At 40.2% G+C, this 68524-nt stretch overlaps 7 protein-coding genes across 12 annotated transcripts in view; 4 read left to right on the top strand and 3 right to left on the bottom strand.

The window, feature by feature from the left end:
• Nucleotides 1-1280: 1280 nt before the first annotated feature.
• Nucleotides 1281-10207, bottom strand: tmco3 (transmembrane and coiled-coil domains 3). 4 transcript variants are annotated; one of them, XM_061035869.1, is made up of 14 exons: nt 9661-10207; nt 7584-7898; nt 6814-6981; nt 6333-6512; nt 6047-6244; nt 5824-5952; nt 5626-5718; nt 4983-5166; nt 4338-4455; nt 4043-4223; nt 3803-3953; nt 3598-3677; nt 3349-3498; nt 1281-3092 (listed from the first exon to the last, which is right to left on the bottom strand). In XM_061035869.1, exons 2-14 carry the CDS (start codon nt 7839-7841, stop codon nt 2979-2981), a joined length of 2004 nt encoding a protein of 667 aa, XP_060891852.1. In that variant the 5' UTR covers nt 7842-7898; nt 9661-10207; the 3' UTR covers nt 1281-2978. The 4 variants fall into 4 exon arrangements, with proteins under 4 accessions (XP_060891852.1, XP_060891843.1, XP_060891834.1 ...); XM_061035860.1 differs by having other exon boundaries at nt 4043-4238; nt 9714-10204; XM_061035851.1 differs by having other exon boundaries at nt 4043-4238; nt 9679-10204.
• A 1426-nt stretch (nt 10208-11633) lies between these two features.
• Nucleotides 11634-17515, top strand: dcun1d2b (DCN1, defective in cullin neddylation 1, domain containing 2b). 3 transcript variants are annotated; one of them, XM_061035902.1, is made up of 7 exons: nt 11634-11713; nt 12823-13039; nt 13140-13308; nt 13552-13682; nt 13815-13897; nt 14124-14220; nt 14813-17515. In XM_061035902.1, the coding sequence occupies exons 1-7, from the start codon at nt 11711-11713 to the stop codon at nt 14890-14892; spliced, it is 780 nt and encodes a 259-aa protein (XP_060891885.1). In that variant the 5' UTR covers nt 11634-11710; the 3' UTR covers nt 14893-17515. The 3 variants fall into 3 exon arrangements, with proteins under 3 accessions (XP_060891885.1, XP_060891878.1, XP_060891893.1); XM_061035895.1 differs by lacking the exon at nt 11634-11713 and adding an exon at nt 12175-12239; XM_061035910.1 differs by lacking the exon at nt 11634-11713 and adding an exon at nt 12181-12197.
• A 1321-nt stretch (nt 17516-18836) lies between these two features.
• Nucleotides 18837-22537, top strand: adprhl1 (ADP-ribosylhydrolase like 1). The gene is made up of 7 exons (XM_061035881.1): nt 18837-19218; nt 20344-20508; nt 20593-20718; nt 20893-21033; nt 21175-21302; nt 21422-21554; nt 21645-22537. Exons 1-7 carry the CDS (start codon nt 19005-19007, stop codon nt 21812-21814), a joined length of 1077 nt encoding a protein of 358 aa, XP_060891864.1. The 5' UTR covers nt 18837-19004; the 3' UTR covers nt 21815-22537.
• Nucleotides 22538-27657: 5120 nt separating this feature from the next.
• On the top strand, nt 27658-38335 carry grtp1a (growth hormone regulated TBC protein 1a). The gene is made up of 8 exons (XM_061035933.1): nt 27658-28346; nt 29990-30141; nt 30509-30667; nt 31916-32040; nt 33063-33159; nt 33739-33911; nt 35107-35292; nt 37440-38335. Exons 1-8 carry the CDS (start codon nt 28267-28269, stop codon nt 37530-37532), a joined length of 1065 nt encoding a protein of 354 aa, XP_060891916.1. The 5' UTR covers nt 27658-28266; the 3' UTR covers nt 37533-38335.
• Nucleotides 38336-38755: 420 nt separating this feature from the next.
• On the bottom strand, nt 38756-44843 carry lamp1a (lysosomal associated membrane protein 1a). The gene is made up of 9 exons (XM_061035921.1): nt 44540-44843; nt 41776-41882; nt 41434-41653; nt 41039-41200; nt 40730-40935; nt 40506-40631; nt 40347-40413; nt 40090-40257; nt 38756-39329 (listed from the first exon to the last, which is right to left on the bottom strand). The coding sequence occupies exons 1-9, from the start codon at nt 44592-44594 to the stop codon at nt 39190-39192; spliced, it is 1251 nt and encodes a 416-aa protein (XP_060891904.1). The 5' UTR covers nt 44595-44843; the 3' UTR covers nt 38756-39189.
• A 1698-nt stretch (nt 44844-46541) lies between these two features.
• cul4a (cullin 4A) lies at nt 46542-56334 on the bottom strand. Its single transcript, XM_061035946.1, has 20 exons — nt 55636-56334; nt 54521-54636; nt 54106-54210; nt 53325-53393; nt 53149-53222; nt 52910-53072; nt 52729-52818; nt 52556-52638; nt 52009-52076; nt 51775-51893; nt 51458-51650; nt 50338-50442; nt 50115-50225; nt 49395-49480; nt 49169-49276; nt 48517-48630; nt 48328-48433; nt 48072-48244; nt 47573-47725; nt 46542-47477 (listed from the first exon to the last, which is right to left on the bottom strand). The coding sequence occupies exons 1-20, from the start codon at nt 55775-55777 to the stop codon at nt 47382-47384; spliced, it is 2274 nt and encodes a 757-aa protein (XP_060891929.1). The 5' UTR covers nt 55778-56334; the 3' UTR covers nt 46542-47381.
• A 3808-nt stretch (nt 56335-60142) lies between these two features.
• The window catches only part of tgfbrap1 (transforming growth factor, beta receptor associated protein 1), a 10055-nt gene continuing 1673 nt past the window's right edge, over nt 60143-68524 (top strand). Inside the window, exons 1-11 of the mRNA XM_061035957.1 lie at nt 60143-60858; nt 61415-61609; nt 63157-63311; nt 63406-63488; nt 64329-64509; nt 64634-64794; nt 65690-65747; nt 65851-65994; nt 66420-66563; nt 67159-67318; nt 67582-68033. Of these exons, the coding sequence (XP_060891940.1) occupies nt 60162-60858; nt 61415-61609; nt 63157-63311; nt 63406-63488; nt 64329-64509; nt 64634-64794; nt 65690-65747; nt 65851-65994; nt 66420-66563; nt 67159-67318; nt 67582-68033 (2430 nt within the window). The 5' untranslated portion in view covers nt 60143-60161. The remainder of the gene's footprint in view (nt 60859-61414; nt 61610-63156; nt 63312-63405; nt 63489-64328; nt 64510-64633; nt 64795-65689; nt 65748-65850; nt 65995-66419; nt 66564-67158; nt 67319-67581; nt 68034-68524) is intronic.

Consider the following 68524-nt stretch of genomic DNA (forward strand, 5'->3'; position numbering starts at 1 on the left):
GACCATACTTTAAACCACCATATTTATATCAACCTAACAGAAGAGTTTATCTTCTAAATAAACATCATTTGTAAAAGTTTGCTGATGTGATTATGTCATTAGATTTATAGGCTTAATTATTACTTTAATTAATATCTAGAAAATGTATTTAAGACATATACATCATTTGAAGAAAAAACGAATTCTTATTTATCTTTGGTCTCAACTCTTTTGGATGTTTTCATCTTAAGGTTGTGCTATACTCTATTTATAATAACAGCCACAAAATCAACTGTAAAGCATCTTTAAAAGCAGTAAACTGCTAACGTATATATGAAGGTACAGTCTATAGGATGCATACCTGCCTGGTTATTGTCTACCAACACTAATAGGATGAAGTCTCTGACAAATGTGCTGACAGCGGAGGTTGTGTGTTATCAGCTTACACGGTACAGGTGAACTCAGAAGCATACTCACACACAGACATGTGTCCGCCTCACCTAAAGTCTGTATAAAAAAAAAAGAAGATGATTGTGCTGAAAATAAAAGCTTTTACGTATGTTTATCACTTGGATTCCCTTCAACAGACCTGTCCATTCATCAGCCTGTCTTTGTTTCAAGATGAATATGAATCCTGACAAACCTTCACGATACCATTGATCAAAAGTCAGATGTCTTTAGTGGCAGTGTCAAGAAATGGTCACTATATGATTTTATTCTAATTTAAATAATTTTGACAACTTTTTTGGTTAGTTAAATCCTGAATACCTCACCCACTTGGAGCTTTTAAACCCTTAGGGAAACTTTGTTTGAAAGTCCTTCTTTAGTTGTCCATGATTTAAGTGGAGTTAAGAGGGAGGGCCGGGCACATGTGAAGGAAACGCTGGAGAAAACTGATAAAAAGTTTGACAGAGGGAAGTAACTGTCAGTGATATTCATGATACACGGACGGGACAGAAGCCTAGCTCAATGAAAAGTATAAATTGGGTTTCTTGAGGCTATGAGAGGTATTAGCTTCATGTTGCATACTGTATTATCAGTATGTGCCACTTTGTTTACATGTTGTTTCTTTTGTTAATTGATTTTGTTGTTAATTAAATCTACTTTGAAAACAGCCAAACTTGAATGTGTGCAGCGTTCAAGTAAAGGGAACAATTGTCCATATGTAAGAGGAAATAAGGTTTTCATTAGTAGTATCAGATTGTTACTACGATTTTACCGTTTAGTTTACTTCAATTAATCCATTTTAATGAGCAAACAAATGGTCTTTTAAGAACTGAGGAAAACCAGGAAGACTTGAATGTGTCAGTGTATTTTTAATAAGTACATTTAAAAAAAAAAAAAAATGAACATTGTGATGGAAACAGTGTTTCTTTGTGCATGGAGGCCTCAGTCATGGCCACCAACAGGAAGTATGTAAACTCATCCATTACAGAAAGTAAATAAAAAATATCCCTCAGTGTTGACAAACTGCAGGAAAAATATTAAGTGTGAAAAAATTAAACATATGTAGCTACATACATACATACATTGCACATTATGAAAGAAAAGACAAAGACATGAGAAGCTCTCTCACACTCCTCAGAGTCTTGCTTTAGTGCAGAGCAGGCACTTCAGTTTAACATTCAATGGTAGGTAGTGCATGAATTTCAGTAAAAGTGTGATTTGGGGCGCATTGTTACTGCAGGGGGCTTTGGAAGCCCATCGATGGCGGTCACCATGCTGGAAATCCTGCCTCACCCTAACTTTCAGTCAGCCTGACAGCAGGCTAAGAGCTGGAGCGGAGGCGGGTCTTAAGCTTCCTGACCAACACCTACACCACGCCTGCCCGTCAATCATGTCAGCTACACGCCTCATTGTGAATAACGCTTATCCTTCATAAAATCCAAACAGAAGATTTATCAAAAATGTTCCCCCTGTACAGTGTGTGACGATCGTGACTAATCAGACCAATTTGGTTTTATGAACCACGCTGTAAACATGTTCATTTCTGCTGTAAAAAAACGGCTTTTTTTGTAGCCAGTGAACTGCAGAATTTTACACTTCTGCATTGACTTCATTTTTCAACACCCGACATTGCCGCTCGAACACGCCCTAATGTACGAAGGCTATAGTCTTTCAAGCGGGAGGCCCGGGTTCAAGTCCGACCTTTGGCTCCTTTCCCCTGTGTCATTCCCCGCTCTCTCCCGATGTCCCACTCTATCCTTTCTCCTATCAAATAAAGACTAAAAGCCCCCCCCCCTCCCAAAAAAATATGAAATATTTCAGTTTCTTCATTTTCTACATTATACTAATGTGTGCAACACTAGAGATTATCTAAAACTCTTACAAGAATGGAGAGCACTTAAAGACATCTCATTCAAGTCTCTATACAAGGAACTATTGTAGTATTTAGTGTAAGTGTAATCACAGCTAAATTCATAGTAGACTACTATTACAATAAGCTTCAAGTAGCCGCTTCCAGATACAGCACAAAATCTGTAGTCAGAAAAATGTGACATAATGTGATGAAATATTTGAGAAATGAAGACAATTTAAATCAAACAGAGATGTTCCTCGTTAACAAAATCCACACATGATCCTCAAAAATGAGAAAGAAAGTAACAAGTTGACTCACTTTTGGTCTCTGTGATTCTTAACAGAAAGAAAAACCTGATGTTCAAAGTGCAGGCACACTTAATGGAAAACAAAACATTCAGAGAGACTGTTTTTTCATGGTGCATGAAATAGTGCATTCAAAGCATAAACAAATGGAATGATTTTGAGTCCTTGTGCTTTAATATGTAGCTGTCAAACCGTGGTGTTTCTATCCAGGACTCGATCTGGCCTTTAAGACGGTTTGAGTTTTGCCAACAGAGAGAAGGGTTTCAGTTTCCTTTAACATATAATACCTCATACAGTATTGTGTACTGGTACAAGCAAATACATACTACAAAAGAGTCTTTTTTTTTACAAGAGTTCAAATGGGAACTGTTTACCCAAAGCCGGTCACGCTCTTGTCATGTGACCATTTTGCGTTCAGCCCGGGGAACGAACCTCTGCGTGGTGACTCTCCACAGCACTGGTGCCAGCAGCAAACTGAGTGTGGTGACACTGAGAACCAGCAGGTACACCTGAGGTCAGAGAGAGTGACTGATAAAAAAAACAAGTCTGACAAAAAGTAATTTCTAGATGTAATTATTTTATCAATTTCAATTTGGGTTATGTTAGCATGTCTTTGACAAAAGCCCACGTCAAATGTGTATAATTATAATCAACTGACTGAAGAATAACTGACAGATTCATAAAAAAAAAAACAGTGCACAAAGTGACTCAGAATAGGCAGTAAGTTAAAAAAATACAACACTTCTACATCACTACATCACTGACCTCTCTAGATATGATGCCAGCCCGACGCGCTCGGCTACCCAGGACGAAGGAGAACTCGCTGACCTGAGCCAGACCAGCTGAGACCACCCAGCGGATGTGTTGAGAGCCTGGAGGCAGGATCACTGACAGCACCAGTACTGCCATCACGAACTAGGAGGAACAGAGGGAGACAGAAGGAGAGACTGAGAAAGTGGTAATTACAGGAGAGCTGGAGGAGGAAAATGATCACTGAGAGTTGAGTGCTGTAACCTTCATAATGACAAGTGTGAGTGTCAGAACCAGCAGGATGGTGAGCTCGTACAGCACAAATGTTGGGAAAACGTGAAGACCTGCAGCATCAGAGAAACAAACACAAGATCAGTAAAGTTTGACTGCTGATTGTAAAAAAAAATGAAAAGTACAACATGATTATAATAAGCTAAAATCTGTTTGGAATTGTTACATTGGGACTGACCAATAGAGGCAAAGAAGATGATAGCGAGGAAATCTCTGATTGGCTCAATGCATCCCATGACCTCAGTAGTGACCATGTGACCCTGTGTGGACAGCAAAGCTCCCGCCAGGAAACAGCCCAGCTCCATCGACACATCGAGAAAATCTGTCACCTGTAGAATCAGTCAGAATAAGAAAATATGAACACGAACAGCCTCCTCAAAAACTCATTTATAAAAGCCCAAACGGTTAACTTGCGTACCGTCAGCATGAAAAAGACAAACGCTGCCATTCCCAGCACCAGGATCTCCTTGTTGCCTTTGCTCTCAGCATGCAGCTTCTTGTAGTACGGGCCAATCAGGACGGACTTGAATAAAAGACAGAGGAGCAGCACAACAGCCAGAGAGCCCAGTACCTGAGCCAGCAGGTACAACACACGGAGACTGCCAAAAAGGAAGCTGTTTTTCATAAAGAGGAACAGAAGATTTAAACAAGCTCTGTGTGTGTGTTTCAGTGTTTGAGTGGATATAAGAAAAAAAAAAAAGGAGATAATTCACCTGTCCAAGTCGCCACTCTGAGCCTGGATCAAAGTTGGCATGACGGCGATGAAGAGACCGAGCTGAACATCTTGCATCACTAACATGCCGAGGAGTACGCTGCTGTAGTCCAGATCACCTGTTTCAAACACACGTACACAAAAGACACACAATCGCAAAAGACACACAATCGCACATATTATTATTCACCCTTGAGTATTAACAGATTAACCTGAGGAAATAACTGAAAAAGACAGTGTGGAAATGACAAAACACACGCAAAAGGTTCAATGCGAGGTCTACTTTGTGGTGTAGACCTTGAAGATAAAAAGCCTTGAAAAACTAGATTTCATTAGTTTTTGGGGAGTGTATGGGTAAAGTAGAACATCTGGGACAAACTTCAGTATCAACAAAATCACTAAAGTACTAAAATACCACACATCATCTTTTTAGAATCCATGTTTTTCCACATCATAACCTAACACTCATGAACATGTTGAATTGAAAAAACCCTGCCAACCTGATGTCGGTGCAACAATGCAAATAAAACAGAATAAGTCTTGACCTGAAGTTAAACTTGTTATATTTAAAAACTATAATGCAAAAATATATTTAAACACTGTAAATGTGTTCATTCATGTAAACAGACATCCCCCCCCCCCATACCTTCTTTGTCCCCTCGGCTCCCCGCAAGGAAGCGGGACACTAGTGGAGTGCTTGACAGGGAGAGACAAGTGGAAATGAAGACAGTCTGGGTGGGTCTAATACGCAGGACTTGTCCCCACACCAAACCGGCCCCGACCATCAGTAAACTCAGGTAACACGAGCCCTGAACGGACGTCTTCCATACCTACACACAGACACATTCACACACTGCATAAATTAACTATCTTTACAACTTTATACTCACTTAAAATGGCTTCATCACCTTAAGGACCATAAATCTTCAGGGGCATTGATTTACATTTTTAAACCGTATTTAAGTCATTATTATTCCCTAATGAACTGATTGAGTGTCAGTCAGGTCAGGTCATTAATCAGGTCATCTACAGGCTTGTTCCAACAGTATTTCGTTGTACTTGTATAGTGACAATAAAAGATATCTTATCTCGTCTAATAAAAACCATGACAATAGTGCAAGTCGCCTTTTTGTTGTGTAAAAAATGTCTTACTGAATTTTTAAAACATTTTTTTTTATTGTATTTGGAATCACACATATTCACAGACATTTGTACATATTGTTCATTTGTGGTTAGACAACAGAGTGACTCCTCTTTTGTCTTACTGAATTGAAGCCCCTCTTGCTTACCTTTCGAACGCGCTCAGGTGAGAACTCCAATCCTACGACAAAGAGTGTGAAGAACACACCCAGCTCCCCCAGAGTCTCCACCTGGACCATCGACTGTAGGACACAGAGACAAACTCTGACCATAAACACACTATCACATACACAGTAAGACCAGTTAATGTCCTTTAAATCTACAGAAACACACAGACACACACACACCTTGATGCTGTTCAGGCAAGAGGGACCGAGGAGCACCCCACAGACGATGTATCCAAACATGGGAGGAAGACCGACTAGTGAACAAATCCAGCCACAGGGCAGCGACAACATCACCACCGACACCAAGTCCTGCAGCAGACGGTGTGAAGAACTAAATTATTGTTTCAAATATTTCAAACGTGGAAGCCTTAGCGTGGGTCCTGAGTGTGAGGAATACACTGACCTTGATGAAGTGGTGGTCTGCTCTAGGCATGGTGGAGTCCCGGGGTTTGGTCAGCACGTACTGGTTGTTCTGCGAGTCAATGAGCATGCTTAGTCCAAGGTCATCCTCCACTTCCTTCTGCTGGGACTTGTTCTTCCTCTTCCCGCTCTTCTCCTCATCCTCCACTCTCAACACCGCCTCTACATTTACACCTCTCATCTACACAACAGAGGGAACTGAAATGAGGCGCAGGTGTAACCTCGAAGGCATAATGTTTTTAGCCTAACACATCGCCCTGTCGGCTGACCTGTTTGTTGTTGTCAAAGGCGTGCTCCTCGATCTCCTCTTCGAGCCGGTCTGCGGCCTTCCTGACGTCCTCTAGGATCTCATCCAGCATGGACAAAGTCTTATTCTGGGCTAAAGCGCTCTTCACAGCTTCCTGCTGATGCTTCTCTGCAGCCACCAGCTCCACATACTCCTGCTCCTCCTGACCGGGTGAGAGTCAAAGTCAAACGACAGAAGTACACTTACAGGGGTCAGTGACTTATTGCACTTTGTTTTAGTATAGTACAGTGCTGATTTCACTCTGTCAAAATGATAACATGTGATGAAGTAATCATTCCAACCATTGATCTATAAATTATAAACAAACATTTTTGACTATGAGTGGCATGGCAGAATCACAAATATATTCTGTTTCCACACTGACAGAATAAATCGTGAATTCACCTCTCTCTCTCTCTCTCCTGACTCTCTGAAGTAGGCATCCTCTACTTTATGCCCCTCACCTTTATGGCCGCCTCCCTGAGGGCCTCCAGCCGCTGTCTGCTACTCTCCTTCATGTTGACTACATCCTTGTAGTCTCCCTGCAGCGCCCTCTGCAGGCTCTGCACCGCCTGAAACACCAGGTTCCCAGTCTCATTCAGCTCCTTCTGGAAGACCTCCAGAGTGTGAACCTGAATGCAGACAGGGAGACACCACTCAGTCATAAACGCATTATCTATCTGGCGTCCTGTTTTTAATGGAAGCCTGGTTATTTGTTTTGAAGAGAGCAGCTGCTGTGTTTTCAATCGGAGAAAATATCCTAAATAGAATTGGTTCTGATAACGCTGATTAATTACTTTAAAGAAAATAATCCAATCATGTGTTTGGCCATTTCCTATCTGGAGTTCAAACAATGAGTCAATTAATGAGTTATTAATTTAGTTATATAAATGAGCTAAACTTTGATAAGCTACATTGGTCATTGAAAGTCTTAAATCTCTTTTGACATTTTTTAAAACATCATCATGAACTGAAATACATGATGAAAATAACTGTTGGTTACAGCAATAATTAAACCAGGGCATCTTCTCTCTATAAGTGAAACCTGAGTATGACATATGAACACGTGTCACTGTGGAACCATTGTGCCTAGAGACAAAGACTTAAAGAAACACCCCTGAAAAGCTGCAGGTGTTACGTCTCACACACCTTGTGCTGCCATCAGAGTCTAAACTAGGCTTCCAAATCTTTCAATAATAAGACAGCTCAATCTTTTTTTTTCTCAGTTTGGTACCTGGAAGTGCCTCTCGGGTTCTGAAAGGGACTGGTCTTTTCCAACAGCAGCAGCCGCGGCTGCCAGCTTCTTGACCACCACATTTTTCTGGCGCAGGAGGCCCGCCAGCTGTTTACAGTTGCCTGCCACCCAGCTGTAGCCTTGTGGGGCCCCATTGCCTCGATAAAGCTTGATGGCTTGCTGGGCCACCTGTTTTTTTGGTAGCACAACCAGTGCCCCGGCTGTGCTGAGGCACAGCAGCCAACACACGACCTGCATCCAAACCTCGACGGTCTGTCTTCACCCAAGGGTGGAGAATGATGAAGAGAAATGGGCCTAGTAACAGAGAGAGAAAGAGAGAGAGAGAGAGAGAGAGAGAGAGAGAGAAAGAGCCAGAGGGTGAGGCAGAAAAATCAAGGAGATGAATACTCTAATAGGTATGAGTTTGAAGTTGTAAATGTCAAGATAATTAAATGAATGTAAGATAATATGCTGTGTTTTTTTCTTACTGTCAACAAAACCCATAACAAAAGAACTCAAATTGATTGACACTAATTTGTTTCTTTATTAGTGGTGCATGTGCATGGACTTAACATATGTTGCCTTTCTAGCCGTAAAAGCCTTCAAATTGTACCCCAGGTTTGGACTGATACAAACTGTATTTTCCTGCTATGCACCCTAGATAGACATTTTGCTGTGAGAGCAACACAACAAATATTGAGTTCAACAGATGAACCCAGGAGCTTCATAAAGAAATAATGCCACGCTGTAGATTTGACACCTGTGCTTGAACAGCTGACTTTGTGATTTTATTCAGATTTTCGCATATCATGTATGTATTTAGCATTTTTAGACATTCTAAATTGGTATGTTTGCAACATCGCCAGATTACTCACTGCAAAAAAAACCCATTTTGATCGTAATGGGACTTCCTGGAGAAGTCAAATTAAAATATAATAAATAAAACCTCACTAGCTCTTTGGATTCAGAGAAGGAAATACAATTCTACAATTCACTTAGCAGACACTTTTATCCAAAGCGACGTACATCAGAGAGTAAGTACAACACAAGCAAGGATCTAGAAAAAAGGGGAACAATGTCAGTAAGAGCAAACGATCAGCTTTGAGTCCGATTGGACACACACGTGCTGACAGGCATTGCACAGAGGCAAAGCACAACATCGACGGCAGTTCTTGAGAGCTCTGATCAGTATAGAAACCATCTTATAAGTCATCGTTATCAAACAAAAACCAACGTCACAACCATCATCATCATCATCAATAATATCGAGACCATCATCATTAAGTTAGTAGGTGTTCATGAAAGAGCTGGGTCTTTAGCTTTTTCTTAAAGGTACAGAGGGACTCTGCAGATCGAAATAGTCGCTAACAAGTTCACTGTTATTTTCTTTTGGAGAACATTTTTTTACTATTTTACTAAATACAACAGTTTCCATGTGTTTCAGGAACGATTATAACATTTTTGCCTGATGTAAGTATTAGTTGTGACCAATTTCAAAGTTCTACTTCTTCGGTATGCTGGGGAATTGGTAAAGCACTGAAAGATAAACCAACATGCTTATTTTGGTCTTTTAATGGATTTTATTGATTATACCACAATTATAGAACACAACAACCCTCATTCATGCCTTTGACAGCACAGACAGCAGCATGTGTCCTTAAATTTGATATACAGTAGATTATCCCCTGTTATGTGCAAACTCTGCTTTTGTGCTTCTTAGTGTGATCTCAAGAGATGGTTTCATCTCTAGGTCACAGATAAAAGCTGAAGCAACAGCTGTGTGTACACACCTGTGGCCTCTCTCACTGGTTGCTTTGGGCTGTTAACAACACATTGCTGTGCAGGGTTCAGTGCAGATGACTTGTATGAGCACGTCACATAAATGCATACCAGCAGCACTTGCTATTCTGCCTAAACCTGATGTCACGCTTTGTGTCTATCGAAGATTGAAATACAAAAGAGCTGTGATCATTTAAGAAACTGACATATTTACTCTCTCCACCCTCACATAATGGAACATGCCTGCTGCTTTAATACTGTACAACATCAACACTATGACAGAGTGAATTTGACTCACACCCAAGCTGGGCCGCACCTTTATGAGCATGAGGTAAGCAGAGGTGTGTTTACTTTCCGAGCTCCTCCTCTGTCCTTCCTACAACTGGGCTGTAGCCGTTAGCAACTGTTGATAGAGATCAATAGAACAAAAGCATACATGATTTATTTAGTGTACAATAGTGGGTTAAATTCACGAGATGATCATTGTATGTTACGCTGAAAAGTGACTATTAGCTGTAAAGGTGTAAAAAGAAAGTACAAAGTTTCTTCCTCATACAAGGCTGCAACTTAAATACTGACCTTTTCTCCTTTAACTTACATTGTCAGGTCTTTTTAAGGTCAGAAACTTGTGGAAAATGTCTACTGGTATTTCCATAAGGCCAACATGATGCCTCATACTACTTAATTTCTGTGTTCTTTTTCTTTTGTAGAGAAATTAATTTGACTGGAAACTGGATTAACTGGAATAGTATTACTGAAAACAGTTAATTAATAATTAGTAAAACAAATGTATTGATTATTCTTGGTTTAGAATATTCCAACTATTACATTAATTGCCAATTATTCTTAAGGTTTTGTAAAATATCAGGGTTAATTAACTTTCCACCACTGATGCACTTTACTTTTGACAGGCTGGCAACATTTGCATACCCAATACCGAGTGGTTATTCTACAATTTTACAGACTGAAAAAAAAACAAAAAAAAAACATGTAGGCGACATTGGAAAAAAACATGATTCCTGCAAGGATTCATAAAAAAAATAAATAAAAAAAAATCACACACAACGCTGAAAACACCACCCACGAAAATGAATGACGTCCAGACAAACCAGGAGACAGGCACAGGCAATGAAAAGCATGAATGTCCAAACACTTATCAACTTAACACACCTCACTGAACACACGAGTAGAAACAGAAATAACCAATAAAAGTAAGGAAAGCGATACCTGCGAAGTATTTTGCACAGTGCTGGCTCTCCACCCAACTCCACGACTGAAGGAAGAAGCTGAAGAAGAAGAAGAAGAAGGGGAACAATCATGCTGTTGTACCGCAGCACCACCAGCTCCGACACCCCTCCTCCCCTGCCACATAGCAGCTGAAGCCAGCGTCCATGCAGGCGGACAGGCGTTCACCTCTTTACTTCACCAACTCCATGTTTACCTCGACCTGCTCCACCCGCAGCTAAAAGACTGTCGTGAAGGCTAGGGGGGGGATGTTCACGCAACTTCTCCCAGGTAGGTACGTCGCTATTAAATTCAACAAATCAAAGAAGGATTAGTTAAAAGTGTGTATAAAGTTCAACCTGTTTTCTATTCTTGAGCAGCAAGTTGAGCTTTAGTTAGCTCTCAAAACTCCTCGGAGCTGTCAGACAGGCAGCTGAGTCAACAGACGAGCTAACACGGCTAAGTAGCTGTCATTTAAGTTTATATTAAAGGGTTTTCTGGGGGGGGGGGAGAAAAGGGTCATCACGACATAATGAAAAGTTGGAATATAACGTCGACAAACCAAACAACTAGCGCATTGTTTTCTGAGCGCTATCACGCTGATATAACTTTGATCCACTTGAAGATTACTTCCGAAACATCTTTATCAGCTTTGATATGGGAGTTGTAGTTTTCACATGTTTTTTTCGAGCAGCCCTCAAATTGTTATTACCGGTCAAACTATTTGAACCTATCATACCAAATGGCTGTCATTACACACTAAACAACAACAACAACGCCTGTTCAATAAGTTCAAAGCTCAGTTATGTCGGCTGTCTTACTCTAAAACTTTTATTTACAATAGACAGATTAGTTACAACGTTACAACTTCGAGTTTTCACGCAAATCTGTTTCATTACAAGCACTCAGAGAACAATAATATTTTGTTTTTATCCCTTAAAAGTTGCCAATTGTACAGGCAGCTGTTACATTTAGGGTGTTCATAACACCATGGCCTGTTAGGATTACAGTTCCGCAGAACTACATTTCCCATGAATCAATTGCCCTTCAGTAGCGCAGTTTATTTCGCGCATGCGCACGAGGGGTAATTGGATATCAAGTGGGCCAAAACAGCGTGTGATAAAATGGTAGGTAAGATTAAATAAGAGAAACTGGAGAGAATCTTTAGCTCCTTGAAGCAAGTGCAGAAACCGATAACGGCGGTGATTGATGTTAAGGGATCACTCAGATATTTGGGATCGGGCTCGTCCTTAACCAAGTGTCGCATTGTCAGGGTGATAGGAGTCGCGAATATGAGGGAAATGGAAGGTCAGTTGTTGGTATTTTGAGATCGGACACCCGCACTTCTCGCTGCACGTACCTTTCCCTTTTTGGTAACTCGTCTGTGCTCCCGTTGCTGCTGCTGCCGCTGCTGCCCCGGGTCAGGAGAGAGAGCCTGCAGGATCACACGTCCCCCTCCCCAGAAAAAAAAAACTGGGTCGCAAAACACTGGCCTGTCACGGAGAATTTGCTGTGTGATCATCGGGTGGGTCAGGTCCGCAGTTTTTTGCAAAAAAAGACGTGCAGAGTCTCCCTCCCAAATGAGCGTGTAGGTGAAATTCACTCCGGGAGGTATTTTTTTTAACACAATAACGGAACCTTGCGACCATGCATGTAAGAGTGACAGGGTTTATACAACATATTATTGGTGCATGCATGGTGTGAGTCTTACTTTTTCAACTGTGTGCCACATCTTACAATGTGTGCAGAAGTAAAACGCACACCCAACTATTTTTGCATTCATGTAAAGTACAAAAATGTAAATCAGATCTCTTGTTCAAATGTTCGTAAAGTTTAGACTGGTGTATGTGTAAATGTTGATGTCTAGCCCATGGCGGATTTTCTTTCTGTGCAAACTAGAAACTTGCCCCAGGTATCTAGAGCCCCAGGTGTACATGAGGCCCTGTGTGCATCTCTACAGCACAACAAAACTGAACTAATAAAGACTTCTGTGTTTAATTATAATCTGGAAGGCCTGTCTAAAATTGACCGTTAATAAATGTAATGTGTCACCTGATAATATGCCTAAGTTGTGCATATTCTTTTTCAGATAATTATAGTATACCGACTAATCACATATATTAGAGGCTGTCTTATTAGGAAATATTGAAATAACAATGTTTGTTTAAATGGGTGGGGGGGGGGGGGATTTAATTCCATCCTTGGATTTACCTGTGCGCCCCCACTTGTCTCACAGCACAAGTTGAAGTCATCGCAGAAGGACAAGGTTCGGCAGTTCATGTCCTTCACGCAGGCTGGGGAGAGGACAGCCGTGTACTGCCTGACGCAGAATGACTGGAAACTAGAATTTGCCACGGACAACTACTTCCAGAATCCAGACCTCTACTACAAAGAATCCATGAAAACCTCAGTGGACCGCAAGAAGCTGGAGCAGCTCTACAACAGATACAAAGGCAAGCGTCCGTTTAGTTTCATGTCAAAGGCTGCTCAGTCTGCCCGTCCCGTCCCGTCCTGTCTGATGGCCCTGCTCACTTTTCTCTACTGTGTTTGCAGACCCCCAGGATGAGAATAAAATAGGCATTGATGGGATCCAGCAGTTCTGCGATGACCTGACCCTGGACCCAGCTAGCATGAGCATACTTGTGGTGGCATGGAAGTTCAGAGCGGCCACGCAGTGCGAGTTCAGCAAGAAAGAGTTTGTGGACGGCATGGCTGAGCTTGGGTGAGCATTACTGGGACTGAAACATGCTACTGTTACATGGATTGGTTTATTAAGGTTGACTGCACATAAATAGAGGTTGTATGTATAAAAATTGATCTAACTGTATTTTGTGTAAAACATAAATTTAACAAGCGAGTTTGCGTCTTCACATTGTTTCAGTTTGTGCATGCTGTCACTGCCACTTGTGATAACAGGAATTTTAGAGGTCTGATCATTTTTCCCTCTCTGTTGTTTTACCTCTAGCTGTGACAGTCCAGAAAAACTGAAGTCAATGCTTCCCAGACTGGAGCAGGAGCTGAAAGACACGGGGAAGTTCAAAGACTTTTACCAGTTTACCTTCAATTTTGCCAAGAACCCCGGCCAGAAAGGTTTAGGTAAGTACAAGAATATATGGAAAAGGGGAACTGGTCCCATGTTTCAAAAAATACCCTGAGGTTTAACAGTTTTTTTTGTAAGATCTGGTTTTGATTCATTTAAAATGATATCTTACTTATTTTGTTTCCTAGACCTAGAGATGGCCGTCGCTTACTGGAATCTAGTTCTCACAGATCGCTTCAAGTTCTTGGATCTCTGGAACCGCTTCCTGCTGGTGAGAGAGGATGCATTCAGTGTTCTGTGTCATCCATATATCTTAATAAAACAAAAACAAAATTAATTAGTAGAAACTTTGCATCCGGGCTGTATATGGCGTATTACCACCTTAAGAAACATCAGAGGAAAGTCAAACACAACTAAAGCCACAAACAACAGCCTAGAAAAAAATCCCTTCCACATCTGTGACATACTGTTAATAAATGTTCCTATGTTGCATTCAGGAGCATCATAAGCGCTCAATTCCTAAGGACACGTGGAACCTCCTCCTGGACTTCGGAAATATGATTGAAGACGACATGTCGAACTATGATGAGGAAGGTGAAGATATGAAAGACTTGTTGATGAAAGCTATTCATTACACTGTTCAAGTGTTAACATTTCAGCTGTTAATTCCCTGATGAAAGATGAACACTCACAGTTGCATGCTTGTAATTCAGTCAGTCATCCTTATGAGCTCAGACTGCATCAAATATTAGTATTTAAAAATGTGGTTGTACATCTTGCTTTAAGATGTGTATGATGTGAAAGGCATCATTTTTTTAAAACTTATGATAGATTTAATTGTATAGCATGAGTAACTAAACACATGAAGGCAAAACAAAAATGATAGGCACTGAAGTTATTTATTCAAGCACTGTCATATTGAATTTAACCTTTTAAAGGGACAGTCTGCATACTCTCTGTGAATTTTTTTGTTGTTCAGTTTTTTCAACCTTTTCTGATATTATAAATTGTAAAGCAAAATTAAGGTAAATCACTGTAGGTTGGATTTCTATCAGGCCAGCAGGTGGCGCCTGTGAATATTGAGAGACCAAACCACCACATCATCACTCATTGTACTAATAAATTGAGTCACTTGAACAGATCAAATAAGGTGTCACTAACAGTCTGTGTTTTGCTCTCTCCTCAGGGGCTTGGCCAGTCCTCATAGATGACTTTGTGGAGTTTGCTCGACCGATTGTGAGGGGGAATAAGCGCAACATGACATAGTAGTTGCCCTAAAGTTTCAACCAGAAGATGGAGATTCTCCTGATTTTCTTTTTGTTTGAATGAGAATTTTTTATACAATGAGCCAAAAAGACCCTACTTTTCAAAAAGACAGTCTGCAGTTTGTTGTTAGGATCGTTCTTCCAACTGCATAAGATGCCTTGGCTGGGGAGCGACCTGAAACTCCAGTTCAAAGAGGACAGCAGCAACCGGAAAGAGAGATTCTGTTTTTTTGTTGTTGTTTTTGTCGTCTGCTATCAAGAAAAGACTTTGTAACTGCAATATGAAAATGATGGGTACCCTTACACTCAGCACTCGTGTGCAAATCATCGACGAGTGTGGCTTCCAACTGCTGCTGTCAACTCACTTTTACCTGAACCCTTGGCACAATGAGGAGGGACAGTGACGGTGAACTTTCAGCACATGCCGAGGATTAAGTTATAGATGCAGTAGGATGTGGCCTCATGCATTATCATTAGTGAATGACACAGAGTGTTACAAATCTGCATGTGTATGTCAGCTGGTGCAAAGTGACGGATGCTGATGTGATATTTGTGAGGATGCAAAAAGTGATCTACATTATTTTAGCTGAGATTGTGAATGTGTAGCTCTCTAACAATCAAACTGAGAGCAGAGAAAAGTGTGCTTGCTGATCATAGTATGTTTGTGAGTTTGTAAATGTGTTTGTGTGGTTTTTTTTTTGGTGGGGGAGGGGGTTACATTTTTGCCTCTTTTACAATTTGAAAGATTTTAATTTGATTTTTATTATAATTTGCAGTCAGGAATTTATGATTCACCTGCACTGATTGACAGTGAAAAGTTTTGTATTCACACTGAAAATTGGAGACCGCAGGATCGGAGCATCCCTTCTGAGCTCAGCACCAGCAGAATTGCTATCCTTACAGTTGTGAAACACCCATAGGGTACGCATAGGATTCAGACTACATTTAATAATAAATATATATATGGGGGGGAAAAGGCAGGTACCAGTGAGGTTGATAATCTTTATTAGTAAACAATTAGCGTTTAGGATTTCTGATTTTTGTTGAAATGCTTCTGCGTTACATTGTTGTTTTGACTAGTTTTTGCAGTGTGTGAGCTGCTGTACACAAGAGAAACTGACTGGCACGTTGACTGTTTTTTATAATCCAGGTGACGATGACTTGCCAAACCTGCAAACTGCACTGATTTTACACTTTTTCTGTTGTAGGTTTTCTTATCAGAAAGCACTGTATACAGCTACATACCCATTCAGTTTACACTTACATGCTAGTATTTTAAAATGAACATCTATATCCCAGCCAGAGGTATTGTTACACTGTTAGTTTACACTGTTTGAGGCTTTTCATTGAATAAGATACTTCAGCAGGGGCAACACGTATGTGTTAAAGTACCACAAAATTACTACAGAGAAAACTTTACTTTAAGAACACTGCTTTTAGATGCCATCAAGGGGTGACTGTGCAGTAAAGCTCTTCTCAAAGTGAATGGCTACATAACTGGATATGGGCACAAGTATGCGGGAACACCCAGCTGTAATGTCAGATGTGGCCACAGGACTTGAAGCTTTTAACCCAAGTTAAAGTTGAAGTGTCGCTCTAAGTGTATTTATAGACATATACAGCTCTTTATCTGGTCCCTATTCCTGGCTTTAGAGCGTGACAGAAGGTTGAGCTCAGGTACCAGTCGTCCTCTCCCGGTCACAGTGAGCAACAGGCAGCTTTCTGCACATGCATAAGTAATCCCCAAACTCTTTGTTCTCAATAGCCACCAACTACAATGTCTTGTTTGGCAAAAAGTTGTCGCCATGAATTATTTTTTTTGTGTTGAAATAATGGTGGACTGTTTCCTGCATCAGACTGTCCTGACATCTTTGAACTACACAGGGAATCGTTTGCCTTTTTTTTTTTCCCTTAAACTGATAAACATGTTTAAGAACTTATATTTATGTAAACAGGTGTCAGTCATGTACTATGGCTGAGTGTATGAAGCTTCAGAAGTTGCGGCAAATCATGATGGAAAGGACTGACTGCATATGCGATCAGAAACCAGCCTCATCATGTGATTGTACGACAGCTACTTCAGGAGCAGGTCCATGTGTCGTGTCTGTCTGTGCATCTAAGCAAGCTAGATACGTGATGGTGCAATGAAAAATCCCATATACGTTTTTCAGTCATGTCTGTGAAGGTTCTCAATTGTCCAAGTTATGACAGTTTGAAGTCCCAAAAGACAACTGGAATTGGTTTTCCAACCAAGCCCATTTGCCTTTTCAGAATTAAATCTAAACTTTTTTTTCTGAGTCTGTTGCAACTGCAAGATGGTGGGAAATGTTCTCCTTAGTTGACTGTTGTTGACTTTATGATCTGACATGGTCTGTGCTCCACAAACGAGAAAACAAGACATTTCTCAGTGTTCAGTTAGATTATGTGGTACGTTGTTTTTTGGGGGTTTTTTTTGGACAGATGTGCGGTCAAACTGTTTCTAGTTATACAGATCAATCTTTTAAAAACAGTATTATTTTTGCCAGCAAGAAAACAGGTATTTACAGAATGTTATGTTTTGTCACAGAAGCATACCTTACGTTGTTTTCTTCAAGAGAATTTTCAATAAAGCATGTTCTTTTTGACGGCCTTGTAAGCGGTGTGTTGTCTTTAAAGTAAGGCATTTAGTTGTGACATCAAAGGTTTGTTTGGATAAATCAGTTGGTTGTAGATATTGAATGCAGGTAAGCAGGCATATGTTGAACTTAAAGCCTCCAAAATTAAAAGTAAATCAATATGAAACATAACTAGGTAAATTTTCAACAAAAACTGCAGCTAAATATACAACTTGATAGTCCGTTCTGTGTTGTGCATTTTACAAAACAGAACTAGTTAATCGGGGGGGGGGGCTACAACTAATTTTTATTATCTTTATTTCAAACTTGGTGCCTCAAAAAACTAACTAACTCTTCTTATGATGTCTCTGTAAAATAATAAACTGAATTCATTTGGCCATCTGTGCCATGCTCTATGTAGACGTACGTGTCTAATGGAGACCTAAGGTTTGGTAATCCAATCAAACCCTGACTGATTCAGAGATCTGATAACTAAACAGAAGTACTACTTGATGGATTAGATACATTTTTTTTTCATCTTTTTATGAGACACTATGGACCTAAAGTGTGTATAAAATGTCAGCTTGGCAACAGTGGTCCTTTATGAGGTTGCATTCCTGCCACATACCATCATCATCATCATCATCACTAGCTCTTCTGGTAATGCTAAGCATGGGTAGGCCTTCACCCACCAATGAGATAAATGAACACATTGGGTTGTATAAAGTGCTGGTTTGTACAAAGGGGGTCAAATAAGGTTAAGATGAAGTCAACCATGGATGCATTGCATATCACTGGAGTGTTGCTGGTGACAGTAGGAGATGATTAATAAAAAAAAAAGTTTAAAATAGTGAGGTTAGGAAGTTGAGCCTCGATGAAGCAAGAGGCACCAGTTGGGATGATTTTCCATTCTTACCCTTCTCCCATGGGGCTGGTGGGATGTCAACAAGGTCCAGCACCAGCTGACAAGTCCGCAGTCCAACCCAGCAGCACGTTAGCATCTCTCCCAGGGTGTCCAGCCCCCCATTACCAGTCCACAACTAGCCATCCAGCTCCCAGGCTTTAGTGCCATGGGGATTGCCTTTTTAGGAGACACCTGATCACAGCTGAACTCTACAACGCCCCACACAAAGAAACTGTGACTGATAACATGATGCTTTCTTGTGTGCGCCCCGAGCTCATGCTACAGAGTGTGTAACGGCTGATGAGATGCGAGAAGAGCTGTGAGGGCGAAAAGGCGTCGAGGAGGTCTGTGGTGACTGTTCTTCAAACTTCAAACGGATCTAAAAATTGGGATTTTTTCAAGATGTATTTGGAAAACACAACATTTTTGTCATTTTGTTCTGTGACTGCCAGCCTTTTGAGGTGGTGAAGATCAACTGCAGCGTGAAAAAGTTTAGATTTGTTCACAAAAGGTTGCATCTTAATCCCAGGAGAAGGAGTGCGGGCTTCATTCAAGAAAATAGCTTGTTTTCCCTGTGATTAGCTGGATAAGACGACGTGAGTGGACCCTGGTGTTATGGAGAAATTCAAAGCAGCCATGGTTCTGGGTGCTAGTGGGGATGCCTTGGGCTACAGAAAGGGTCATTGGGAGAGCTGCACCTCAGGCAAGAAGATCCAAGAGGAACTGGCCTCTTTAGGGGGACTGGGGGCCCAGAAGTTAGACCCTGATAACTGGCCCCTGAGTGATGCGACACTTATGCACATGACCACAGCAGAAGCACTTGTAACAGGTAAGTTTTAGATTTACAAGGGTTTTCTCTTATTGTTATATGTTTAATATTAATCTTTGTTACTCTTATTTTTCATATTGCCATAAATAGTACTAAAACCCTTCTTATCTGTTCAATAATATATGGACATCATCTGACCTGTCCAGCCAGGTGTTAGATCTTTCTACATTGTAAAAGACAAGAATAGCTTCTTCTATACAGTCAGTGGAAGCAGCTAATCACTTACTGGCAGACCATCTCTGAATGAATAACCCTGCTGACATACCCATAATCCATCCTTGCGACTGACCATCAAAGAAAAAACCTTCGTCACGCTAAAGTCATTTCAAGCCCCCTGCAGGGTGGGCAGGGGTTGCCAGGACAGAAAAGTCCAAAATAGCCTACTTTGGAAAAGTATCCACGGCTCCCCTTTACTGAACAATAGCTGCTCCATAATCTGCTCGTATCATGTTTGACTGCAGATGCGGTTCTAAGCCAGTGACAGCAGCCCTGTGAAATGGTGATGACATCTTTTGAGATTAGGAAGCCCAATTTAGACACAATGCCTGAACACACATTGAACATACACACATTGTAATAAATCCTGTTGTTAATGCCAGAACATACAGTAAAAGAATAATGTTGTATGAGGCCTTCATCCGTCATTAAATGGGCTTATCAAAGTATAATTAATTTTTTATCTAAAAGAGACAATAAAGAGCTTAAATTAAGCTTTGAACATGTTCATTGAAGGATTTAAAGGAACACATCCAGATTTATCCTCCCTCATCCACTGTAACAGGACCTGAACTACAGTCCGGTCCAGAGGGTGAAAGTTGCTGTCAATCATCAACATCCAAGATCACCAAATATTAGGTGATAATACTCTGTCAACATAGGCTCTTTCTTCAAAACACATAAAGTACACACATGAGTAAATTGTTGCAGGACGGCTGTGGGATCTGCTCCAGGATCCCAGTTGACCCCTTGGTGTGTGGAAGTGACTCCACTTGTTCTGAGGCATGCTGGTCCTAATCTATGGTGCGGCAGGCTGAAGCTAAACTTAGCCCACCGCAGTACCACTCATCTCGTCTTGCATGCCGATCATGAGTGCCTTTCAGTCTGTGTTTGTGTATATGTGTCCAGATTACTGGTGTCTGGAAGACCTGTACCGGGAGCTGGTGCGTCTCTATGTTGAAGCCATGGTGTCTCTCCAGGGCAAAGCTCCAGATCCTGCCACTGTGGAGGGCTGTGTTCACCTCAAACCACACAACTTCCTGCTCGCCTGGCACACACCGTTTAATGAAAAAGGCTAGTGGAGGTTTATGATACTGTTATTAAAAACACGTGATATAAAATGTGTGTTTTAATCCAGACACATATGTGTATGTACAGGGTCCGGTTTTGGGGCAGCTGCCAAAGCCATGTGTGTGGGTATGAGATATTGGCAGCCTGAGAGATTAGACAACCTGGTGGAGGTCAGCATAGAGATTGGCAGAATGACCCACAACCATCCGACAGGTTAGCATTTTCAAATATATACAAACAAATGTGACATCTAAAAGTTGATAATTCACTTTTACATGTATTTATTTGCATCTCACCTGTTAGTATTAATATATATTTAAGTTTTGAATTAGAAATGTCAGTAGAAAGATATTGCGCAGTGACTATTTGTGTCCCTCTTGGCTTCAGGCTTCCTAGGCTCCCTGACATCAGCACTGTTTGCATCCTATGCGATCCAGGGGAAACCTGTTGTGACTTGGGGCCGTGAGCTCATGAAGGTCATCCCTCGAGCTGAGGAGTACTGCAAGAAGACTATACGACACATGTCAGGTTAGTTTCTGCTTTTTTCTGTATTGATGTTAAAACCTAAAAAAAAAACTATAGTGTTAGTCAGTAAAGAGAATTCCTTAATTGGGGTTGTATGCTGAAAGGTGATAACAGAAATCTGTCTGATTTTACACTCCTGAGCAGAATATCAGGAAAACTGGTTCTACTTTGAGGCCAAGTGGCAGTTTTACCTGGAAGAGAGAGAGATTGAGAACGAGGGACAGAACAAAGCGGCATTCCCTGATTCTTATGACCCAGAGGAGACGGACAAGGTACTTCCTGCTTCTCTGTCTCAAACAGATGAATAAACACAAGATATACTTGTCTTCAGGTTGTACGAAATAACCTAAAAGGAAGTTTCTTGCTGTATTCTGTCCATGTCCATTTACAGATATACAAGCGCTGGAGCTCAGAGGGTCGTGCAGGCCGCAGAGGTCACGATGCTCCCATGATAGCCTACGATGCCCTTCTAGCTGCCGGCAGTGACTGGGACGAACTGTGTAAACGAGCCATGTTCCATGGAGGTGAGTACCACAGAATGCTGCACCTAAAATACAGGCTAAATAAAAAATAACTTGCTGAATGCTACTTCTGTGAAAATTCTCTTTTTATAGGTGAGAGTGAAGCCACAGGTCTGATCGCTGGCTGTCTCTATGGCCTCATGCATGGCCTGGGCAAGGTTCCCCAAAGTCTGTACCAGAATCTGGACAAAAGAGAGCGCCTGGAGGAACTGGGAGAAGCGCTTTACAAAGCAGCATCTGCAGAGAAGTGCATAGACAAGTAATTCTTCTCTTCACTGGCCTGAACCCTTCTGGCTGCACAAAGGAACTGCACATGCCTCTAAAACTGCCTGCTTATATCCTACATTACTCTCTAGTCATATACAGTACAGTACTGTATACACTGATCTGTAATGAACTGACATAGTTTAATTGCCTCTGCTGGCAGCTGCAAAACATGCAGCAATGACTGCAAGTATTTTCTTGGGGTACGTGTGCTTGATTCAAGTCCTCCCTCAAATGCTTGTTTTTGTCGCTGACAGACTCAAATTGTGTTTCAAATGTCTGACAGTATCATGTGAAGGATATATGCAGAGATAGGCTTCATGTTCAACAACCAACATGTATTTCCTTCTCTGACATCCTTTTCTAAAACTAACTTGTATTAACATGAAGCACAAACCGATGTAATGGAAAAACAATGTGTAAGTTTAAGATAGGCCTACAGCCTATCTGCTTTGAAGATACATCTCTCGTCACAGAAAGCTTCAAATATTTTTGAACTAGAGTAATCTTTTTAATGCATGTATGTCCTGAACTGTTTGAATGATTTTTAACTTTTATGCATTACATTACTAAGGTGTAATACTTCTATCTTATACACTGTAATCAATTATAATTTGCACTGTGATGCTCTTATCAGGTTTAGTGTACTTTATTATGAAAATCCCCATCACATGGTGAATATTAATACGATATAAACATTAAAATGGACTGAGATAAATATGCATGATGTGCCTGTTTCTCTTTGTCTTTCTTCTTAATTTTCTACCAAGTATCCTCTTCTTGCTCCACAAACCTCCTCTACAATGCCCTGAACTAATCTGTAACACGTTCACTACGCTGGAGCTTTCCACTTCAAGTCTGAACGTTATATCTCCTCCCCTTTGCTGCAGGTCGGAGTTGACTATTGGAATATGAAGTTCGAGTAAAGTACTGCCAATTGACTGTAAAGTCATCCAGGGGAGAATGTTAATGAGTTAAAGAGAGAAAATAGTCCCTTTAGAGTTAACTTACTGCTCCATCTCCAGTCTTTTGATGCAAAGTGTAAAACACAAATATAGCTTTGCATTTCATAACTATTAAATTGGTGGGATATCATTGTTCCATTCAGACAGCTAAGCCCTGCCTGGGCCTCAAGAACTACTACATAGTTTATGTACAACTTGTTTGCTTGGATAATCCAAACCTATTTAGTTATCTTAAAATCTTGAATGTGAAGTCAAAATCTTTAACTGGTCAGGTATTATTTTTGTTTATTGCCAATTCATAACAAATGTTATCTCAGGACATTTTACAAAGAGAGCAGGCCTTAGCCGCTCTCTTTGTTTTATTATTTACAGTGCTAACACTTAGCCGCAGATGCTCCAGGGATTAAGTTGTGCATGTTCTCCACTCTCCATAGACCAGATTCTCGGAAAACCAGTATCAGCCCTGATGCCGGTATGTTGAGGAAGTTGGTAAGAGATCGCAACTGTCGCCCTGTTCTCCGAGGGATTCTGGAGAGTCTCCTGCATTACCTAACACAGGATCTTCCAAAGCTGACCCTCGCAAACTCAGAGACGGCAGGGTTGGATATTGTTGTGGAAAGAAACACAGATTGGTCAGACAGCCAACTGCAGATAAGTTGCACTATTGTTCAGCACAAGTCAGATCCTCAAATGACCCTGGAAAAGAATGCTGAGACCTGTTCCAAGACCCCCTGCTGGTCAGATCCACAAAAAGAGAGTGGAGGAGATCAAAAAGCAGGAGACTTAATATCCCGGCGCCTTACCACATTCCAGATACTCCAATCCAAATTCACAAGATCCACACCTAAACCACCCCTCACCCACCAGAGGGAGGTGGGAACTCTTTGTCCAAGCAGAGGGCTGGGAGGTCATACGAACAACCGCCAAGACAGTGAGCATGACATGCATACAAAGGCTCGCAATGGAAGAGAAAAAGGACTGAAAAGGGGAGGCAGTGTGAAAGATATTGTAGCTAAGTTTGCCACGGTTGAACAAAAGGAGAAGGGGCAGAACAGTCTGAAGAAACAGCCAATCAAACCAAGACTTATTGGAAGAGGCATCCTTTTATCATCTTTGATGGAGAGGTTTGAGACCATGGCCACTGTGCGTAAGGGAAGTGACTTAAAGAGTTCAAAAGAAAGACCTTCTGGTGGAGTCCAGGTAACAAGCAGTGTGAAAGAGAGGGTAGCTTGTCATGAAAGACTGCACCAACATGCAGCTGAACAAACTGTTCAAATACAAAACCAACATAAGCAAATGAAACGTAAATCTGATGAAGAGCAGTCAGAAGAAAAGAAAACTACAAAAGGCAAGGAACAAAAATCTAAGCACGAAGTGGATGTTTCAAGAAAAGTTACCTCCAATCTGAAAGGAATGTATGATTTAAAAGTGAAGAACATAGAGCAAAGAAAGCTAATGGGTGATTCAGACCCAATGGATGAAGATCATTGTTCTTTCAAAGCTAATATAAAGGATCAAGCTTATATTAACAACGCTGAGGGCAGGGTGTCAGGGGAATATGGTAACACTGAGACTACAGTAGAAGAAAACAATATGACTGGCAAGTTAAAACATGGACATCTTCAGATTCTCTGTTTAGCATATGTCACTGAGAACACACTCCCAGAACCGTGCAGGCTAATTCCTCAGATAGAAACCCACGTTAATAGGCATTTGGCAACCATCATAACCTGCTCACCTGTGTGGTCCAAATGTGTGGATTGTTCTCCTAAAACATATTCTGCAAAACCGTCAGAAGGCTCAACCTTTGCAGAGGTTTTTGACGTGATGACAGAAGTTCCCCAAGGAGCCCAACAACACCCTTCAATGGGATCGAATGCAGGTGAACCTTTCACTTCAGTGACTGAAGGGAGAAGTCTCTTAAGATCAAAAGCTGAGAGACTTTCTACATCTATGGAGCCAACAGAGAAAGAAGGACTGGAAAATCTGAATCCAACCAAAGCTGAGACCACGCATCGAAGGCTGCCAAAGTACCCCATTCCATGTGTTTGCAGATTTGATTACTGTGAAGATGATGATGATGATGATCTACCTGATTCCTCCCCCCAACCGGCACTGGAAACAGTGACTCCCTTGGTTTCAATACCACCACAACAATCTGATACTTTTGAGACAGATTTTAACTCTAGATTGGTGACTTTTCAAAATATCAAGCTAAGTCTTCCTAATAATACGAAAGCACCAACCCATCATATACAAACGAAAAAGAATCCAACGGATGGAAAAGAGAAAGACATGGAGGAAAACATAGAAGTCACACAATTGGACGCAAAAGAAATGGGCATGCTTCAGAGTTTAACGGTTTCTGATGACACTGCCAACGCGGCTGCATTCAAAGACAGTGAGACTTGTGCTGAACCATTTTCTACAATTGAACCTGAGCGAGACAGTCCAAAACAGAAACCAAAGTACACGACAGTCAACTATGGGGATCCTTCAGTAAAACAAACATATAAACCAAAAATTATACGATTTACTGACACCTTTACTTTTTAGGTTGGTATCATTTCCACAAATGATACAATCCTAGAACTTAATATTTTTCTGATTTTAAAATGATTGTGACATCAGTTAAATCAAGATTTGTCAAAGTAGTGTACTCGCGTTGCAAACATGAAGACTTATTTAAATTAAAACAGCTTTACATTTTGTAGTTTTATTTTGATTTGATCAAATATGAATATTTTTTTTATCTATTTATCCGCCTAGTCTGAATATCTTCCCAGGACCATTTTCCAGCTTCTCTTTAGGGAAACCCAAATACACCAAAGACATGCCTGGTGCAGGATGCTCAAATATTACTGTGTGCCAAATCATTTCCAACTAACATGTAAATCTTTCATCATAATTCTCTACAACTTGTATGGCATGGTGTTTAACTTTTACTGTAAACTAGAGATGTTTTAGTATTGTTTGTTTATTTCTAAATAAACTTTTTAAAACTATAATAGCACACTGTCAATCCTGTCTTATTGTTAAATCACTGATAAAGTGTGGTAGGTAGCTTTAATATTTGTAAGATTTCATAAAAAAAAAAAAAAAAATGGCTGCATACATGAAGTTGTCAAAGCTGTTCAGAAGTACCTGATAATATTTTTTTAATGATAGAGAATCTCAGGCAATAAAGATGAGCTTATAAACAGGAATAATAAAGTCAGACTTTAAGTTTTAATGTCTCTCTATGTAATAGTGAGCACTGCAACAGATGCTTATCTGCTTGAAACAGTGCCAAATATGTCCATAGCTGAAAGCTCATCCTGTTGACAAATCAGACCCCGCCCACCGGCAGGATTACACTCCCAAGTATTTAGACTTATTCTGGTATATTATGAGAGGATAAAAGATCATGGCCTACATGATCCATCATCTGTCCATACCAAGGCTTATCCTGGTTCACCATGCTCCATTCTGGTTGTGCTGGTAGGAGTATAGGTGTTCTTATCTATCTGAGTAATAATAAACATCAGAATACAGAATACGGAGCAGGGAAAAGTATAAATAGGCTACTGAATAATACAAATAATACAGGTTCTTTGTTTCTTAAAAAGAATAGTGATTTCTGCAGGTTATAGCAATTCAGAGATGCACCACAGCAAACAGTAGGCTATGTTAAGTTGTTGTTTTAATTGCTTTATAACACTTTTCTACCCCTTCATGATTTTTATCATTTTCCAGCTATGGATAAAAAGAAACTATGGAGTTCAAAGATGGCTAAAAAGCCAGCAGAGCAACCTTAATGTCATCCCGGGACAGTGAGTATCTGGGGCTCTGCTCCACATTCTCTCATTTGCACATAATCAAATTTAAGTCTGGTGACTGTTGAAGTCTGAGTCATGTTGATGCTCATCATGTTTTCCAGAAAGAGCTTTCTACTTTTACTTGAGTGAGGGTGAAATACTTTTTATCTTTGTTTTGTTAAAATTAATGTGTACTAATAATATAATATGATTTCCCAAATGTTTCTCTAGGAACGGGGTGACGTGATGACACTGGGTTCACAAAGAGAATAAGGTAAACAGGAATATCACTGATAAGTTATTTTGAGGTCAACCATTTACTTTCATTAAGCACTGGTCCGACTTAAGTACCTTTTCTATTGAATTAACTTATTAGCAACCTTCTCAAAAATGAAGGGGGTGGGAAAACTAATTCCCCTGTGAAGCAGAAATGTACAGTTCCAGGTATCTACTGGACAACTAAAGCCCTGCAGAGGCGCATGATATGAACACATGACTAACTAGCCTACCTGTGCTACGTGGCTGTGCAGTCTAAGAGCTGTACCGAAGAGGGCGCGGCCTGTTACAATTCCAGTTGCCTTTGTGTGTTATCGGACATTCAAACCACTTGCACATTACGGAGCTGTGAGTGTGACAGTTTAATGTTGCCGTGTATGTGGCGAGAGTTGTGATGATAAAACATGCTTTATGACAAAATGTTCTACAATGTGTTAATGTTGCAGGATCATCAGCTGGCTTACTTGTTGCAAAACAAGGGTGGTGATGTATTCTTGTAAAGTAAAAATACGTCTAAAAGTCATATGTGTATCATAAACAGGTCATAGAGAAAAAAAAAGTTCTTAAATCTTTAACAGACTTCACCCTTCATTAAAAAAATGGATCTTGTTGACGTGGTTACCTGCAACACATGTTGTACAAACCAACACTTCAAAAAAAACAGTATTTGCAGAGCCATAATTGAATCACTTTAAACCTATCACATATCTCCCCCTTAAGTTATGTCACTGCAAGTCCAAACAAAGCTCCCTGAATGCCCAATAAATGACTAACCATTCCGATCGCTATGAGGAACTACTTGACTTGAAGGCAGCATTAGCTTTGATTGACGTGTGCGTCCTGGGACAAACGTCACTGGTCGGAAATTTTCAACCGAGTTAGTGGGTTTTCGGTGGCTTGTTGTTTTTGGACCCACTTGGACAGCGTTTAGTATTCTTCATGTAAATGTAGTTTTTAGCGCCTCATGCCGGCTGGTTGTTCTCCAAGGGGGAGGACCAGGGGGGGCAGAAGAAGCAGCAGCAGCAGGTGCATGTGGATGCAGATAAGACTCGAGGCAAACTCCGCTTTCTCAACACGGCTTGTTTTTATAATCGGCGAACAGTTAAACATTTGGGTAATTTGACTTCTCGGCGAGGTGGAAAAGCGTGAGAAAGCTTCTTCAAAGCTTTCCGTCTTCGAGAATAGCATGTTAATCCCAGGAAAAAGGCAGTGTCTAGTCGTCGCTCCGCACGCCAACATGGTTAAAAGTCAACGCTGAATTACCTCCACTCAATGTTGTGATTTCTTTCGACATTCACGTTTTTTTGTACAAGACTATGTTTTTGCTCTTTTTCGTGGGAACATAACTTGGTGGATTACGGAGTCTGACTCTTGCTCAGACTTTCGGGATAACAGTGGAGGTAAAGTGAGGCAATGGAGAACAAGAACAAGAACAAGGCGAGCAGTCAGAGCCCCTCCGCTGTCAACGGGACAGCCAGAAGCAGGGTGGAAAGGTAAACCTATTGCCATTTACCTTGCGCTTTTAAACGTTTAAAAACAACATCTCAGTGACTTTGTGAAGCCAGGAGTAGTTAAGTAACTTACCCGATAAGTCAATTTAGTAGTACCTAATTACTTCATCCCTCATTTCTCGGTAATTGAAAGCATTAACAGACCATTTAAAACCGTGACTGAAGTTGTTAGCACCACTGCTAACATCTCGCGATGATTGCTGGAAGTTATTCGTAGTTTTTTTTAAAAATTTGCTTTAAAACTACAAGAGCTATGTAAAGTCTAAAGACATAATGTACATCTTCATTCTACACAGTCTTTTGATTTAATGTCTTCCTGGGTAGATGTTACTCAGCTGTAATGTAATTTAAAGAGAAATATACCTTCTGTAGAAGTTTTTGCATTTCTACTCCTGCTAATAACAACAACACAGTGTGACCCAAAAAGCCTCATAGTAAATCCTACCTTCTTGAAGATTATCATGTGAAAGCCTTTTGGGAAATGTTTTAAGACAGATTAATAGATGCTTGAGTTAATTGGGTTATTGCATTTTGAGGTGTTTCATAACAATGTCTGCAACCATGAGACAACCTCCAAATTATCCATACCATTAAATAAACACCTCTCTTTTAACAATTTGAACAAAAGCAAATTGTTTTAACTTCCACGAGGGAAGGATTTATTGAAAGCTTTTGTATTACATTGCCATAGTTTTATCAAAGTGTACCTTACAAACTAGCTCCTGACTATATAATGGACACTCTGGTTCAACAGAACATCAAATAGTGCAGAGTACATGTGGACGTAGACTTGAAGCATTCGGCCTTTCGTAGATTTTTGTTTCAAATCAATACTTGCATCCAGCTATTTTTTAAATGACAAGGGAAGCTGTTGCGTGTGACAACAAGTTACACATTCACAAACTTTACACTCAAACATCTAATGTGTGGCCATCCCTTGTTTGGGCAACAACATGGGGGAATATCAGATTTGCAAGATGACACCTTTATCTTCACCCAGTATTTGCAGAGTTTTAGTTCAAGCTAATACTGTGTCTAGTCTGCGAGCAGTTGTGAAGTCTATTGTGTTTTTAACATGCTCAAAACGGATGTAGTGACACCCCCCCCCCCCCCCCCCCCCCCCCCACAGTACTGCTTTGTGGTTGTATGTTCTTCTCATGGGATGACTGCTTTCGAGAAAGAGTTAAGCTACAGGGAGATAATCTTGTTACCTAAGGCATTAGGTTGAGCCACCTACACCCACAACTTTTTCATCTGGAGTCTGATTCCAGATTTAGGTCTCGTGCATACAAATGCTTAATAAGAAGTTTGACCCAATAAGCCTTCAATCTTGCCTTTGTGCTGTGTTTGCTTTATCCTGTCTAGTTACGCTTGAACAAAGGCACTAAGGATGTAGGGACAAGGCCTTCATAATAAAATCATCAGCAGTTTAAAGTAGAAAAATATACATTTAGCATGATTTTTATTTGATCCCAAATTCAGTTACATAATAGTAAACAGGTTAAAGCACATAATGCATACAGGTATACTAAAACCTGTAAGCTTAAAACATTATGATTTGAATGCATGACAATGTTTCATTCAAGGTATTTACAGTTTTTTGTTTTTTTTACTTTTTGCCCCAGTGTGGATCCGTATGGCTTTGAGCGTTCAGAGGACTTTGATTATGAGTCATATGAGGAACTCATGTCCGAGTATCTGGCTGTGCTTACCCGGCGATCCATCAAGTGGTCAAAACTGCTGAAGGGGAAAAACAAGGTGCAGAAGAATGTAAAATGTAAGTGTGAAAACTTCCAACAAGCCGTGTGTGTGTGTGTGTGTGTGTGTGTGTGTGTGTGTGTGTGTGTGTGTGTGTGTGTGTGTGTGTGTGTGTGTGTGTGTGTGTGTGTGTGTGTGTGTGTGTGTGTGTGTGTGTGTGTGTGTGTGTGTGTGTGTGTGTGTGTGTGTGTGTGTGTGTGTGTGTGTGTGTGTGTGTGTGTGTGTGTGTGTGTGTGTGTGTGTGTGTGTGTGTGTGTGTGTGTGTGTGTGTGTGTGTGTGTGTGTGTGTGTGTGTGTGTGTGTGTGTGTGTGTGTGTGTGTGTGTGTGTGTGTGTGTGTGTGTGTAAAGTGCATCTCTTAACTGAAATCTTCCCCCTCTCCTTCAGTAAAACGTTATGTACGTAAGGGGATTCCCAATGAGCACAGGGCTCTGATCTGGATGGCAGCCAGCGGGGCCCAAGAAAAGCTAGAGAAGAACCCAGGATATTACCAGTCCCTTATCGAAGCCCAGCATGACCGTAAACTGGTGGAGACCATCTGCACAGGTCAGACTGCCAAAAGAGTTTCTGATTCATCCGTATGCTGACTGAGAAAAGAAGTGACACACCTCACACCAACCCCAACTGAGTTGTTTTTGAAAGAGTAAAGTCTGTTTTCAGTTATGACTTGTATTTGAAGCTCTACTTAAAGATAAAGAGTTATTTTCTTCACTCCGCCTACTTGTGCAAATTAAAAAAAAAAAAACATTAACACTTCAAAGTTAAACTTACTGGCAGTAGTGCTTTGGAGACATCATGGCCTCTGCTCAGTCAGGGATGACAGAGAGCAACAGAAACATGTTCATGTGGCAGTCTAAAGGTTTTTGTTTAGCCTTGACATATTGAACATTTTGTCTTTTGCTTGTGAAACAATAATATTTTAGGTGGTGGTGGTGGTGGGGGAGGTGAAGAGAAACACAAGTACGATAAAAGATTTTATTTTTAAGCTAGTCATTTCTCACGGACTGTCTCTGTGGTTGAACTGTTTTGTGCTTACGGTATTTAGTTTACCAGTTGATAGTTTCTGCTGAGTTCAGCCGATGACGGCAGACAGAATGCAAACCCTGAAAAGGCAACAACACAGAAGGGTGTCTGACAGATTTCGTATTTTGTTTCTCTTACCTGGCATTACAGAATATGTTTTCTGTGTTGAGTGGCTCATATGCATTGCTTTGAAGTAAATGGAAATCCTCTTCATCCGGAGCAGCTGCCCTGTTAATGTTTGAAGGGGGTGCTGATTTCTGAGAAAGGATCCAGGATAGCCAGTGATAGATCCATAAATGTGTATCAGAGAAGAAAAACTGTAATTTAACAAAGCATTAAAGACCTGGGAAAGTCTTCACTACAGCAATCATTTGATCTATCTCAAACAACTGTGACCTCAAAAGTATGACGCTCATGTTATAAAATAGAACATAGTAGAACATTTTTTGTTCAGTTACAAAAAGTGTTTTACTTGGTGAGCAGTTATTTTAACCTTAGCATCACCTCGGTCCTCTCAGTTTAGGCGATACTTTATATATTCAGGTTAGCTGTCTTCGTTTGGAAATAGTAAGTTATCCAAAAACATACATTGCACAGAGTATATATAATAGCTTAACATAAACATACAAACTTTATGTAGAGGTTTTTTGTTCAGATGTTGTCATATCACAAGACTGAAGTAATGATCTAAATTGTTACGCAGACTCTGGTGCTGCTTTTGAATTTGCAGCAAAACGTATTAAGTGTATTATTATTTATTTATTTTTACAGACTTGAACAGAACATTTCCAGATAACGTCCAGTTCCGCAAGACATCAAACCCATGTCTACAGAAAGCTCTGTACAACGTGCTGCTGGCTTACGGCCACCACAACCCGACTGTGGGCTACTGTCAGGTAATACCACTGAAGAGCTACTTATGGGTGGATTGTGCATGCTTACAGTTTGTTAAAAAGGAAAAGGGGAATATTTGTTTTCGTCAAGGAGCTTCCAAAATGTGTTAATATTGATAATAATGGTTAACTGATTTCACACAGAAGCACAAGGACAATGATTGGTCTGGATTATGGCATAAAAATACGCACAACTGACTTGAATATAAACTCTATTTATTGCAGTATAAAATGGGACAATGACATTTTGAGTGGATGGAATTGTATAAAATATATCAGTAATGTTCAACACTGTTCATGTCAACTCCACATTTCTACTATCGTCTACATTTAAAAGTAACATGTCATTCACCAAAGCATGAGAGGCTTGATTTGCAATTCAAACAGGGAGCAGAGCTGTGCTGATGGTTACATCCTTTTTGAGGTAGAACGAGGAAGCATCCATCTATGGTCACACTCAGACCACTTGTCTGAGCTTTGGTGTCGCCCAGAGGATATTTTCTCTGGATGAAATTCATTCTTTGATGTATCTCTTAAAACGGTCCTTCATAATCTTAAAACATATTGATCACTGTTTTGTCTAAAAGCATACTAAGTGCCCTTTTGTTGGTGTAATGTGCCTTAAAATGTAACACTTCAACAGATTGAAAAAAATCTAATAATCCTCTCTTTTCATTAAATTATGTAACTAATCTTTAAAACGCCTGCTCTAGTTTGTAATTATGCTTCAGTAATTACCGGTATGTTTTGTTTTCTACTGTGTAGTTTGTTTCACAGCTGTGAGTGTACTAAGTTGTCTTGTTTTATGGAATGTATTTTATATTTTTATATTAGTAATAAGCTCCCCCTCATGAAAGAAAGAAATGAAATGGTTCTTCAAAGGTGAAGCCCTCTCAATTGAAAAGAAAATTCTTGGTCCTCCTTGAATGGTTTAATAACAAAGAGCTCTACAGTCTGTATTAAAACCTGCTCAAGCAGGATCACTAAATTCCTGTGTAACCTGAGTGTGACTTTTTTGTCTCCAGGGGATGAACTTTATAGCTGGGTATCTACTTATCATCACAAAAGATGAAGAGAAATCATTCTGGCTGATGGACGCACTCCTTGGTAGAATTTTACCAGGTATGTATGTGTGTGTGTGTGCACGATTGTGTGTACATTAAACAGTTTTGTCCTGACAGTAGTGGGTAGTAGCCTGGATTGTCCCCTTGGTCAAAATAATCCTGTAGGAGGTCACATGATATTTATGTGTTTATCGTTTAAGACCTACAGTGTGGTTTAATTTGCATCTTGTACACACTCAAACAGGAAAATTAACTTAATTAAGTTAGGCTAATTTACAAACATGTAAACAATATTATAGTATAACTCACAATGATGTGTGTGTGTGTGTGTGTGTGTGTGTGTGTGTGTGTGTGTGTGTGTGTGTGTGTGTGTGTGTGTGTGTGTGTGTGTGTGTGTGTGTGTGTGTGTGTGTGTGTGTGTGTGTGTGTGTGTGTGTGTGTGTGTGTGTGTGTGTGTGTGTGTGTGTGTGTGTGTGTGTGTGTGTGTGTGTGTGTGTGTGTGTGTGTGTGTGTGTGTGTGTGTGTGTGTGTGTGTGTGTGTGTGTGTGTGTGTGTGTGTGTGTGTGTGTGTGTGTGTGTGTGTGTGTGTGTGTGTGTGTGTGTGTGTGTGTGTGTGTGTGTGTGTGTGTGTTTCCAGACTACTATAGTCCAGCCATGCTGGGGCTTAAGACAGACCAGGAGGTGTTAGGGGAACTTGTCAAAGTCAAAATTCCCGGAGTCTGGCAGACCATGCTGGATCATAATGTCATGTGGACCCTGGTGGTCTCCCGATGGTTCATCTGCCTCTACATAGACGTATTACCAGTAGAGGTGAGTGTTTATCAGTGTTTGTTTGATAGTGACACAAAGAAGGCAATCCTGCCATTAAAACATTCAGGACTTTACCTACACATGAGGCAGCCAAGTTATTCTTAACTTTTATGCTGTGATAATGAACTTTGCGTCTTATATTTCAATGAATAAAAGCTCTTTCAAAGTGCAAAATCTAAATCATATAAAAGAACACAGTTTCCTGTTTGCCTACTCTATCAATCAATAAATCAATCATCATTTATCTCTAAGTGTATTCAGAATTTTATTTTAAACTCCTTTGATTAGTTTTTTTTTCTTTCCAAATTCAAATAGCTATGGGAGGGTTGTGGACTACTGTGGTATTTTCACCAAATACACATGGAGCTTCACCAAGAGGGTGTAACACATGGAGAGGTTCATTTCATTCCCACCAGGCCATGAGTCAATCCAGAGGTTGAGTCAGAGTAACTGCTGAAGCTGAGGTGTTCCTTTGCCTCACTTGATAACAGCAGCTGAGTTACATATAACAAAATAGGAATTTTAAGAGTTTTCACTGGTGTTGTTTTATGTAGATGCCCTGTTAGTGCTGATATTAATTTAATTGAAGACATCAAATCCAACTGAGTGCAATCAGTGCATGCTATTCTGAATGAGAATACTCTGAATGAGATTTCCTCTGCTTACAGAATCATTTTTGCAGTGCCTACATGTACCAAGATGCATTGCCCTGAGCAGCAGCAGCTTAGCATTGCCTCGCCCCATTTGTCTAACAGGATGCTCTGGTTTGAATTAATACAGCTTAATATCTTCACCAGTAAAATACTGCAATATAGATTCTCACCTAAAACAACCTCTCAGTTCAGGTTGGTATTTAAATTAGTTTATAACTGATTTGTTATGTTAGCACAGGCAGTGTATAGTCTTCCTTTATACTGCTGTTCTATACTGCTTTTTTAGTCTATACCTTAATTGCATTGATAGAGATAAGGTCAAAAATCTGCAAAGTATCCCACTTAAGATAGCGCACTAAATACCTTATATGATAGTTTTACTATAATTAAACTTTCCCCTTGAAAAATGTCATGATGCTGTAATAATTTTCAGTAGTTAAACTGACACTAGCTGATAAACAACAAACAGCAACTGGTCACAGATACATTGATGTCTTTCAAACGTCCTCTATAACTTATACATTGTTGCTTTTGCCTTGCAGACAGTTCTGCGGATTTGGGATTGCCTGTTTTACGAGGGCTCTAAAATCCTGTTCCGTGTAGCTCTGACACTCATCCACCACAACGAGGCTCTGATCCAACAGGCCCAGTCTCTACCAGATGTCTGCCAAAGCTTCAAGCAGATCACCCATGGACCATTTGTGGATGAATGCCACACTTTCATGCAGGTAAAAACAGTACAGAGGTATTGGGCCTCATTCACTAACAGTGCGTACGCACAAATATGTGCTTTTTCTTAAAGGTGCAGAGGGACTCTGCAGATCGAATGGAGTTTGGAAGTTCATTCCACCACCGGGGGGCAACAGAGGAGACGAGTCTAGTCAGTGTCTTAGGACCCTGTTGTGAAGGTTGGATCAGACACCTTTCATTGGCAGAGCGTAGTGGGCAGGAGGGAGTGTAGACCTGGATGAGAGAGTTAAAGTAAGGAGGAGCCGTTTTTGTTGCTGTTTTGTAAGCGAGCAGCAGAGTTTTAAATTTGATGCGAGCAGTAACTGGGAGCCCGTGTCAGGAGATGAACAGCGGAGTGACATGTGCTCTTTTAGGAAGGTTGAAGACCAGTCGTGCTGCTGCATTTTGTATCATTTGCAGAGGTTTGATAGTGCATGTAGGAAGACCTGCCAGTAGAGAGTTGCAATAGTCGATGCGTGATATCACAAGAGCCTGTACCAGGAGCTGTGTAGCGTGTTCTGACAGGTAAGGTCTGATCTTCCTGATGTTGTACAGGGCAAATCGACATGACCGGGCAAATCGAGGCTACTTGAACCTTAAAAGTTAGCTGGTCATCAATCATGACACCCAGGTTCTGGGCAGACTTTGTGGGCATGAGTTTGGTTGTTTCAAGCTGGATATTGATCTGTGGTTGCATAGAGGGACTGGCTGGGATGACAAGGAGCTCAGTCTTTGAAAGATTGAGTTGAAGGTGGCGTTCATTCATCCATTTAGAGATGTCGGCAAGGCATGACGAGCCGTCATTTTTTCATGTGATCACCCATTTCTCCATCTTTCTGCCATTTTCTCCTCCGCTTGAGTAACTCTTAAGCCTCTTAGAAGTCCTCCTCACTCCCAACAGCTTTTCACGTAGGAGCTCTCACGAGGGCTAAGATGCTTTGTGAATAACTTTTGTCTTTACTAGGATTCAGTCTTAACTTTAAGGGGAATTATTTAGGCAACAAAATGTGTTTGGAATTGTGCTATGAAGCTTTATGGCCCTTAAGTTGTATTCACAAAGCCTCTTCAGTACAATGAGTTGCTCCTAGTGATACAATTCTAAGAAAATTCGTACAATCCTGACGTTTTCTAAGAACTTCCCCTTAAAGTTAAGACTAGATCCTGGTAAAGAGATCTATTAAGGTTAAATTCTGTTAGGAGTGGTGAGGATGACTTTTAAGCGGCTTAAGAGTGTCTAAAGCTGAGAGGAAAATGGCAGAAAGATGGAGAAATGGGTGATCACACAGTCAATTACACACAGCCTCATATTAATATCATTTAGGTAAAGTACAAAAATGACTTATCATTGTAGATAAACATGAGCAAATAAACGTAAGAGTACAGCAAGGAAAGACAAAAGCAGTACAGACAGGAGCCTTGATTGAGAATTTTCTTATTGAATCATAGTAGGGCTGAACATACAAAAATAATTCATGCAGACAACTCGGTCCATTTTGGACTTTCTTCCAGGAAGGCTGCTTTACAAGTAGGCATTTTATAAGCTATTTAAAGTAAATATTCAAAGTATAGCTTACAATTTATTCAACAGATGTTGATTACAATAAAATAGTGTTAATGATTACACAATACCTGACAAGATTCTATGATTCATTTCACTTTCTTTCTTTGCCCATTATCATTAAGAGAGCATTTGTATTCATTTTCTGAATCAACCAATCACAGCTTTTGAAAGAATGAAAGCCAGCAACAGGGTAACCACGCCTCCTCACCAAGAGATCCTCACCACGCCTCCTGTCCCTTCCTCGCTCAGTTGTTTTTTTGGTTTTTTTCTTACCACTGTAACTTTTGCTGCTTTGCTAAAGTGCTCATGATGGATAGGCCGGATCTTTGTAATATAACAATAAGTAAGGTCTTTTATTTACCTGCTTTTTGTGACATAACAATGAGTAAGGTCTTTTACCTGCTTCTTGTAAAGTGTCTCGAGATAACACTTGTTATGAGTTGACGCTATACAAATAAAAATTGATTGATTGATAGATATGAAAATGGCTCTTGCTGGGATTCTTAAAGCCGAGTGAGGAGCTCTGTGAGATTATTCTCAGAATGTTTGTTAAAATGGGCCCTGGTGTTTTTCTGTCTGTCCTAGAAAATATTCACCGAACCAGGAAGTCTCTCCATGGCAACCTTGACGAAGCTGCGGGAGACTTGTCGATTTCGCATCATTGCAGAAGAATCTTGAACCAAACTGCACTACCTGTCGTTAAAATACATTCCACTGGGATGAGTCCCCACTAGCTAGTTTGCACCTCTTTTTTCACTTGAGTCATGCTGACAACATACTGTATAATTTGTGTCTTAAATAGATGATCGTACAGCTTCAGTGTAAATATATGGTCAAAAATGAAGACTAATCTAAGCTATGTGCTGTATGAACTGATGATTCCATTTGAGACTAACTTAAATGTGGTATTTTGCACTTTAATATGAAAGGTGAAAGACAAAGTTGAGGCCAGGCCATATTAACGATGTGTTGCACACTGTAAACACAGCCATGAGGCCTGCTGTGCCTACTGTATTCACATTGACAAATTCTGACAAATCACAATGCTGGAACCAACTGAATGTGAATCATATACTGACATGACATTTCAAAATCTGCTTCTTGTAGTTATTGTGTTTTGATAAGGTGTTTGTCATAGTTTGTGACCTTTTCCTTAACAGAAGTGAAAGGGCTGCTCTCTTTTTGTATCAAAGGTGTATCAAGTTTGTTCTGTTGGGAGTAGTGATGTCCGGTTTTGTTGCTCGGGACAAAAATAACCGTGGCATTGGTCCCAGCCCTGAGTATTCCATGTAATGTACACCAGCTCAGAGCAAATGCTCGTATTTATTTCACTCCAGGAAAATCTACAGTGCTAAAATGAAACACTCAAGGAAAAATAAACAGTACTGAACTTAGAAGACTTTATTAAGTTTCAGTGAGATGCATATTAGAAAACGAGTTAAAACCATTTTCTTTAAAAAATAAAAGATCAAATCACTACACTTCATGTCAACATTTCCTTCCAGAGGTGGGGAAAAGCATGGATAGAAAAATGTACCCTTGCACTGTTTCACTTATAATGATAAAAACATGTAGTTATGCAGAGCTACAAAACTGTGTGCGTTTGTGGTCGGACCACTACACACTGTTTACACAAAATAGTTACCGACCTTGTTATTAGAATTATAAGACTGTGCTCTGTATGTTGGGTTTCACTCCTGGGACAGCTCAGGCTTTTGGCTGTGGAGGAACGCAATGAGAAAAGATACAAGTTCATTTCCCTTTTCGTGGAGTCTCTGGGATCATCTTAATGCTCAGGAAGCATATTAAAACTACTCGCGAACACGGGTAGGCTTAAGAATAAAATTAAATAAAAGAAAGAACAGGGGCCAAGCTGTTGGCCTCTTTTATTAGAATAAATATTCTTGCTGTGCTGTTTATTGACTCTCTGCCTCTGTAACTGCATGGGATACAAAAAAGATAATTTTTAAATAATTATAAAGTTATAAACAACAAACAGCAGTTTGAGCAAATTCAAACATTTCATGGAACATAATGGAACAAGAATACAACAGCTGATGGGGTAATTCAGACTGCCTCCATCCTTTTTCGACTCCATCTAGATGATCACACAAACTAAACTTAGCAGGTCTTTGGCTTCTCGTCTCACGGAGAAAGTGAAAGTAAAATATCCAGAGGTCACACATGATATGCAAAAACTAGCATGCACTCACCACAGAGTACCGACTGCTTCCATTCACTCATGTTGTGTCTAGTCTTATTACCTGCTCACTCACACACTAAGGTTCATCTCCACCCATGTCTGCCAGGTTTAAGTTTGAAATAAAGGGTCCACTCAGATAGTTTGGTATCCAGCGTGGCTCCTCTTCCTGCCTATCAGATACGCAATGAGGACGATTAGCACCAAGCCGGCAAGAGCGGCTCCCACGATGATGGGGATCAACATCTGGGTTTGGTCTATCTGACACTCCTCGGCTGGTTATGGGAAGGAAAAAGAGAAGATGGGAAATTATTTTGTAGAGTTTTTAATCTGGAAAATGCACAAATCTGCATTTCTACTGGCTGACCACTTTTTGCAGTTCATGGTTTAAAGCCCCTTTGAAATGTTGAACAGAGGGATTACTGATTCTTAACCCATGACCTTTTGAGTCAAGAATGTCTGAGGATTGCCTAAGAAAAGTTCATTCGTTTAAACGTTGTCAATTATGGCTGAAACATCCAGGACAAAAACATGCTTTTTAATAAATAAAATAAATGTTTCCTACCAGAGCTGAAAAATGTGACAAGTAAGTGCCACAACAAATTTTGGCTAATGTTGAGCTTGATGCAGCTAAGTGACTTATTTTAAGTCAAAACAGAAATAGCTCTTAAAAAGTAGCTTTTGAATTTCATTAAGTGTACTGAATCACTTTGTTGTCATGGATGAATTTAAAAGCATGGACCACTCAGGTGTCTTTCTGATTAATAAAAAAAAGCCATAGCCAGCAGGCAAAGAACTTAGCTTAGCTAAGATGAAAGTTTTGATTAAGGGTGAAACAGCTGGTTGTGATATTTTTGTTTTTGTTTTAACAGATATACTGGTAAGAATTCTCAATCTTGTAATCTCATGGAGACACATTTCCATATGCAAACTTCCACCTGCGGTAGCTTATGTGTAGGAGTCAGAGTTAAAAAAAAGAAGAAAATAAGTCTGGGTGGGAATATGAGCAGGGAGAATAACACAAAGCTTTGTTACCTGTTGCAAACTGGTTTGTGGTGACTTCAAAGGGCTGCACCTGCACTCTGAATGTGTTGAGAGAGAAAGTGGGCACTACAGCCAGAGTTTGCTCTGCGTTGCACATGTAGGAGCGGCCGAGGGTACTCCGCAGGTAATCCAGGCTGGTGTTACTGGCCAGGAAAGGACCTGTGGAGAGAGGTGTGTGACATGCGTCTTTGATTTTAAGAACTGAAGAGTCGGGATGAAAATGTTCGAGTCTTCTGATGGTAACATACCCCTCATGTCAGACCAGTTAGCCCGCAGAGTTATTGCACTCAGGCGGTACTTGTTGCTTGTGGAGTTCTGTGAACAGGAGAGGGTTTCAATTAACACCTACACTACACAAGGAAAAACAAAACAGGATCTAAATTCACATAAGAGGAAGACAATCTTACCAGGGTGAAGGTGAGGTTGAGTGTGGTGATTTGCTCTTGTGTTAAAACCAGGGAAGCACTGCTGGCTTCACATGATCCTGATACACTGGTCTCATTGGGACTCAGGTTTACTAATTCTTGCACAGTCTGGAAACAAAGACAAATGTGGTTCATTTGTTTTACATAAAGGCAGAAAAGACAGGCATTTCTAAATGATTTTACTATGGGTCGTAAATCTCTCTTACTTTGTTCTGCGATAGAGAGAAATAGGAAACATTGAGCTGCAGTGCCATCCGGGCCAGGAGACACACAGTGCCGTTTCTGTTGTTTACGGAGTAGGTGCCCCGTTCAGGAGTTCCTGGAGGGGTCGGTGCTGGGGCTGGGGTTGTTGTAGTACTGGCAGTGGTTGGTGGAGCTGTAGTACTAGCCTGATCTGCCATGCATACACTCTCTGAAGCAGGAAAGGTATAAAAAAAACAAAAAAAAAACACGTATAATCACCTTTAAAGAAACAAAATCAAGAAATTAACACATTTATGTTGGACAACCAGTACCTGTTGGACTGAGTTCATTTTGTGGCATGTACGCCTCGAGTCTCGTGCCAGAAAAAGTGACAGTTGATCCTCCAACTCGGAAAGTGGTGGGACTCTCACAGCGGTAGGTGGTGTTGACCGTTGCCCAGATCCCAACTGAAGACGACACAACAGTGACGACATCTAGGACAAAATCAAACATACAACAAATCAGTCTCAAAATACCAGTGAAATAAAGGCACGTGTTCTTTGTTCATTATTTCTTTGTTCACTTGATTTGTTTCAGACTAAAATGCTGTAATGTAACATGAAACATTTTCTTTACTGTATATAAGAAGCGGTCCGACTGTGACGGTCTTAAAAGTGCCACAATCTGCACTGATCATGAGAACATTGTTTTTTTAATTTGTTCTCACCGGAGCTGTCTGCCCCGGGGAAGACCGATGTGTCGCTGAGGTTGTACTGCAGCGTCAGGTTAGCCACATTGTACAGACTTCCGTTGGTTGAAAAGCTTAATCCCAGAGCGTGGCCCGGTCCAAACACAGCCACCAGCCATGGCGAGCTGCTGTCTGTGCCACACGAGCTGCTGCCTGTATCCACTGTGGCCGAGTCAGGCAGCGAGAACTGCGCTGTTCTCTGAGGAAAAAGAGAGAAGACACGACGTCGACTGGAGTTAACAAGGAGGTACGATCAATAAGACGAGCGTTCTTTCAGAGACAGAAAACAACAGAGCTGCGCGTTGTCGTCGCTGGGCATACCGTGCTGCTGGAGGTGTTGTACGGGATGGAGAATGACGCTGAAAGCTCAGCCTTAATGCAGGTGGAGTCCCCCGCCCTCACCTCCAGAGTAACAGCCTGAGAGCGACCTGAAGGAGAGAACACAAAGAGCAGGGGTGCTCGAAATCAAAACGGCATTGAAAAACAACCTACAGTAATAATAACATGGACAAACTGTGTCATAAACATGTCATGGTTTGAGTGTTTTGTGTCATATCATATCTCACCGTGAAAACCAAAATAATGTATATGTAGCCTATGAATACACGAAATGACCTGCAGACTGCTTGAGCTATAAAGTTTTCAATATTTAACTTCACACTTGGATATTGCTAAAGCATATCTATCTGGGTCTTCTTTTTTATATGACTTGCCTGGTTAGATAAAGGCTCCACCATGAGTATAAATGATAACAGAGGATTATTATAAGATAACCACTAGGGTCACATGATTTCATGTCCTACATACACAACTAAGAAGTACACACAGCCACCAGCAGAGGGCTGCAGTCTCTTTTCAGACAGATTTGTTTGCTGTCGTTTCAATCTAGAAGTATGACAGATGTAGAGCCAAACTTTGGGCTCATATGAACTGAATTACCAAGAAGCATTTACCAGCTAGGCAACTTTCAAACGTGCACTCATGCCCTGGAAACTGGCCAACCCAATGTCAATGTGACCGTATGTGAAGAGAACTGTCTGTTCGTTTGTTTGTTTGGAAGCTGAGGTGGCTTTTCCCGGACACATGCACTTATAAACACTACAACTAATATCCTGGATCTCATCACTTTTATGGGACGGTAGCACAATGCAGGGATTGAACTGCTTGCTTCACACTTCCCACCTTTAATACCTTTACAAAGATGGAGACAGTTTGGTTCAATTGTGGTTTTGTGACCGCAACTGTTCCTTTTTGGGGTTAACTAAACAGCAGCAGAGAAACAGCACGGATGTGTTTTACCTCTTGATTCTCTTCCTATCTGTCAAACATCAAAGAGAATGGTCTTATCAACTGTGCATGTACAATAAAATAAAAACGTATTATTATTTATTTATTCCACGGGCCACAAAACACAAATGTTTTATTTGTAAGTTGATTTCACTAATCTACCAAACAATACAATTAAATACAGACATAAAATCTCTGATCTTGTACAAATGCAGCAAACAGCATTTCCCTGCTAAGATGATTATTGTAATTGAAAGCTATTCTAAATAAATGCCGATTACCAGCTCGTATTTCTTAGGGACAGATTGAATTAGCTTTTGTCCAACATGCTTCTGTTACTAATTTGTACAACTCACTTATTACACAACCAATTGACTGAACACTCTCCCTACCACATTTTCACATCATGTTCACCATTAATATAATCTATTAATGTCATAGGGAAAGGCACTGTGCTTCGCTGCCTTACTGTAACATGACCCTGATGTCACCTCTCTGTTCACCATGTAAACACACAGCAGACGGTTTGCACAACACTGCAATCTGATCATGAGGTAAAAGTGGCTGTGTGTGCGAAGTATCGGGCTGAAGATAGCAGCATTAGACAGTCTGTATGGACAGATTAAAAAAACAGAAAAGTATGCCATACTGCCTCTTGGATGGGGGGGGGGGGGGGGATTGCTGATGTTGGATGTCTGAAAAGATACTGAACATGTTCCAAAGTAGAAAACAAAACTGAACACCGACGTATTGCTTTCTTATTCATAAAGAGAGGAGAACTTCAATTATAATGAAAGCATCAAGATGAAAAATAAATCAAATTTAAACTACCAAGCTACAATTGAAATGGGATCTTGTACTCAGTCAGCATGACGTTGTGTGTGTGTGTGTGTGTGTGTGTGTGTGTGTGTGCTCAGGGCGACTAAACTGCTGATAAACTCACACTGTCAGTAGGCCCCTAATGACCTGTGTGCCAACAAAAAGCCATCACCCCAGTCATGTGAAGCTCTCAAATGACACAACAATGGCTTCAATCTGCTGGTCCACAACATTAACAAAACCTAGGCATTAGCATAGAAACGAATAGAATGGAATAGAATCAGGTCCAAGGGTTTTTTTAGGTCAAGCCTGTTTTGACACTACTAACCTTTGGATTTTCAAAATGTACAAAGTCCATGTTCAAAGCATGTAGCTCATTAAGCACTGATCTAGTTTTGGTTGAACTTGGAGGACATACATGCCTAGTTTTCTCTGGTTACTAGTATGAAATACGATTGGTTTAAATAAGCTTAAGTTTAATATGATCATGGTGCATCCGACTACTTAGCTATAGGCCTATACCTAGTATTTGTACATTATTATTTAGCCATACTCTACATCTGCAAAACAAATACAATTCTGAGATACAACTCAATTCTACCTAGGCTACTGAATCCTACAGTAAAATAAACAGTACACACAGAAACATTCAGCAAGCAATAATATTTGTAATAATCTGCAATTAACATGTTTTATTTAGTGCCCATTAATATGCTGATTCATTTCTTAACTGTGCGTTCCTTGTCTAGCTCTGAAATGTCATAACATGGCATCGTCAAATAGTTTTGCTTGGGCGGACACTTCACTCTCAGGCTGTTAAATGTGTCATAATTAAACATCACAAGAACTCAATACCTGACATACAGGTATAGCCTCGAAGTGGTACTTTGACGTCACAACTAGACAACAGTCGTGCCAGCCAGCCAGCCAGCCAGTCAGTCAGCAAGGTGATGAAGACATGCTTTAACAAAACACTCACCTATAACCGCACACCAGGCGATGATGAGCACGGCCAAAGCGTGAAATAGCTTCATCTCTCAGATCGGAGGGCAAGAAAAAAAAAAAAGACAACAGAGGAGCCGCTTCAGGCGCAGGTGGGTCCTCACGAGCGCACCGTGAATTGCACTTGACTTCGCGGGACCGTTATCTAAAATACGAGGCGTGACGTTACTGCTAATCTTCTGTCCGTGTGAAGACGAAATAATTACTCAGTGTTCATAAGACAAGTCCTGTTGGAAACGACCCGGTTCAACGCGGTTAGATGTCGAGCACGGACTGACTGCAGAAACCAGTCTCCTCCTGGTCTCCTCACGTCATGTGAACTGGTAACATTTAGAGCTTCCCAGTCACGTGAGACCGCCCCCTTCATTCTTTCACGAGCTTCATTCAAGGCAAATACTTATCATCGGTGTTTTTGCCCTGCAATGAAAACAAAATGTCATACATATGCACAGTGGAGGAAGAGTTTTGATTTCGTGTAGCTCAATAAGAAAATGCGTTTTAATAAATAAGACTTACATAACTCTACATAATCTAGGGTAGGTGTTAAGAGGACCCCTTAAGAGAAACACAGGGCGTTTCAAGGAACTCAGTTACAATGAGAGAACTCACACTTGTGATATATGTCATGGCTTATTAATTAGAAAAGTTATTCAGTTGTGATGACAGGGGAATATAGCTTATCTTTAATGTTAAATGTCAAGTAGGCTACTGCACTTCTAAATTCACAAGTTTCCCATAAATGTTACTGGAACACAACTTTTATTTGAATTATTAGTGGCATTAGTTATTTTAATAGGCCTGCCTAGCATGTAACATATTCATTATATGGTATATTATATGTTTAAATTCAGGATCTTTTCTGTAAAAGGGAAGGCAGCACGCGGGCACACACACACAATGATGTGCAGCCTGAAAGTGCATGAGTTACTAGTAGTCAGCTGACACCTCCATCTATTCACGAGGGTGTGTAAAACCCCAGAAGGAACGCAGGGGCTGCTTTAATGCTGCTGTCGAGGACTTATCAGGACCCCACCACATTCCCCTTTCATAGTTTAGTCACACTTTTACAAACTGCATGCGTTATTTTTGTCTTAAAATCAAAGTATATTGTAAAACATCCCTTTTTTTCAATCATACAAAATCTGTACTTTCTTGCTGTAATATTGAAAGTAACAAGAACATCTTTTTATTTTCAGTTAAGTCTTCCAGTAACTTGAGAGGGACACATTTCTATCAGGTGATGATTAGCTCTTGCTCAAAGTAGGAGAGCTTTCAACAAGCTCAAGCATATAGAAGGAATCTAAACACTGTGGGACATGTTTGTGATGTCCATATTTTGATCCTTAAATGGCACACAGCACAGCTGCATGGTAGACAGAAGTCTTTCATTGGACTCACTTGCTGTCAGTAGAGTTGGGCATTGTTTAAAAAGTTGTATTAGTATCAAATAAGATTACTTATTAAATATGATGACACAAAAAGTGATAGAGTACATCATTTGATACCCTTCTACTTCATTCTATACGTATGTTGTGAAAGGCATTCATTTGCATAAAATGCTGCAAACATACCTCCTTTTTTTCTCTGATTTGTTTTACATTGATCATAGTTAATCATTAAAGCAATGATATTGGTCACAGATGTATTTGACATCACCAAACCACAGGGAGTTGTAGCTGTTATAGTGGGAAAATGACATATCACATTCAATTGATAAATGCTTGAGATGACTGCAAACAAATACCCCACAAATATGTTTTTGTTTTCCAGAAGTGTGGTACAAAAATAACTGACTGCAAGTAGTGTTTGATCAGGGCACTTTCACACCTACTTGGTAAGAGTATTTTGTTTTGATTGATACAACCCAGCCTCTACTTAAAAGTGTGTAGCAAGTCCAATTGAGAGAGGTAACAGGGCAGACATGCATTAGAATATAAAACATCTACCACTTTCTGGATATTTACAAATCATTCAGAGAATCATTAAATATCCATTTATTCAGGTTCACTTTTCTCACTCTTACATAGAATACAATCTGATCTACAAAAAAACGTCAGCACATGACATTGGACATTTTGGTCAAAACATATAAGGTACCCAAAGAAATACCCAAGTGGCTTACCTGCGTGTCATTCAGCTTCTGTGTTACAAGCAATGAACCCTCCCCCCGGCCCAAACAAGTCCGACCAAAACCCCTCTTCATCCCTCACAAGTCTCTTGTCAAGTCTTTATATGTCTTCAATAGAAGTTTCTCTGCCAAACCAAGACACCAACCAATCAGTTTACACTTAGCAGTTGTAGAAGCCATTCATATGGAAACACCCTGATCAAAACTTAAAATAAAACAAAAAAAAAAGAAGAAAAAAAACTTAAAACTCAAGACAAACCGACTATTGTAGAAAATAAGTGATTTTAGAACAACTTGATGGAGAAAAATAAATCCCAATCCCGGAAAGAGAGAAAAAAAAACAGATTAGAGGAAAGTGCCAAGTTATTGTCAGTTAAGTTTTGCATTAGCAGATTTGTAAGTCACAGAAACCAAACATCAAAAACCCGGGTCATTCCTCCCGCCCCCATCCCACCGAAGATAACGCAGGGTGGGACCAGTCCAGCCAAGTCTCTCTCGTCTCCGGAGCTCTGTGTGATCTGGACGCTGCATCCAGGATCGTGAATGGAGGGAAAGATGAGCACCAGAGGAGAGTGGGGGTGCTAAAGAGTGGTGATGCTGTTTTTTTTTTTTCCTTTTTTTTTTTTTGGGAGGGGGGGAGCCACCTGTACGCTTGCTGTGAGGAAAGCATGGCTGTAACAGTGGCCCCCCTTCAGGCAACATAGTGGTACTGGTTAGGAGTCTCCTTGTCACGCTCCATGTAGTCTCTGTCTATGAGCGACTCGATGCGCTTCTTTAGATCGCCCGGCTGTGGAGAGGAAAGCAAGGTCGATGTTGAGAGCTCTGTGTGTTTGTGTGTATGTGCTGCGAGACAGAACAGTGAAAGTGAGACGGTTAGGATACCTTGACAGGGAACTTCAGCTGGTTGTAGAGCTCCGACACCAAAAGGTTGTGACTAAGAGTCTTCCTCATCTTCATGATGCGCACCACAGCGGCATCAATCTGATACTGCCTGTCTTGAAACACACGCTCTGTGGTGCTCACCTGCTCCTCTACCTGTAAGAATGTATTTGAAAAAAAGATTAGAACCCCACAATAGCATAGTCAACACATGTGGGTGGCAAGGAAAATACAGAATATAAAAGAGAAAATACAAAATGTCAAACACATTTTCTGTGAATAACGGACATAAAATCAAAGACTACTAGAAGAGCAAAAATACGAAAAAAAATGACTTTATACAACACTTTAAAAGACTGCACAGTTATTATTTAAATTTACAGACAGTCTTTCTTGTGGATTTAGGATTGAGGACATTAATGTTTTGCCAGTAAAGATCTAAGTGACAAATAAGGCTATAAGGCTAAAGTGTGTGAAAATGCAACAAAAAAAAGTTTTTTACCGTTTCCTTCATTTGGATCTGGTTGATCTTGATGCGAAACAGTTTGTGTTTAAAGTCATTGTTGAAATTGAAACGGTCTCCATCCTCCACGTCTTTGCCCCGAGGGTTCTTGTTGAGTACGCGGGCCTTCCCGCAAGCCAGAGACTGCAGCGTACGCTTAAGCTCTCCTTCCTCTGTGCAGGATGAGAAAAAAACGATAATACCACACTCTCCCAAAACAGAACACTTTTGATTGATATTCAAAGACGTGGTTAACCTATGCCAGTGGCGGTGCGAATCTCCTCCACGCTGAAGTCTTCTCCCTCAGTAAACATCAGCAGCACCAGCGTCTGGAACAGAGAGACCTGCAGCTCCTTCTTGCCCTGTAGGAGAAATCACGCATTGTCACTGCAGCTCAGACGTTTTCAGTAGCCATTTTGTCAGGATGTACCCACCATATCCTTACCTCTTTAAACTCTGCCTTTAGTACAGCATGGCCCAGTGTGGGCTGCCACTGCAGCTTCCTCCCGCTGTGCTTCCCCAGGTAGAACAGCTTAAACACCTCCTGGAGTTTAACCATCTAACATAACATAAAGAGATGAAGTTCATACCAAGATCCTGAACACAGTCTGTGAAGGGTCAGATGATGACCCGGCTAGGTTTGGAGTATTAAAATGACCTCTAGATCTGATACTCATTGATATATTAATCATCAAATATTCTGCCAAGTTTCTAGATGAATCTGTAATTGTTTAGTTACCAGGAAATCTCTATATTTGTGAGGCTGAAAAGGCATTTGCCATATTTGCGTGAATAAATACTTAAAAGATTATCACAATTGTAGAAAATATTTTTTTTGTCAATCCAATAATCCTCTAGGCAATTTATAAGTAAAGCTTCAGCGACACCAGCGAAAAATACAGCGAACCAAGATCAAGAAGAACATTTCTCATTGAATATCGTTTACAAACACAGTCTGATTATAGTTCTACTTTATCCACAACAGAAATGTTGAACTCGAGCATTAGGCAGCTTTATGTGCATTAACCGCTGATAGTTAATGCACATAAAGCTGCTTATTTTGTTGTTAGTGTAAAGAGTGTGCACAAAAAGCTTACCTCTGGGGGAAGGTGGACCTCCATGGGCGTGTATGAAGGCCAGTAGCCCATGGTGAGGATGTTGACTGTAAGTTCTATGTTGCTTGGCTCGCTCTGGTTCTGGATATACTGAATTATGTATGACATATGCATTCATTGACACAGTACAGTGGGATACAAGCACATACTGTTAATCATGTTATCAACATCTTTCACATGCATGTTTGAAGTGAGAGACTGCACAAACCTGTTTGAACTGGATCATTATGTCTTTGGACAGCTCCATGTCCTTGAACATCCCCTCTAGCTTGCTGGTAAATGCTGCTCCGCATTCTGGAGACGGTGAAAACCACAAATATCAGAGCTGACTTCTTCTCCCCACTGTGACTGACTATTAACCTTTTTTTTTTTTAACCAATTATCATCATATATTGAGCTGGCTGTGGCATGTCACTCCTGCGTGTTTGTGTGCTTGTGTATGCGTGTGTGTCCGTGGATGGCAGGCCAATGAAATGGATAGATATATACTTTTTTTTGTCACTGCACATCAAATCCAATGACATTTGGTTTGGCAGCAGTCCACCTGCATAGCAGCATAATGTGTATATGCATATAGATTTAAACACATACTGTCATATATAAAACCCACTTCAACTTCATTCAACTCTACAAACCCAAAATGTATGACTGTAATATTAAGTGTTGTAAAAGTTGAGTAATAGTATGAAATAAGTAGTGAATCTTGATAATTATTAGTCACAGTGGTTCAGTCTGTTTGTGTGCCATGACATTGATGTGTATTGCACATGCTGCAGTAATGCAGTGAAGGCCAGGGATCTAAGAGTTCAGCAGACTATCTACCGCTCGGGGGGGGGAAAAAGCTGTTCCTCAGCCTGCTGATCAGTATGACATTGTAAAGCACTCGGCGGGGGGATTTAAAAAATAAGACACTGGACTACAGGCTCACCATGTTTGAGCTTGGAGAGCATGGACTTTTCAGCATCAACAGAAGCACTCTTGCCAACCAGCAGACGTTTGGCCAAGTCCTTCTTATAAAAAGCTTCAAAAACATCTTTTCCTGTAAGAAACAACAGAGATCAAACCTATCAGAATGTTACAAACGTCATGGTGGTTAGTAATCCCATTTCACTAAGAATGCAAACAGACACAATAACAGACGTGTAACTGACCGTGAATGAATCTGAAGATTATCATTATCTTGTCGAGGATTCGCTCCAGCTCCTCCTCTGTAGCCTCTTTGTTCCCTGCTCTCAACTTTGAATCCACATATTTAGCTGGATGAGAAATAAGAAATAACAAAGAAATGTTGTTATCACATGCCTGGAAAAAAATGTAATGTGCTGCATAAAATGATTAACATGAACATTGTGTGTTGAACTGAGAAAAAGTATCTGAAGCTGTTTTCACTCATGCACTCAACAAAATTAATTGCTTTCTGTTCCCAAAGTGTGTATTGAAATGGGAAAAGGGTTTCCTGTACGTTACTGCTATGGCCTGGAACCTTTTGCAGGATGATCTGGGGGAGCTCGTCTCGTTAAATCTTTTCAAAAGTAGATAAATGGCATGGGAGAAAGACGCGCCAGGTTGCAGATGCTTTGATTAATGACTGTTCTGCTCTGTGACTCAGGATATGTTGACGTGTGTTTGTAATTTTTCTGTGATTTCACTGTAACTTGCTAAAAGTGCTGCTGCCTGTCCTGGCCAGAACACGCTTGAAAATGGTATTCTTAATCTCAATGGTTATTAAATAAAATACAAATAAAATGCAAAAACACCAATTGTTCACCCTGACATTATCTGGAATTTATCCGCGTGAAGTCGGAGAGAGCCGATGAACGCAGCAGGAAGTATTGAGAAAAATTCACTGCAAGCAAGCAGACAGGGGGTGATGACGTCTATATCTTGTGACATGCGGGCAACTGGTGTTTGTGCTCGGAATGAAGCTGCTTCATACTCTTTTCAACTCGCCACTATGTATTCCCCACTCACTTGTTGATATGTCTTATAACACATAGCATAGATATAAAAGGAAGAAACTGTCATCTAAGCGGACTTGTTTTGCTTTGTACACCATTTCCTTTCGTCTTTTTTACAACATGCCTTCCTCTTGAATCCATCCCCCCAATCTGACAGTGAGAGTCTTTCACTGCGAGGTGCACGTGTGAACAGGCAAGTCAGGGAGATTTTAGGGGCAGTCTGTCCTGAAGTTACCGGAAATGTTCAGGAGGGCACGTGTGAAAAGGCTCAAGTAAGAACTGCCGTGTGCTGCTGTGTTTTTGTCTGACCCACCTATCAGTTCTGCAGGTTTGTTGGGCCTCTTATTGATAAAGGTCTCAAAGGCCTCCTTCATGGCGTTGATGAATCCCTCATTTCGTGTGAAGCAGTTCTGTGCCACGTTGTCCATCTTGTCCTTAAAGTCGAGCAGCTCTTGAACCATATCCTTGTCTTTCTCTGGCGTACAGACTATCTCTCCACCGAAGGACTGAGACCACAGAAGGTTTCAACAATGTGTAAATATACTGCACAAATAAATATACAGGGTTTTTTTTGGTAGTATTGCAATGCATGGTATGTCTGCATAAATGTTGCTTGAGCTACATGTGTACCTTTATGTAATCCCTCCAGAACTGCAGCAGTGTGGGAAGTCCTCCCTTCACCTTACTGAAGAGCTGGTACAGGAGGGTCAGCTCAGTCCCACGGTTCCCATCCAGCAGGGTGCTCAGACCTGGACCAGAACATACATATGTTTGCAAGTACATGATGCATTTTATATCATCAAAAATACACACTATAAGCTTCCACAAACAAATGCTGACTCTGATGCTAGGACTCACACGTACCTTTTTGCAGCATCGCAGTCGTGTGTTCTCCTAAAAGTTGTTTTTCAACACAACTAATGAGGGGTTTCCTGTAAAACATGCAGAAAAAACACAAGTTAAAAAAGTAGACAAGCCATAAGAGATGCGTCATACCTTTCATTTTATAACATCCATTCACGATCCCTTAGACCTTCCAGTTGTAATTATTTCTGTCAATCAATTCATTATTGAAACTAAGGTTCACCATTAGCTCTGGGACTATGTGTTAAAAACGACTTATTGCAACTGTTTTGGGGGAGAGTTACATTTATTAGAATTAAATAATGAGAAATTCAAGACAGTTAGAAGAAGAAACACAGTAAACACTATTAATAAACCTAGTTATTTTATTCATTTTTGTATGCTAGTAGTTTTTGTTTTTTTTACACTGTAGTTTTTTATATCAAAATATGTAGTTTCATTGCTCTCTTTTTTAGATTTTTGCCTTTCTTTAATGTTTTGTATTTGTGTCATATTGTTTTTCAGTGATCTGTAATGATAACCTCATTTAAATTAAAAGTAAAATTACTGAGTGCTCTGGTCGAGGTAGCTCAAGATGCGATCATTCTCCTCCTCCAACCGACGAGCCACGTGGTGCAGGTATTCAGGCACCTGGACACAACACAAGCAGAGCAGATTGCACGTGAACATTGTGACCATATGACAAAGCTCAATCATGGATCCTACTGTAGTTTCACTCACATCTCGTTCTTGCATCAGCCGCTGTCCCTCTGCGGCGTACAGGCGATTGGTCTCGATCAGAAATCTCTCCTCAAAGGAATCTTTGTAAACCTGATTAAAAGTAGGACAGTAAGGAAGTTAAAACAACGGCATCCATTCAGCTCGTGTACTGGTTAGTTACACTGAACAGGTGATCAGGTACCTGTAGGTCTGACAGCATGCCCAGTAGACTCCTGAGCAGACTGCGGTCTATTGTCTCTCCATTTCTCTCAAGCTCAATCTGCTCCAAAATGCCATCCACAGTGCGCTTCTGAACAGCGCCGTCACTCACAATATGGGTACGAAACAGCTCCAACCCAGTGTCCCTGCAACGTATACATAGCATCAGACTCCCAAGTACACCTGAACACACAGATTGGTTAAGATAAGGTGTCATTTTACCAGATGGAGGGGAGTAGGGAGTTCTGAAGCACGTAGGTACGATCCAGGAAGAGAAAGATACTTCGGATCATTATCTATCAAAAGAAAAACACAGGCTTTAAGTCCTCAAAGCACACTTTACTATTAGCCCAACAGTTTCCATGTATGATATACTTGTCAAAAGGTCTCTGACTTACAGTTTGCCTGCAGTGGTCCTGCCAGCAGCGATTCATCCTCTTCAGGAAGGAAAGGTTGTCCAGAGACTCTGTGAGCTCGGTGTTAAGTAAAAATCTTCAACTCACAAACATCATAAAAGTTAAATTATAAAGGACCTGACTTCACAGTGTGCTGTGGGTAGGAAGCATGTAAAAACAGCCTGGTATGACTTTAAAATCTATATTCTAAGTGTCTTCATCAAAACCACCCTGCCTGCCTGCCTGCCTGCACAAAGTCTATGAAGCAGCTTAAAAATCAAAATTCAAATTATATGTTCATCTATAGTTAGTCAATATGTAAATTGGTGCTGCTCTGGGTTATTATAAAGCAGCTGTTTTATTTTAAAATATGTCAAGCAGCTATTCTCCATCTGCCGGTCATAGCCATTGCTAGTTAAAGCCCTATTAGTAAGTAAAACCTTCAAACTAGTTGTATGTTGACCCCTTGTGAGGAGAGACTGGAACAACACCTGCAACAGTGACGGAGCCAAGTTTTCTCTGAGTTGAGTTTCCTGGTGCCACTGTCCATCAGATCAGCAGCTTTGTGTTTAAAAGCAAACTGAGAAGAGAACAAATTCAGTTTCATTTGAACTATAAGCAAATTGCTGACGTAGAACTTAAGAGACGGAGGATCTTGTGATGCAAGGAAGTTTCTCTCTAACAATAGATCCTGAATTCAAATGATAAATCCTTTTAACATGAGTGACTCTGCAAATAAAATCCTTGTTTACTAGATTCACTTGGGGGGAAAAAAAAAAGGATATTCTCTAAACTGGTGGATCTGGGCCTGCACATGATCTTCACAGACCTGCCGGAGCTGCTTGTACAGCGTGGGGGAGACTTTATAAGAGCAGAGGTTCTCCACCGCCTTTAACAAAGAGAGAGAGAGAGAGAGAGAGGGCCACAGACAAGGAAAAGAGACAAGAGATTGTTTTACAACTCAACTTGAACCGAGGAAACAATCTATTTGATTAGCAATAGGAACACATATATAAAAACTTCTTGAACATATAGAAATGAAGATATTTCCAATCAAATGCACATTAAAGTCCGTTAATAAGTTCACAAGTTTTTTTTGTACAACACTAAGAAATAATAAATGGCTAATTGACCTGTCCCGATCAAGATCTGCTCAGAGATAAGATGTTATAAAAACAATTAACAGATAGGTCACCAACCTGATAGAGCTCTTCCAGATTGTATTTGATGGAGGTGCTGTTCTGGATGGCACCCACTGCGTCTCGTAGCTTCAGCCACGTGTCCTCAGTGTAGTTCTCGGCTAGTTTTGGCCTGTCTGTTTAACAATGACAAGCAACAATTACAACGTAAGTTTAAACACCACATCAAGCACAATAATGACATCTGCACATCAGTCCATTCAGTGTCTTTTTTTTTTTTTTTTACAAATGCCTCTTATAACCGTGGAGAGGAATAACATCTTTCTACAATCTGCTCTACGGAGTATGGGATATATGTTGATGTGGTTGTTGAAAATGCATATATAACAGAGTAATGGAGGTTTTCATCAGTTGCCTACCCACAGATGAGATACTAAATACAGATTTCTGGCTTCTTTTACTAGAACACAGGTTGGTAATTTGTTGGTCAGAAAAACACTGATACATGTATATCAGGGGTGCGCAACTGGCGGCCCCCCATCAACCCTCAATGTGGCCCCTCAGGTAAATTTTTACATATCAATGAATTGAAAACATGAAGAAAATGTGACAAAATCTTCCATGAAATCATGAAAACCAGAAATACATCCATAATATTTGATCTCTGGTATATGTTGAGTTAAATTTGAGACATAATTGATCGTTTTTTGTATCCCACAATTTGGCCCTTCGGCAGGGAGAATTAATTGAATGTGGCCCCTTGCCGTGACCAAAAGTTGCCCCATCCCCTGATGTACATCATATGAATATCTTTGTAAAGACTCACAGATAATTACATCTTCGATTACTATTGAAAGTTTCCTGTATGTTTTAACTAAGGACACAAGCTTTGCCTGCAGCTTTACTGATCACCTTCATTACCTATCACACTCATGATCACATTTAATATTTTTGGTGAAGAGACTCAGACTGATGAAAGGGCACTCCATCAAATCAACACAAATACATATGGACATGTGTGACAATGATTGGAAGACGTGATGCATGTTTTGATTACTAAACAACACACCAATCAGAGTAGTGGGTTTAAAAACACAGGATAACTTCTTACAGTAGGATCTAAAAAGTTTGACACTCAGTAAAGTGTGCCTGATGTTTTTTTTAGATGACAGTACCTTTGAAGTTTTTGATCACTAGTTTCTTGGAGGCACCAGATTTGCTGGAGGCCACAGCGGAGGTCCTGGCCATCCCGTTGGTGTTGTGCTCCGTTATAACAGAGAAGTTGGCTCTCTTGTCCTGTCGGGTGTCCTCTGCCATTATCAGATTAGCGCTTTGGCTTAACGCTGTATGGTTCAAGTGTGGGGTTTTTTTTTCTCTAAGTTAGTGTTGGATTGCTTCAGTCGCCTTGTTTATTTACTGTCAGCTAAACAGCCTCTTTCTTCAACCAGGTGTCTTTGGTTGACAGCACGGACAATCGCAAAGTCTTTAAAACACATTTACAAACTCACAGCTAACCTAAGGTTGATTAATCAGAAAACATAACTACCGCCAGCTGAGTAAACAGATAGCTAGCTAACAAAAACTGCAGCACACTTCAGCTACCATTATTCACCACAACACTTTTAGTTAGCTGTCGCTCTGTAGGCTACTCCATGCCGGGCTACGCTACTTGCAGATTTGAACAATTATTTAAATTATTGCAGTTTGCGGTAGTAAACAAACATGTAAAAGCAGCATAGTTAGCGTTGATGTAACAGACCCATATTATTAGTAGCTTTCTTTACCCACATAGCTAGCTAGCACAACAAAATGGCTTTTCTCAGACTGTGCAGTTGGACAGGTGCATCTTGGGTGAAAAGCGGCCGAGTTGCGTTCAGGGACAGTTTGTACTTTTAATGTCGGTTTTAGACGGTCGGCTGCTTATATAAGATTAAGATAACATAAAATATACTTTATTCATCCCAGCAGGGAAATTTAGGTGTTCCAGCAGCCAGCATACATACAAACACACAACACAACACATATATACATACATATCCCACCCATACAAAAAAAAAAAAACATGAGCCCACAATACAGTTTGATATATGATATATGCAACTCAGGCTAAAGTTTAAAAGTTTAAATGTCTTCTGTCCTTACTTAAAGGGGAGTCGTTATAAAGTGCAATTGCAGTATGTAAAAATATATTTATTTTACTTTTTAGTGCAAAGCAATTAATTTTGCAGAAGTCGTTACTCTTGTTTTAATCTTATTTTGTATACTGATTAATCAAGTGGATTCGTGTGACAGCTATTAGACAGCATATTATTAATTGAGACAAATACAGAACATTTTGGATGGTGACTTTGTTTTGAAAAAGGCAAACAGACAAAAGTGAGTCACTATTAGGGCTGGGCGATATGGACCAAAACTCATATCTCGATATTGGTTAGCTGAATGGCGATACTCGATATATATATCGATATGTATTTGATTAACAGTGAAAACACATGGAAAAATAAACTACCTGTTTGTGAATTTAAAAAGTAATATTATAAAATAAAAATGTTCCTTAAATACAATAAAAGAGAGAGAAAGGAGGAGCAGGGTTAAGAGGGACAGACAGTCAGTCATCATCAGTGAGATGAGAAAAAGGTGACCTGGCACCTCTGTAACATTATTTTAATGCAACTTAAACTATATCCATATTAACAATATTGTCTTACCCTATATCTTGTTTGTAAATATATCGATATATCTTAAAAACTCGATATATTTCCCAGCCCTAGTCACTATGTCATAATTTGAGCCATAAATGGACTTAAAATGATACTTTGTTACTATATTATTCAATAACATAACAAAATAATGAGATGAAGACGTATGCTAATGCACTTCAGAGAAAAAAGTAGAAAAGTCGAGAATAAAGTTGAAATGTCAAGAAAAAATTATAAATGTCGATAAAAATATATAAATACAATTTCGAGAATAAAGTTTAAATTTCAAGAAATTGTATTTCAACTTTATTCTCTACATTTAGACTTTTTTCTCGAAGTGCATATTGGGAAAAATAAATCTTCCTACTATCATGATTTTATGTCTGACCCTAATCCTCTTCCGTATATTCAGGTCTTTTACTTATAATCAAGAAAGGCAACAGCACATGTTTAAAATACTGTTGTTACTTAAAGGTGCACTATGGAGTTCTGGTAGAAAATCTGAAAGTTGGAGATATTTACAGATTCTTTGGTATATGTTCATAAAAACTGTCCTCAGGGGAAAATAACACTGTTTGAAGATAAAATGCTACGTGAGAAGTTATAGTGGTGGCCCCAACAGTGAAACCGTCACTCTCCAGGTAGCTTCAGTGCTTCAGTGCTCCAGGGACCCTTTTTTTCCCTTTGAATACAGTTTTTGTATTTAGTTCAGAAAATAAAGCATATAATTGTTTCACTACCAAATCTACATAGTGCACCTTTAAGTCATGGATTCAAAGTTTTATTTAAGTGCTAAATTTGTATTGTTGTTTTCAGTATATTGACAATAATTTGATTATAAAACGTGTTAGTCTTCTCAATGATACAGCAGGTAAATGTTAAAAAATGATTAAAATTAAGTACTTCAGCTGGTGGATGACTTGTTAAATCTTTAAATGTATAATAATACATCATCAATTGTATATTGTTCATTAAACCTTACAATTTAAAAAATAATGGTGATTTAGTTGTGACATATTTACAGTCTATGGTTGTGACATAAATGTTGTGACATAAAAAGTAGAGCTGACTCTGAAATTGACCAGAGAAGAAGTAAACATAAAATATATTTCAAAAACGTTAAAGCTCCTCAAAATTGTCTTAAGATAAAATGAAAATAATACTTTTCAGTACAGCTACCTTTCACTGCTGCAAACCCTGCTCAAATTTATCACAAAGTAAATAAACAACAAGTTTAGCTGACATCAGGTCATTTTAAAGTAAATACAAATGTCACAATATATCATAAAATAAACCCTAACAGCAGACATTATTATTATTATTATTATTATTATAGTCATATCAAAAGCACGGGCCGGAATAATAACATAATAACAGTTTTTGGCTCAATAACAACCTGTTAACAAATCCAATGAATCAGCACATCACAAGTGGAAAGCAGCCAGTCATACTTTACCTGCTTTTTTGTGCTGAATTGTCTGCTGCGCAAAGTGTCGACGGTCAAACATAACTACTCATGTGACAATTATACAACTCGCAACGGTTCAAACAAATCCGCTAATAGTGTCACATAAGAAGTGAGTCCTGAAATGTGTTGACACATCGTCTGCAACAATATTCAAACCTGGGCTCGGCGCTCTTGAACGCATCCTCTGTCACCTGCAGCCAGCAGGAGTAGTTCAGTGCCGATGGGCGGTGTTTTACACTGGAAGACCTTAACCCACGCCATTCATATATTGTTCCGCTTGCTGCTGCGATGCCGACCCGAGCACCATTATTAATGTTTGACAGTAAATCAGTTTCGTGTCGTGTCTTTGTGGAGAAGTAGAGCTGCTTGTTGTGGAGACTGGCCTGCTGTCTGCAGCGGTAAGTAAGCATGCTAACGCCGAACAGCTTCACTAACACAAACTGGGGAGGGAGCTGCCGAGCATCACCCCCAAAAGAGGTTGAAATCTAGATTTTTCCAACATACAAATATAGATTATTTGACACTTAATGCTCCTCTTTAGCCACAACTAGCTCAGTGTTGGTTACCAGTGTTAACATATGAAGCTACCTTTAGCAGAGCTAGCTGGCCCATAGCGTAATTAATTGGAAAAAAACGTCCTCTGACCTCCTCTTGTATTCAGTCTGCGTTACACAGTCACGAAATATTACACCTTCAGACCGCCTGTGGTAAGTTTTTTTTTTTTTAACTTTGTTATTCTATCGCCGATAATCACTACAAGTTTAGTGAGCTAGTTAGAGCTAATGTTGCTAACTATTACCAAACTTACAGGACAGTGTGTCAGGTTATGTTTTCCAAAATGCTGCACCCTAGGAAGGCTCAACTTCAACTCCATACACGACATGTGTTGGAAAGGTTGTTAACATGTAAGCACAGAAGATATCTGTGAGATTAACTGCAAAGAAAAGCGACCATGAGTATAACCAACAGGGCTAGGCCATGAATACAAATGTTATTCAAATGTGGTGACACTCAAAATGTTCAGCCCATAAATCATGAAAACACAAAACATGAAAGCACACTTGAGTCGTCATCTTCATGTGTAATATAATCACTTACGAAGCATACAACAGGTTCATGTGTCAACAGTAAGGCAGGCTGAGTCCTGAAGAGCAAACATATTCAGGAACTTCAAGATCACATCACAGCAACAGTGTTACACTTTCGAGCTCCAGGTGATGTGTTTACAAATGGTGACATGTTTATTTTTGCTTTTTTTTTTTTTTTTTAAGGTTTACACTCACTTACGGTGTCATTATTGAAGCTTAATCAGTCTGAAACAAGCAGCCATCTAAATTGCCTTAAAGGCAGTTCAAGATCTAAAGGTTGTTGTAAATGACGAACACATCCATGCACCATTTTTATTTTATTAATGAAAATGTACCGCGTTGAATTTTTGCGGTGTACTTACTGACACGCTGGTTGTTTCATTTCATCTGCAGTTTTGTTGACGCCAGTTTGTTTTGTGTAATCTAGTGTAGATGCCTTGGCTGAGATGAGTGTGAAGGCCTTTGAGCTTGTCCCCGCTGTGGAGAGAGATCTCCTCATGGGCGACAAGGCTCGCATCAACATCGAGTGCATCGAGTGCTGTGGAAAGCACTTGTACCTGGGGACCAATGACTGCTTTATCCATCACTTCTTGCTCGACGAAGTCACTTCCTCCAAGGGGAAGCTGAGCTACTCGGCTCAAAAGCTGCTGCACAAATACTTGGGCCTTAAGAAACCCGTTGCTGAGCTGCACGCCGCCTCTGCTTTGGAGCGTCTGATAGTGCTCTGCGATGCCATCGTGTTCCTTGTTGACATGGTGACACTGGAGACCGTGCCCTCGGCGGCAGGAGGCGGGGCTAAAATCAGAGGTGTGACAGCTTTCTGCATCAATGAGAATCCCGTGAATGGCGATCCGTTCTGTGTGGAAATGTGCGTGCTCTCATCCAAACGGCGAACAGTGCAGATTTACATGGTGTACGAGGACAGAGTGCAGCTGGTGAAAGAGGTGAATACTCCTGAGCAGCCGTGTGCCGTCAGTCTTGACGGTTACTTCTTGTGCCTGGCCCTGGCTACACAGTACATGATTCTGAACTACAACACAGGAGCCTCCCAAGACCTCTTCCCTTACAGCAGTGAGGAGAGGAGACCCATTGTAAAGAGGATCGGCAGGGAGGAGTTCCTTTTAGCAGCACCTGGTGGTCTGGGTAAGTCAGGACACAACAGGGTATCTGCAAGTCTTTGACTCCAGGTCCCTCAAAAAGGCCTTAGGCGTTATTAAAGGTATTTTTGTGTATAGGAAGAGAGTAACGTTTGTTAGACTTTTACCCTTTCTGTATGTGGTGTGTGTTTGGGCGGGGTGGATTCTTTTCCATAAACAACAAGAGCAACCAGTGGGACAGTGTTTTTTTTTTTTTTTTACACCAGTATTTCAGTCAGCATAGACTCCCTGAGATATACTACTGTATGTTCTGTCACTTTTGTGGACTAAAGTAGAAAGAAAACTCATTTAATTATAAAAGACAAAAAACTTTAAATTTTACAGCTGGAACCCTAAAAAAAACAAAACATTTAAATTCTCTTGAATTATATTATAATATTATATACTCGTTTTTAGAGCCTTGTGTTTACAGCAATTTTCACAAACTCTTTATTGAAGAACAGATCAAACTCCATTGGTCTGGATATTGGGAGTCTTAAACATGAAAAGTCAATCTGTATGTTGTGTTTCTGTTAACCCTCTTCAACATCGTTTCTCCACAGGAATGTTTGCGAACGCAGAAGGCGTTTCTCAGCGGGCTCCAGTGAACTGGTCAGAGAGCATCATCGGTGCTGCTGTGTGTTTCCCTTACGTGGTGGCCTTGGATGACAGCTTCATCACCATCCACAGCATGCTGGACCAACAGCTGAAACAGACCCTTTCATTCAGGGATGGACACATTCTGCAAGACTTTGAAGGTATTCTTTCACCTTTATTTTCTACCTGTGTTACCTGATCAAACCAAATGTTCACAAAAACGGCAAAAGAAGGAGAGATTGTCTGGTGGATTGATTGGTTATAACCTCTGCATCAGAGCCTCTGATGTTGTACATTTTATTAGCATGTATCGATTATAATAACATTTATGACAGAATTGAATAAACCCAAGCTAAAAAAATATCTTCTACCAAGGTAGTATCATAAATGTATTATTCTGCTTACATTTTTAGGGGTTGGATTTTTTTTTTGTGAAAGCGGTAGGCTAGATATAAAATATTTTGTACACAAACTTTTGCATTCATGAACTAAATTGCAATTTGACTGTTGACAGTTTGGTCAGTGATTCAGGTGTTTTGTGCTGTATGAAGATTTGGCTGTGAATGTAGCATATATATAGATATATATCTATATATATACATATATACATATACATGTAGCATATACACTGCCTGTCCAAAAAAAAGAGATTGCAGAAACTACTAAAATTGGGTTAAGAACTGTCCAACACATTATTAAAAACTAGAAGGAAGATTTCCCCTGTTCCAGAGTGATCAGGGTAAGAAGAGAGGCAGATGAAGTGATGCACCCATCATGCCTAGTGCCTACTGTACAAGCCTGTGGGGGCAGTGCTATGATCTGGGGTTGCTGCAGTTGGTCAGGTCTAGGTTCAGAAACATTATGTGCCCAAAGAATGAGGTCAGCTGACTACCTGAATATACTGAATGACCAGGTTATTCCATCAATGGATTCCATCATAGTCCAGACCTTAACCCCATTGAGAATCTTTGGGATGTGCTGGAGAAGACTTTGCGCAGTGGACCGACTCTCCCATCATCAATACAAGATCTTGGTGGAAAATTAATGCAACACTGGACGGAAATAAATCTTGTGACTTTGCAGAGGCTTATCGAAACAATGCCACAGCGAATGCGTGCCGTAATCAAAGCTAAAGGCGGTCCAACGAAATATTAGAGTGTGTGACCTTTTTTTTGGTGGCGACTTTTTTTTTGGCCAGGTAGTGTGTGTGTGTGTGTATATATATATATATATATATATACGCATTAGCTTTAACTCATAGTTTTAGGGTGTGTCCTGTTTTTTATTTAACAATACCATTTTGGAACATTTTTCTCCTGACTCCAAAATTTAAACTTAAAGCAGTTTCTTTTTCACAACTAACTAACTAACGTTCACTGAAGGATTTGACGTTTTATGGTTTGCCTGCAATTTTTTGAAAGTCATAGGTACTCATAGTATTCATGATGCTGTGTCTTTTCAGAGCTGAAGGCTTTTTTGTAAATTACATTATTTATCTTATCTATTCTGTTTAATGTCTATTTTGAGCTTTCTTGTCTGTGCTGCTGCAACGCCCAAATTTCCCCTCTGGGGATCAATAAAGTATTATCCTATCCTATCCTAGGAGTAAAACTAAGATAGTTTGTTGTTTTATTAACAAGTTATTTTTAAGTATTTGTGGCTGTGTGATATTGTTGAAGTTCTGACATTTGAGTGATTTGTGTTTTAGGAAAGGTCATCCTGGCGTCCAGTAAGGCCGTATACGTCCTGGTCCCCCTGCCTCTGGAGAGGCAGATCCAGGACTTACTGGCCAGTCACAGAGTGGAGGAGGCGCTCATCCTCACAGAGGGGGCTCAGAGAAATATTCCCAAAGACAAGTTCCAGGTACACAAACTGTGTTTTGATGTTTTATACGACCCATGCATCATTTACCTGGTCTCAGATTAGTTTAATATCAATGTCTTTTTTTTTGTTGCAGATTTTGCACAAAAGAATCCTTCAGCAGGCAGGTTTCATACAGTTCGGCCAGCTGCAGTTCCTTGAAGCAAAAGAGCACTTCAGGTAAGAGCCTGAGTCAGTGTCTGAGACTTTTTTCCAGCTTTTGTTTAATTTCTCTGTTGTTGTTTTTGGATTAAACCAACCGTGATGTGAGTCTTGTAGATATCGTTCTGGCTCAAAGTATTTCCAGAAAAACCTGTCATGCACACATTACAAATTTGAGGAATTCATGTCAGAGTGGAGTGATAACTTTTCCACTTTACCTCCTTTTTCTTGGCTGCTTTTGACCCTCAAATACCATAACGTATAGAGCTGGGGCTTTTTGAAGAGTTCAATCAAATCACTGTTTGATGTTATACTTTGAATCTTGAACAGTATTCACATAATCCTATCGGATCATTGCATATGTTTTTTCATTTCCCATCTTTCTGTGCTATCATAGCCTGGTAATTTAATTCCATAACAAAGCCCCCCAACTTTCTTAACTGGATTTTGGTTGCTATTCCTTTAGTGTTGACTGCCCCTGCACTAACTTCACTTTACTGAAACCCTTAGCCCCAGACTTTACAACTTCAGAATTGAACAGACACCAGGACGGATTCTTTTCAGTTTTTTTTATTTTCCTGTTTTCTGAAGTTTTCTATCGCTAAGGTTATTTTTTTCTGGTGTGAATTTTGGTCCACTGTAGGAATTTTCAAACATATTTTCATTGTCCAGTAAGTAATATGTATCTGGCATACCTGTACATTTGCACACAAAAAAAAAGAAAGAAAATGATTTATATAATAAATGCTCTAAATGTGCAGCCATGAAGTTGACGTTTTGCCTCTAGTTTCTGGCTTTAGTTATGAAGTACCTCCCTCATTAGAAAACAGTTTGTGCCCTAACATTTCATATCTGCAGGAAGGGACAGCTGGATGTGCGGGAGCTGATATCTCTCTACCCATTGCTGCTGCCGGCGTCCTCTTCATTCACTCGCTGCCACCCTCCTCTCCACGAGTTTGCAGATCTGAATCACCTCGCTCAGGGGGACCAGGAAAAAGTCCTGCGATGCAAAAGATTCCTCATCACTTATTTGGGAGAGGTAAATGTGGTAAAATGTGATTGATTTCCACACAACAAAAAAAACTCAGCAGTGGGTCTTCTTAAAGGTTGTCTAAATACTTTTCACGTTTTACTTTGTGTTTGTTTTTAATCTGCACACACAGGTACGGAGCACAGAGGTGGCTAATGGCTGTCGGGAAGACGTGGACACCGCGCTGTTAAAGCTTTACGCTGAGCAGGATCACGAGAGCCTTCTGGACCTGCTAGCTTCAGACAACTCCTGCCTGCTAGCAGACAGTGTGCCATGGCTGGAGAAATATCACAAGTATACATGCTCTCATTTTTGGTTTGCAGTTGCTTTAAAAACAAAAACTTGCTCTTTCACATTAAAAAAAAAAAAAAAACACTTGTAGCCTTTGAATACACAGACTTTTGTTAGTCTTAAGGCACTTGCTATGATTTGAAATCAGTCCAAGGGTTATGCGTTGTGTTAATTACTCCAAAACTGCCACTTGAGTGTTGTTGTTTTTAACTTTTGAACATTTTACAATTTGCGAATATAAGACCATGGAGCCTTCTTTTGATGTTGCTGCTGTCTTGGTTCATAGAAAATGAAGAAGGATACTCGTTATAGTCTTTGTTTCCCCTCACTTTCCTCCAAGCCCCCTTCCTTATTGTCCAGATTTGTACAGTAAATACATTGAATAGTTGTTGATGTTGCCCACACAAGGCAAAAAAGACTTTCTTTAAAGAAAATGTTAAACAGTTTAGTGACAGCAAGTTTGTCCATTTCCATACCTCAGTTTATTCATGATCTTTGAATTCATCACGTCATCCCACCAAAAAAGGTAGTAAATGTTCTGAAAACAAACACTTCCTAACATTTGGAAACTGTGGTCGTGCTCTTGACTTCTAAAGTGTCTTTTGTTTCACAGCTTGATAAAGGAGGATTATTGTAAATTGGGAGTCTTTGTTTGATAAAAAGCATTTATTTCTTAAAACTGTGCTAGTTGGAAGTCAACACTAATGCTCACACTGTGGGAATCAGAGTAATCTGTGGATGTCTGCAGGCTGAGATTGTGGTTTGTTGGGTAAATATGTTGATTTGCCCTTAGTGGTTAATAACCACTCTGGTAAAGTTTTAGTACTTTGATGAGTTATAAAGTGTTTGGAGGGAGGGGGCCTTGCTTCATTCAGTCCTTTTTTCTCCCCTCTCGTAGATATTTTGCTCTTGGGCTGCTCTATCATTATAACGGTCAGGATTCAGCAGCACTTCAGGTATGTACGCTTACAACGTGTGAAGCATTGGCTCTCATGTAGAATCAGCCGCATCATCATATGATGTGACGTTGATTGCATTTGTTATTTCATTTTTGGACAGATGTGGATTCGGGTGGTAGATGGGGAACTGCAAGACTCTACAAGATCTGGCCTTTATGAGTACATCGTGGACTTCCTCTGCTCCAGCTCAGATCTGGACATCATCTGGAAGTATGCAGACTGGGCCCTGCGCAAGAATCCCACCGTAGGTTACCAGACGCTAAATGATTTCAAAATTGTATCGGATGTTGACTTTAAACATGTTGAACAACATGTTGAAACTTGCTGCATTTTTCTTTCTTTCTAAATCTTCACGATTCATTCAGTTTTTATTTAAAAGGCCGTGTTTATTGTGTAAAAGGGAAATAAACTGCAAACAGGCCAGGCTCAGGCCAACAGGGCTCAGCAGTCCCTGCTCTGATCATATACATTATAGTAAAATAAACAGTTCCCTCAAGTCAACATTGAATATTGAACGATTAAAAAGAAATACAAAATAAGACAGTTTGGATGTAGATATCTTGATGTGTAACTTCTTAGTTCTGTAGCCACACACTTCACTAACATACCATGTTATCTGAATGAGTGTTTGCGTAAAGTGTTAGAACACTTTGTTTTTCCTATCCACAGACAGGTGTCCACATCTTTACTAAGAGGCCTAACAGTAAACACCTGTCAGAATTGAACCCTGATGATGTCATCACTCACCTGGAAAAACACAACCAGTCGCTGCTTCTCTACCTGGAACACCTGGTGCTGGAGAGAAAGACACAGGTACAACGACAGGACGGAAGCTTTTCTAGAGGCTCTGTGGGGCAAGAGAACCAACACTACTTCTCTGCAGTACTGGATTACAATAGATACATGTACCTGGACTGCAGCAGTCTTAACTATTGATCAGTTTCTAAATGGTGGCTCAGTGGTAAGCCGTGTTGCTTAACTTCATCATAGGTTGTTTTTAAGGGTTTTATGCACCCTCTGTCTCTAGCTGGCGTCTACAGTGATTTCTACCAAAATGTAGACATGAATATGTAAGAAAAAGAAATGGATAAAAACATCAATATATGTTCACCTTTGTGCACCCACAGTCTGAATCAATGATTACAGAGACAATCCACTAGTAGTTGTGGAAAAATGCTTCGTCATGGGTATGTTGGTGGAACTTTAAGGTGGGTCCAGAAACGTCCCCTTTCCATTAGACTGTATTCACCATTTCCTTTTTGTATCCGACTTGAAACACTGCTTCTCTTCCCCTTTATGTTTTTAAAGTGTGAGTTTTGAGGATTTCTAGCAACCCATTAGAGACACACAGCTGAATAACGATTACTTCATGCATTAAGGTTGTTTGCTTTCCTGTTTTTAAATGCAGAAAGAGAAGTTCCACACACATCTGGCGGTGTTGCATTTGGAGAAGGTTTTGTGTTTGCTGTCAGAGTCACCGAAAGATGAAGAGCAGATAACCAGAGCCAGAGAGAGGCTCCAGGCCCTGCTCAGGGAGTCACACCTGTACAATGTGCAGGTTCTTTTAGGTGAGACGCGTAGCTTAAGATGTCACTGCACTTGACTGTTTTAGTTTTGTGATATATATTTTGTTTTGGCTGTTTACAAAAGCTTGTGCTTTCTAACCAGCTCTATAAATATTTTATAAAGAAGTTCATTAGCTGTGATGATAATAGTCTGTAAATAATGGCGTCATCTTGGTGGTATGGTTTAGTCTTTGTTGCAAAATTTTTAGAATGATCCACTGCACGGGGTTTGTTCCTTTATGTTTCATTTCTTTGTTGTTTTTTAGGAAAGCTGGAGAACTGTGAACAGCTGCTGCTAGAGCGTGCAACACTACATGGAAAACTGGACGAGCATGATAAAGCACTTCACATATTGGTTCACAAGCTCAGAGACTTCCCGTCTGCAGAGGCCTTCTGTATATGGGCCTCGTCTTCTCGCGATTCTGTTTACAGACAGCAGCTGTTTCACCTGCTCTTGGAGGTTTATCTAAAGGGGAACCAGAAAGTGGCTGCAGGTAGCAATGGAGATCTGGAGATGGCCGCCGTGGACCTCCTTAATCGGCACGGCGAGGTGTTCGATGCAGTTCAGGTCCTGCGCATGCTCCCTGAGGGCTGGTCTCTGCAGCTGCTGCGGCCCTTTCTGGGGCGAGCTGTCAGGGCCAGCATGCATGCCTGCCACACCTCCCAGATCGCACTGGGACTGTCCTACTCTGAAAACCTTCAACTGCTGCATGACAGGGTGAGAACCACACAGCACTTTACAAATACTTAAAAATAATTCACACAAGTGTTTCATTGTGTTTGTTTTCAAATCCTGAGCACAGAATTTACAAGATGACATCGTTTTGGTGGGTTAAAAAAACCTTTTTTTAGCAGTTTTCATTTTGTAAGGTTTAACTCCTCTACTGTATGTACCACCATTAAAGTGCACCACTTGACAATGTTTTTATACAACTAACCAGAAAAAGAAACTAAATATTCTCCTGGAAAAAACTTTTTTTACCTGACAAAAGCTATTTTGGAGGCAAATGAGCTGGAGACTTTCCTGGAGAGTCCTTTTTGTTAACAGTCAGGTTTTAATTATCTACTCTAGATTGATCTGCAGATGTATTATTTTCAGGTAACAGAATTTTTACTTCTAAACTACAAACATGCCTATTTGCTAATCTTGACTTTGGGATTTTTGCCGACTTATTTAAGACATAAATGATAGATAAACTGATAATTAAG

This window comes from Labrus mixtus, chromosome 1, assembly GCF_963584025.1.
Source record: "Labrus mixtus chromosome 1, fLabMix1.1, whole genome shotgun sequence".
In the NCBI taxonomy this organism is placed as follows: Eukaryota; Metazoa; Chordata; class Actinopteri; order Labriformes; family Labridae; genus Labrus; species Labrus mixtus.

What these genes read in the sequence shown, in the direction of transcription:
- tmco3 (XM_061035860.1), bottom strand. Translation starts at nt 7,841, where the DNA reads ATGCAGGTCGTGTGTTGGCTGCTGTGCCTCAGCACAGCCGGGGCACTG. An exon ending in GAGCCGAGGGGACAAAGAAG is followed by an intron (nt 4,456 to 4,982) that starts GTATGGGGGGGG and finishes TGTTTGAAACAG; the next exon opens with GTGATCTGGACTACAGCAGC. An exon ending in CATCTTCTTTGCCTCTATTG is followed by an intron (nt 3,678 to 3,802) that starts GTCAGTCCCAAT and finishes CTGATGCTGCAG; the next exon opens with GTCTTCACGTTTTCCCAACA.
- dcun1d2b (XM_061035895.1), top strand. An exon ending in TCTGGAACCGCTTCCTGCTG is followed by an intron (nt 13,898 to 14,123) that starts GTGAGAGAGGAT and finishes TGTTGCATTCAG; the next exon opens with GAGCATCATAAGCGCTCAAT. An exon ending in GTCGAACTATGATGAGGAAG is followed by an intron (nt 14,221 to 14,812) that starts GTGAAGATATGA and finishes CTCTCTCCTCAG; the next exon opens with GGGCTTGGCCAGTCCTCATA.
- adprhl1 (XM_061035881.1), top strand. Translation starts at nt 19,005, where the DNA reads ATGGAGAAATTCAAAGCAGCCATGGTTCTGGGTGCTAGTGGGGATGCC. An exon ending in AGCAGAAGCACTTGTAACAG is followed by an intron (nt 19,219 to 20,343) that starts GTAAGTTTTAGA and finishes ATATGTGTCCAG; the next exon opens with ATTACTGGTGTCTGGAAGAC. An exon ending in GACCCACAACCATCCGACAG is followed by an intron (nt 20,719 to 20,892) that starts GTTAGCATTTTC and finishes TCTTGGCTTCAG; the next exon opens with GCTTCCTAGGCTCCCTGACA.
- grtp1a (XM_061035933.1), top strand. Translation starts at nt 28,267, where the DNA reads ATGGAGAACAAGAACAAGAACAAGGCGAGCAGTCAGAGCCCCTCCGCT. An exon ending in GCCAGAAGCAGGGTGGAAAG is followed by an intron (nt 28,347 to 29,989) that starts GTAAACCTATTG and finishes TTTTTGCCCCAG; the next exon opens with TGTGGATCCGTATGGCTTTG. An exon ending in CGACTGTGGGCTACTGTCAG is followed by an intron (nt 32,041 to 33,062) that starts GTAATACCACTG and finishes TTTTGTCTCCAG; the next exon opens with GGGATGAACTTTATAGCTGG.
- lamp1a (XM_061035921.1), bottom strand. Translation starts at nt 44,594, where the DNA reads ATGAAGCTATTTCACGCTTTGGCCGTGCTCATCATCGCCTGGTGTGCG. An exon ending in AAATGAACTCAGTCCAACAG is followed by an intron (nt 40,936 to 41,038) that starts GTACTGGTTGTC and finishes TTCCTGCTTCAG; the next exon opens with AGAGTGTATGCATGGCAGAT. An exon ending in TCAACCTCACCTTCACCCTG is followed by an intron (nt 40,414 to 40,505) that starts GTAAGATTGTCT and finishes TCCTGTTCACAG; the next exon opens with AACTCCACAAGCAACAAGTA.
- cul4a (XM_061035946.1), bottom strand. Translation starts at nt 55,777, where the DNA reads ATGGCAGAGGACACCCGACAGGACAAGAGAGCCAACTTCTCTGTTATA. An exon ending in GGCTGATGCAAGAACGAGAT is followed by an intron (nt 52,639 to 52,728) that starts GTGAGTGAAACT and finishes TGTTGTGTCCAG; the next exon opens with GTGCCTGAATACCTGCACCA. An exon ending in TCGCACCGCCACTGGCATAG is followed by an intron (nt 48,245 to 48,327) that starts GTTAACCACGTC and finishes CATCCTGCACAG; the next exon opens with AGGAAGGAGAGCTTAAGCGT.